Genomic DNA, 60,948 nt, shown 5'->3' with positions numbered 1-60,948 from the left:
AATGCATGTTGTGTTCTCAAGCCTCTCCAAATCTGAAAACCTATACTTCCCTCTAACTTTCTAAAACGATTGAATGCCAACATGAAAGGGGCCATAGTAAGAATAAACTATCAATAAATAACTGTTTATAATAATAAGGTTATTAGCAGAAGACCAGGTTGCTGCTGTAAGTGGTGTTGGTGGACCAGTAGGTGGCGCTCTTTCCTGTGGACCTGAATTGCCATAAAACCATTGTCCCAGTATGGAGCCTGGTGCCTCTGTGCTGTAGGAGATGCAGTTGTTTAACTCCATTCTAGTCCTGTACAATCTGTCCTCCCTAAAGACTCCCTTAATTCAGCTGATGAAGCAGCTTCTCTCTCCTCCCCTGATCTGTGTGCTGTGGAGCTGCAGAAGGACTGAACCCCACTCTGGTCTTGTACAGTTTCTCTCTCCTCCCCTGATCTGTGTGTCGTGGGGCTGCAGGAGGCTTGAACCCCACTCTGGTCTTGTACAGTTTCTCTCTCCTCCCCTGATCTGTGTGTCGTGGGGCTGCAGGAGGACTGAACCCCACTCTGGTCTCGTCCAGTTTCTCTCTCCTCCCCTGATCTGTGTGTCGTGGGGCTGCAGGAGGACTGAACCCCACTCTGGTCTTGTACAGTTTCTCTCTCCTCCCCTGATCTGTGTGTCGTGGGGCTGCAGGAGGACTGAACCCCACTCTGGTCTCGTCCAGTTTCTCTCTCCTCCCCTGATCTGTGTGCTGTGGAGCTGCAGGAGGACTGAACCCCCAGTTTATTATTATATATAAAAGAAAACAGCAAGATCCCTGTGCTGAAATGGACTCCATATCGCAATGGGGATGCCCGGGGTACAGGAGCAAGCCCTTGCTTTCACAGGGAGCAGCGCCCTGCGGAACAATGAGCCGGGAGAGCGCGACAATGCGGGGATGTGGGCAACAATGGGCTCTGCGCGCGGCTCTGCCGTCTACCGCTCCAGTCTGTCTCGGGCAGCCTCCGCGAGCGCGCTGCAGAATGCGTGTGCGTGCTAATACACTTTCCGTAAGGATTACAATACTGCAATCCAATTCTCGTTTTTTTTTCTGTCGGATTTTCAATATGTTATTAAAGTAGTGGAAGAATACTGCAAAAAAGTAAAGCTTCAATATTTCCTTATTTACTGTATATGTTGTCTGCGTCTAAATCTAGAACATAACGTTAGATTTTTACTTGCTGATGAGCAAAGGTTACTTACTCTGGCTGCTAATAAACTATAGTCGAATGCAAATGTGTGGTTGATTCTGTCCTACTTCTTTAATAAAGTCAATTGATTGCAGAATTGTTCTTCATTGAACATTATACTACTGATAATAATTGCATTACAAAACTTTATTTAAGGAGCTAGCATAAGCATTTACGGTACTAGCGTGCTTGAAATTGTGTTATATCATGCTGTATAAATAACTGTTATACATTAGTTACTATGGGTGTTCTGCTGGATTTAAAGCTCATATTGGTATGTAATTGTGTCATTTCTGACAGTTGTGTTATGTAGGCACTAATGTACAAAACCACACGTGCTAATGTACAAAAGTCATGTGCTGTTGCCTTCAGTACATTTACCATTAGCTCAGTATCCCACGGGCCTGGGATCGCAGTGGGTGAGGAGAATGGGTGTAGGAGAATACTGTTGTGGACAACGTGCGAACTCCACACAGAAGGTATCCCAGGCATGAAGTGAACCCAGGACCCAAGAGCTGTGGGACAGTGGTGTGGGCCACGACTACACACCTTCCTTGTTAGCAGTTCTTGGCCGAGGAGATATTTGTCTGGTTGTAGCTATGTCAGGCATGCTACACCCCTGTTGGAGGCCCCGGCGTGTGATCACCTACTGTGATACACGGATTTACAGTAAAGGCTGTTACTTCTGCCTTTTATAAATGCCGGTTATGTGTGTTATCTGTTACAGTGGCTTGGAATTGCGCCTTGTTCAGGTTAGCTAATTATTGCAACACAATTAAGAGCTGGGGGGCCATCCAGTACATCTGTATGCAGTGTAAATATTGTAAAGTGCCTAAGCAGGAGTATTCTGTCTGCCATTCTAGCTGCTACATCGAGAAACAACACACAGGGGAAACAATACTGTGAAACAGGTTGTGTAAATGGACTCAGGCTGTCAGAAAACACGACTCTGAATAACAGGAAGACACAGAGACCTCAGGGTTTTCCTCGGAGGGCCCCCAGCTGCTACTCCGGACAGGCTCCCGTCTTTAAAGGTGCAGAGCGTGGTGCTGTGACTCCGACTCTTCTGGATCAATCACAGCTCTGTCCTCTGCTTGTGCCCCCTTGAGTGGTCCGCGGTGACATCACGGAGTTGCTCTGCCCCAGAGGACTGTCTGACTGCTGAGCTGCGGAGACAGAATGGGCCCTCTATGGGCCTCAGGGACCAGCGGCCTGACCCAGCCCAGCCCAGCAAACACCACAGGCACGTGTTTAACTGTGAGCTGCCGGCGCTCACTGCCCAGCGAAAGCACTCTCCTTTGTGAACAGAGAATGCGTTACTGTCCAGCCAGCTTCACGTAAACATCTGTAGAGGCACACAGCACATCATGCTTTATTTTCAGGAACAGCAATAGTGATGATATCAAATGCGACAAAGCTGGAGCGCTTCTTGAAGATGTTTTTGAAAAAGAAGTGTGGTACGGAGGACGACAGCTGCCTCACAGCGCCGGGGCTCTGGGTTCAATTCTGGACCCCGGGTGCTGTCCGTGTGGAGTCTATATGTTCTCCTCATGTTCATGGGTTTCCTCCAGGTGCACCAGTTTCCTCCCACAGTCCAAAGATATTCTGGTAGATTAACTGGCTTCGGTGAAAAATTGGCCCCAGTGTTAGCGTGTGTGTCTGCGTGGCCCTGTGATGGACTGGCGTCCCGTCCAGGGTGTACCCTGCCGTGCACCCGTTGCTTGCTGGGATAGGCTCCAGCTTCCCCTTGATGTCACGATCGCTACTCCTCCTCTTAAGGGTGCTCCAGCCCTTCCTCGTTCTGCCCCATTACCCACACCTGTTCCTTATTCCAGCCCCTCTTCAGTTCCCCCTTAAAAGCCAGACGCAGACGTCACTCGAGGCTCTTCATTGAATTCCGTTTCGTGAGAGCCCAGGTCCTGCTGCGTCTGGCTCCGTTATGGTTTTAACTTTCTGTTCCTGATCCCCCCCTCCGGTCCGGACCCGGTTCCTGGTTTTTAATCCCCTGGATGGATCGCCTGGCCATGGACTTATGCTTCTGTTTTGGTTTCCTGTTTGGACTTCGTCTTGGATCGTTCGCCCCGGACTCACTCCCCCTGGACACCTGCACACCTAGGACACGCCCCCTGTCTCCATACCCGTCTCCTGCATGACTCTTTGCTAGTGTTTCCTCACTATTCCGGATTGTGTCGTCTGCATAGGCCCCGGAAGAAAGAACTGCTGGTGACACTCGACCCTGAACTGGATGAAGCAGTTAGAAATGATGGATGGATGGATGCAAGGGGAAGTTCTGTAAAGTTGAGACAGATCATCAGACCATCGATGTTAGATTTGAGAAACGCATTGCACACTTTCCCAGACACACGCAAGAATGTCGACATTAAATTAGCAGTATTCCATATATGTACGATATAGCACTATACTGATGTCCTTTTCTGGGCATCGGTTTCAACAGCTGACTATAAGACAATGCAACTGCTAAGTCTTTCATACAACAAACTGCTCTGTTTGTCTGCCGAAGCCATAGTCTGCACTGTTTCTCAGCCTCAGGCTCCAGCCCTCTGCAAAGGAGGGATTGTGCTCTAGACTGCTGGGAAAACGTTTAACACGGGATCTGCCACAGAGCTGATTTTAGCCCGCAGGACATACACCAGAAAAACTCAACAAAACAAATCGGGAGACAAGGATTGCTCATGCTGTTTATAGCGAAGGTAGAAGTCCTGAACGATTAAGGACTGAAATACTTTTCCATTTTTGAAAAAAAAAACATGCCTTGATCTCACATTTCATTTTAGGTCCTTTGTATTTTCCAAGCAGAAACAACCTACGGTACCAGGGTGACTTCTATCTAGACAATATGAGGAAGCAATAGAAAGGGCAAACAGGATGTTAGGATACATAATTAAATGTGAAATCTTGTAGCTGTCAGAAGAACAACAGTAAGGAATTATGGCATCCTCTGAATGCACCCTGCTTTCAGACTGTTACATTGGCACAGGCTGTTTCCCCTGCTACTTCCCTCCTACTATTCTCCAACAGTGGAGTGCAGCACAGCACTGTGCAATTGTGGTATAAAAGCACAATCAGTACATGGTTAAACAGGGAGAGATTCAGTATAGCAAAGTTAAGCATGCAAACCTTGGAAAAAACAATGCCAATGCATGACAGAAGTGTAGAGTGTAGAGCTAGACCATTACAGGGATGTCGTAGGGATGTCACTGCAAGAAGGCAGTGGTGCGACAGGTTGGACGCTCTTGTGCAGATGGGATGGTGAGGGTCAGATATCCAGTCAGATATCTGGTCACTTATGCTGTGTAACTATGGCTGAACCCTGCAAACCTCCCCTAGCAACGTTTCACAAGGGAAACCTCTGCTCACGCCTTTGAGCCCAGCCAGGCTAGACCGTTCCCATAATAAGTGCCCTCTCGCAGACGCAGCCTGCCCACAACTAATCGCTAGCAGGTTTCTTGAAAGCATGGCTGTATTTATAGACTCGGAGTAGACTATATTAAAGAGTGGTGGGGTCTGGGATGAAACATCTGTGCCTTGGATCATGCCAGAGAACCTGCAGACTGAGAGTCTGTCTCCCTCCCCAGACTCCCCAGAGGGTCAGAGAGGGGGCGTCTGGGTTGCCACTGAAACGGACTTGTTTCGCCATTTCCAGCACAATAGAGTGCACAATCTGGAGATTGGTTTAATTAGGCGCAGGCCCACGTGCGGGCTAATGACTTGTGCAGTGGACATGAGGAGAGAGACACTTTAAGCGCGGAAGGGGAAATGGATTTTTCAGGTTGGGTCTATTTTTAGGCTTGCACAATGGAGGTGTCACAGGGGATGCTAAGCTACGAGCACGTCCCAGCCTTGCCTTGCTGGGATCACCAGCCTCAGTGGCCGTGGAGAAAGGAGGCAATCTGAGCCAGGGGTACCCAGGCGTTTTCAGCTTGCGTCACACAACATGGTTATCGCCAGCAGCTCTATCACCCTGCAGCTCACAGCTGGCAGACCCACTGAAGCTCAGCAGGTGTGAGCCTGGTCAGTACCTGGATGGGAGACCTTCTGAGAAAGCTGAGGCTGCTACTGGAAGAGGTGTCAGTGGGACCGGTAGGGGATGCTCACCCTGTGGTCTGTGTGGATCCTAATGCCCCAGTATAGTGACAGGGCACTGTACTGTAAAAATAGGCACCGTCCTTCAGATAAAACCTAAAGCCAAGGTCCGGACTCTCTGTGGTCATTAAAAATCCCAGGGAATTTCTCAAAGAGAGTAGGGGTGTAACCCCGGCGTCCTGGCCAACTTTTCCATTGGCCTTTACCAATCATGGCCTCCTAATAATCCCCATCTATGAACTGGCATCATTAGATTCTCCTCCCCACTGAGAGCTGGTGTGTGGTGAGCGTACTGGTGCACTATGGCTGCCATCGCATCATCCAGGTGGGGCTGCACACTGCTGGTGGTGGAGGGGAGACCCCATTACCTGTAAAGCGCTTTGAGTGGAGTGTCCAGAAAAGTGCTATATAAGTGTAAGCAATTATTATTATTATAATTATTATTAGTTCACAGTCAAAAGTAAGTTAAAGTGTCCTGGCCAAATTTCTCTATGGCCCTTACCATTCATGGCCTCCTAATAATCCCCATCTCTGAACTGGCTTCATCACTCTGCTCTCCTCCCCACTGAGAGCTGGTGTGTGGTGAGTGTACTGGTGCACTCTGGCTGCCGTCACACCATCCAGGTGGGGTGACACATTGGTGGTGGAGGGGAGCAGTTTGAGTGGGGTGTGCAGAAATGCACAGTATAAGTATAAGGATTATTAATAGCATTAAATTAAAACTGAAAAACGAGCAGCAGTTTAAAAGAGAAAGATGTGAGTTCACTTGTGGAGGACTAGAACTTCAACTAGAAATAGAACAGTTAAATATTTGGTTTCTTTTCAGTGCTGGAAAGAGCTGCTCTCTTTCAGATCCGGACCCGTGCTGATTAAACACAATCTCTCCCGATTCCACTTCACACCTGTGGACGTTCCACAGCCCACCTCTGGTCTGTGGTCCACAGTGGGGAAGCACTGCCTTAAACCCACTGCCACTTAGTGACTAAGTCAGAAAAAAAAAAATCGAATACTCCATTAAAACGGCTTTATATTTCATTTTTTAAAGATTTCTCCTAATCATCGCAGGACTTCATGTGAGTGTACCTTAATGAGAGTTCTGGTCCAGTATGTTTTTTAGCTGGACAAATTCTCCTTGCTTAATGTAGAGAATGCAGTCCTCACATGTGTACTGCTAATGCATGCCTAAGGGGTGGATGGACACAACACATCTAACTTTGTCTGGTCGTGTCCTCCATTCCTCCTAAAGAGTGAAAAGTAGTTATTTTAAGGGTCTTTCAGTTTCTGATCGCTCATCCCAAAATGGGGAAAACATTGCTAACATTGTTTAGAAGGCAAGCTCGTCTTGGACGTCAGTCCCTAAACATGCTAGGTCACCTTCCCCATTTAATTTTGCCTCAAAGGAAAGGGAAATTGCTTGACACACTTTCTCCGAAAAGCCTTCTGGTTCCCCCATTTGTGTTTTCTACTTCTTTTTTAAAAAGCTCATGTTCCAGGCCCAGGGCCTTTTGGGAACAGTCCTACTTCCTAGTAGTAAATCACTGTCCCCTTGAAACTGGTAAACTTGCTGGTGGTCGAAGCATGAAAATGTCATATACGGTATTGTATTTTTTAAATTTCCTGTGAGCTCCTGAACGCTGCCCTGAGGACCGGTGTCTCGGGATCACTCTTGAAGATCTGAGTGTCAGTGTCTAGTATGTTTCATATGTATCCTTCAGGATTCCAATCCCCCGCTTCAAACCATAGTTAAATACCTCCTTCTTAGTTTCTTACCCTTGGTGGAGAAAACAGAAGAATATTTCACAGATTTGGCAGGGTTCACAGCTCACATGTGAAGTCAGGCCACGGGAGGGTTTAGGACATAGACATAATTGTCCTAAATTGTCCTGACTTGTGATTTGAGGTGACTGTGATGGGCCGTGATGAGTTTTCACCCAGCTTAATCACATACAGTACAGTACTTGATCAATTGAACTTGTTCAGCCCTTGCTATCTATGTGGAGTTTGCATGTTCTCCTTGTGTTCCGGAGAGTTTCCTCCAGGGGCTTCAGTTTCCTCCCACAGTTCAAAGAGTTCTGGGAAAACCGGCTCTGGTGTGAGTACCGTATGTGCGTGTCTGTGTCTATTTGCGCCCTGCAATGGACTGGTGTCCCATCCTGCCTTGTGCCCGGTGCTTGCTGGGACAGACTCCAGCTCCGCTGTGTGAATTGGATAAAGCAGTTAGGAAATAAATGGATTTGAGAGCCTTACATTGTAGATCAATCGAACAAGAGACATTCCCTCTTGGTTCAATTTGGACATAAATTGTGCCTTCGGAGTTTGGGTCGGGAACAAGTTTTCATCCCCGCTCATTGTAAAGCAGGGGTGTCTAATCCCGGCACCCTGAAGGCCAGCACATCTCCAGGTTTTCATTCCAGCTCAGCTCGTAATGACCCCAGTTAGTTCTATTTACTGTACATAACCAGTTTAGCAGCCTCTCCCAGCTGGTCTGGAGCTGCTGCTTTAAAAAGACCAGAAGAACCTGCAGACACCCTGACCCTCCAGGACTGGGGACCCCTGCTGCAGACACCCTGACTCTCCAGGACTGGGGACCCCTGCTGCAGACACCCTGACCCTCCAGGACCAGGACTGGGGACCTCTGCTGCAGACACCCTGACTCTCCAGGACTGGGGACCCCTGCTGCAGACACCCTGACCCTCCAGGACCAGGACTGGGGACCTCTGCTGCAGACACCCTGACCCTCCAGGACTGGGGACCCCTGCTGCAGACACCCTGACTCTCCAGGACTGGGGACCCCTGCTGCAGACACCCTGACCCTCCAGGACCAGGACTGGGGACCTCTGCTGCAGACACCCTGACTCTCCAGGACTGGGGACCCCTGCTGCAGACACACTGACCCTCCAGGACCAGGACTGGGGACCCCTGCTGCAGACACCCTGACCCTCCAGGACTGGGGACTCCTGCTGCAGACACCCTGACTCTCCAGGACTGGGGACCCCTGCTGCAGACACCCTGATCCTCCAGGACTGGGGACCCCTGCTGCAGACACACTAACCCTCCAGGACTGGGGACCCCTGCCGCAGACACCCTGACCCTCCAGGACTGAGGACCCCTGCCGCAGACACCCTGACCCTCCAGGACTGGGGACCCCTGCCGCAGACACCCTGACCCTCCAGGACTGGGGACCTCTGCCGCAGACACCCTGACCCTCCAGGACTGGGGACCCTTGCTGCAGACACCCTGACCCTCCAGGACTGGGGACCCCTGCTGCAGACACCCTGACCCTCCAGGACTGGGGACCCCTGCTGCAGACACACTGACCCTCCAGGACTGGGGACCCCTGCTGCAGACACACTGATCCTCTGGAACTGGGGACCCCTGCTGCAGACACCCTGACCCTCCAGGACTGGGGACCCCTGTTGCAGACACACTGACCCTCCAGGACTGGGGACCCCTGCTGCAGACACCCTGACCCTCCAGGACTGGGGACCCCTGCTGCACACACCCTGCCCCTCCAGGACTGGGGACCCCTGCTGCAGACACACTGACCTTCCAGGACTGGGGACCCCTGCTGCAGACACCCTGACCCTCCAGGACCAGGACTGGGGACCCCTGCTGCAGACACACTGACCCTCCAGGACTGGAACTGGGGACCCCTGTTGCAGACACCCTGACCCTCCAGGACTGGGGACCCCTGTTGCAGACACACTGACCCTCCAGGACTGGGGACCCCTGCTGCAGACACCCTGACCCTCCAGGACTGGGGACCCCTGCTGCAGACACCCTGACTCTCCAGGACTGGGGACCCCTGCTGCAGACACCCTGACCCTCCAGGACCAGGACTGGGGACCTCTGCTGCAGACACCCTGACCCTCCAGGACTGGGGACCCCTGCTGCAGACACACTGACCTTCCAGGACTGGGGACCCCTGCTGCAGACACCCTGACCCTCCAGGACCAGGACTGGGGACCCCTGCTGCAGACACACTGACCCTCCAGGACTGGAACTGGGGACCCCTGCTGCAGACACCCTGACCCTCCAGGACTAGGGACCCCTGTTGCAGACACACTGACCCTCCAGGACTGGGGACCCCTGCTGCAGACACCCTGACCCTCCAGGACTGGGGACCCCTGCTGCAGACACCCTGACCCTCCAGGACTGGGGTCCCCTGCTGCAGACACCCTGACCCTCCAGGACTGGGGACCCCTGCTGCAGACACCCTGACCCTCCAGGACCAGGACTGGGGACCCCTGCTGCAGACACCCTGACCCTCCAGGACTGGGGACCCCTGCTGCAGACACACTGACCCTCCAGGACTGGGGACCCCTGCTGCAGACACACTAACCCTCCAGGACTGGGGACCCCTGAACTAGGTTTGTACTGTAGTGCTTCAGGAAATATGGGCAAAACTGCACAGGTTTGTGCCCGAACATTTTTTACCTTTTATGTCATAAGAAAAATATTATATATAAATATAATATAATAATAACAACAACATTATGTATGTGCACTGCATACATAATGATGATTGGGATGTTTTAATAAGGGTGCAGACTTTATTACGAATGCAGGACTCGTAATAATAAAAATAATAAGAATAAAACTATTATTACTACTATTATTATTATAGTCGTTCGAAGTAGTAATTATTAATTATAAGCAGTTCTGTAACATCTTGTGTTCCTTCAAATGTTCAAGCTACGCTGGCGGCTTCCGGGTTCAAAGTTTTTTGGGGGCACCCAGGAAAGTGAGACAGTTTAATTTCCTCCTTAAATGGCAAACAGTTTCAGTTCGGAAATCACATCCTTGTGCGGCGCTTGCTTTCCGTTTCAAACCTGAGCTCTCACCTGGAGAGCGGCGAGTGTCGCCGAGCGCCTTTGTCACTGGCCTCACACGGCTCTCCGAGAGGCCAGGAGGGAAGCCCTCCCTCCTTCCCTTTAAGATAACGCTTTTTTTTTTTTAGGGTTTCGACTTTCCTCCCGAGGACGGGGGAGGGGTTTAGCTGTGCCGGTGCGACGGGTTCCAGTTCTTGTCAGCAGCTCCCGGGTCCGCTGACACCGCCGGGCTGTCCGGCTCACACACACCGGACAAGAATGACACGGCCGCGTCTCCGCGGAACTGCCCGCCTGGCCGCGGCGACGCGCTGACAGAGAACTGGACGAGGAATCGGCTGTCATCTGGGAGCAAAGAAGCCCGAGGTTGGTCGATCCTGTAGTTTTTTTTTTCTTTCGTGCCTTCTGGAGTTATGAAACTGTTGAGCATAACTCTGAGAGAGATGGGAGGGAGTGAGGAGTGCGATTTCACTTTCTCTTTTCCGCGCACGAAGGAATGCAGGGCGCACAGCGTATCGCTTTGTAGCGCAGGAAACGAAGCAGCTCTCAGAGTCATGAAACTGTCGTCTGTCAGAAGGTAAAAGTTAGGCGTTGTTTACAGGGTCATCAGATTTGTCTATGAATCTGTTCACTGTTTTTTTAAGACGCACCCAGTACGAAATCTGGCTTTGGAAGGTAATTCTAAACATAGTGCACAGACCGCAACTCAGATTACAACCCCCTTTGCCTTGATAGCCACGCGTTTTTTAGATTGCTGTCAACCTGTTGTTAACTAAAAAACACAGTAGAGAGTCACTGTGAGAAACTGTGTTTTCTGTGTCTATGACTGGTTGATGCGGGAATCCACGAGTAGCGGTGGCACCAGTTTAAGAGGGGCTCACGCAGGAATGACCTACTGTACAGTATGAAGGTTACCTCGATTTCAAGAGCCTGGAATTTGTCATTGGACCGTCAGTGCCGTTCAAATGTTTTCCCTCCTGTCTGCACTGCCTGTTTAGATATAAATACAAGTGCTGTAGAGTGTTTTCAACAAAACAAACTACAGCAGCAGGCAGTAAAGCTGCTCTATGGGGGGGCTGAGGAGATAACCAGTAATCTGCGCTGAGGACGATATTACAGTGGGCACCAGTGACACAGTCCAGCCTGCTATCTTGATCAGATTGTGGACGGGCTCGTTCTCTGCAGCTGTAATCAAGTTAAAGAAGGAAAGGCTTGTTTGGGGGGGGTAGATTTTTGTGTTTTTTTCTCTCGGCGCTTCCTGTTAGACCTGCTGCGGAAAAGACGAAAGAATGCAAAGAGAGGCCACGTCCAGGCTGTGCAGGCAATCTTGAGCAAGAGGAAGGGCAGAGAGCGTCTCAGCTGCTCGGCGCGCCGCTATTGTTCGGCTTCTCAGTGACTGGGGGCAGGTTCTGTCTGCAGGACGGCTCCATTTTTGCCTTCGACACAGATTTCCGAGCAGGACGAAGGCAGAGGTGCTGGCATCCAATCCTTTCCTTGGGAGAATGCAGGGTATCGGCTTCAACCAAGCGGGTGGGAAACTTGCTCCACACCCCCGCATCTCTTTGTGTACGTAACTGTCTCCTGCCCTGACTGGAGGAACCCATCCAGACGTTTCTTGAAAAAACGAAACAAAACACCGTTGGCTTCAACATCGTAGCTGCGCAGTGGATCACAAACTCCCAAAAAGTAGTGAAATTACAGAATGATGCTTACAGATTTTTGAAAACTGTATATTTTACTCAAAACGTGAATTAGGAAACTTCTAAGGGTATGATCAAATACAGCTGAATAAATAAGGTTAGACTAATCAGCACAAAATAAAGAGAAAAAAACTGAATTATGTTGATTGTGGAAGTATTCAGACTCATACTTATGGTGGAAGCACCTCTGACAGTATAACAACCAAAAGCTTTTTGTTTCAGTCTTTGCACACAAGCTTGGAGCGGTTTTTCTGCTCACGTACAGACAGCAGGTTCTTTCCCCAGATTCTCAAGAGGGTTTCAGTCAGGGCAGTGACTGGACCGCTCGGGGACAAACGCCTTCTCATCCTTAAGCCGCTCCAGTGTCGCTTTGGATCAGTGTCCTCCTGAAAGGACACGTCCAGTTTGACGTCTGAAATAGGTTTCACCCAAAAGACTTTCCAGTACTTTGCTCCATGTATGTTCCCAATAGCCTTGACAAGCTTCTCCTTCCCTGCCAATGAGGTAGAACTACAAGATGATGCCCAACAGTAAGCATGATGTTGACTTGGTGTTTGATTTGCGTCAGATGTGACGCTTTGCTTTTAAAAGTTCCATTTTGTCTTGTCTTTCCACACAAACGTTCGCCACATGTTTGCAGTATCACTGAGGTCCTTGGTTGCAAATCCCATGCTGGGTGTGAGACGATTTTTTCTTTCAGTTCCTTACAAGCCTGCTTTCTGGAGTGACCAAGACATCGTTGATGGATGGACTCTTTCTCCCATCTCAGCTGCTGGACTCTGGACCTCTTTCATAGTCGCTGATGGCCGCGCGGTGGCATCGCTAGCCACTCTCCTCTTTGCCCAAGTGTTTCAGATTGGAGGTACAGCCTGATCCAAGCAGTGTCTTAATGACTGACTTCATCACGCCCGAAGAGATATTAGCGATACTTTGAAATGTTCTTTGAAATCCTTCTGCCGATCTGTGTCTTTAAACAACCTTTGCCGTGAGCTGTTTTGAAACTCCCCGCGGTCTTCAAATCCTTGAAATTCACTACCTGACCGTGGGAGTTTGCAGAGACAGGTGCATTTAATCTGTAAAATCATGAGCCACTATTATCACAGAGGCCACTCAACTAATGGAGTGGCCCGTTAGGGCAATTTTGTGCACCTAATTTAATACAGGTTTGCGCAGCAAAGGATTTCAATTTTTTTGCAATTATGACTTTTCCATTTTCATTTATATCCTTTTTTTTTGTTTGTTTCGAATGTGGAGTAGGTTGTGTTTATACAGTGGCAGGTATTAACTGCTTCTTCCAAGTGTCATGACTGCAAAGCTTTAAGGCAACAGTAATGTGAAAACCGTGCCAGGGTCTGAATCCGTTTAGAAAGCACTGCATCCAACATCAGATCCTACTTGTGTTAAAAGGATTCAACACAGAAGTATGTTATCTTTCATTCCACTGGGGCTGCTGGTTTTTCCCAGTTGGGCTACAGCTAACGTGCTCTCCATTCAACAGCTCGCGTCAGCAAAACCCTGCTATTGAGAAGCAGAGGTAGTAGACCTGGCCTTCAACATTCATATTCTCCTGACTTTCACAGGGCAAACGTTTCTAATGAATTATTCAGCTTGATTGTCATGGCAGTGTAGCACATCCTGTACTTTAATATACATTACTGTACTTTGCTGTATTGATGTTTGAGCTTGAAGGGCTTTACCAGCTTTGATGAAGAGCCCTGGCAGAAGAGTTCTGTAGTTCTCAGGGGTGGAGATGAGTATACAATCTGCCAGAGCTTCAGCAAGCCTGCTTCTGCTTTCCATCAGCAGAACAGCTGGAGTGCACAGCTGTATGGGGAGATAGGTCAAACTGCCATTGCACCATAGTTTGATCCCTTTTATGATTTATGAGCTGTGAGCATCTGAAGACACAAGCACCTTGTGCTGGTATTTCAGCGTCGTTTCCCTCTTTTTCATAAACCGGCACAGGCTGACACGCGAAGCATGAATCATTTTTATATAGCGCCTTTCATGCCAAGACAGTGCACGTGGAGAATGAGCATCCATCCACGCTGTAATCACTTCATCCGATTTGGGGTCCTGGGGGAGCTGGAGCCTATCCCAACAAGCAACAGGCACAAGGCAGGGTACACCCTGGATGGGACACCAGTCCATCGCAGGAGACTCACACACAACTGAAGACACACTCACACCAGGACCAATTTTCCCAGAAGCCACTTAACTAACCAGCATGTTATATCACCCGCGATGATTCAGAAAAACATAGAAAAGAGAAAAAAAAAACAGTGAATTTACTTCAAAAATCAGGAAATGCAAAAATGCTTTCACCTGATCTGTCAGAACCAAGGGGGGAGTTTTGCTCAGCCTCAGACAGAGTTCTCTGCGGTTTAGGTGCTTAACCGTAGACAGCCCGCTCACCCAAGGTGTGATGTCTTGTCTAGGGGACACAGTGCCAACCAGAATCCAGTGAGCGGAGCGATTGGGGTGGGGTGTCATAACTCAGTCTTTGGGATAACAAGGAGCTGGGATATTTAGGGTTGTATCAATTAAGGCGAGAATTTAAAACAAAACAAAACGATGTGCTTAGAAACAATCTAGAAGCTGAATTTTTAACATTCTTGTTAAAAGAATAGCTGGACCATAGCTGGACCCTATGCGGCACATGTTAGAACCCGGGAAAGCAAAGCAAAGTCCAGGAAGCCTCACCCAAAAGGGCAGAATCCAAAGGTCGGAGGGAGAGGTCTAAATCCGGGACAATCGTTCAAGGTAAAGTGCGCGGTGAGAGTTTGCCCAAGCAAGCAGCGAACTGACAAGCCAGCGACTCAAATACCAAGCGAGGAAGTGTGGGAACCAGGAGTTTGGGAAGGGACGTGATTGGAAAATGAGGTAATGAGTGCAATTAATGTGGACAGGTGCGGTGCGTGGTCGTAACAGAGCCTGCGACTTGCAATATCTGGAATGGATCGAGCTGCTAAGGAATGGGAGTTTGACTTCTCTGCCTTGCTGGTGAATGAAATGCTTGGCATCATTGTTCTTCAGACCCCCCTGTGAGGGATCCGTTGAAAACCCAGAAACAAACACGGCTAACAAGTGTCTTCTGTGGAGAAGTCAACAGGGACCAGACATGAGTGTGGGTACACAGAGTGATCACAGTTATGGATGGTATGTCTCTCTCCACCCACAGTACAAAAGAAAAAGCCTGCATTTTCTGGGATTTTGACAGCGCTAACATTCCAGTGTCTGGTAGACCCAGGAAACTTAGCAGAAAATGATGTGACGCGTTGGCTCGCACTGTGCTGCCAGGAGTTTTTTCAAAATAACGTCTCTGAAAATATTTAGGGTTTACGAGCAGCTTGCCGAGCCACTGATCAAAGCTCGTGGAGCGAGTTTAAATTTCAGGACTGAAAGTCACTGCTTTCCAGTTTCGTGAAGGCCTCAGAAATGGGTTTAAGGGCAGTCGAAATTCAAAAACGGCACAGCAGTCCCTTGAAACCGAACTCAAAACAACAAGACATGACCAAAACAGGCATGGTAAAGGGCTTCAATGAATCCGTACTCAGCCAATTCTTTTACAAATTAAAATTGGCAGATTTTCTTCTGGTTTAGCTGCCACCTCATTCATTGACAGTACAGATGCAGCCATTCAAAGTGCGCGGTACAAACACGTACTGCAGGCATTTCCCTACGTCACAACGCATCCTAACGTGTCATACAGCGCTACGTGATTGGCTGGCCAAAATGACCGACAGGGGCACTCGTGGTGCGTTGGTCGGTCGTGGAAAGATTTAATCATTTAATCTCTTTACTGTGCATTTTTTAGTATTGAATATTTATATGGAGTTTTACCACTGAAGGGAAATTTTAGTAGCTGAGCATAAAAAGTATTACAGTATGTATGTGTGGGCTAATTTCCAGTGAGGCTGCACGGCTCTCCTCTGAAGGAAAGCGATGGATCTGGAAGAGGTCTGGGCTGTGCTCTGGACCAGACGATAGCCATGCACAGAGTGAACAAAGTGTGATTTGCTGTTTGATCAAAAAACGACAAGCCGCACAACAAAGCACGTGAAACATGATGCTCACGGAGACACTGGCACGCTGAGGTCCCGCACAACCTACACAGCCATACTACCAGCAAAGCGTGCATTGTGCAGCAAGAGCCGGGGCTCTGGGAAAATAGCTCCAGTGTGAGCGAGTGAGAGAGAGAGAGAGAGAGAGAGAGACAGGGAGGGAGAGAGTCCCTCTGTGCGCCAGTATTTGTGAAACCAAAGGCAAGTCAGCCTTTACTCCAGCCATCGGGATCAGGCTGATTCGCTGAAACACGGCTGCCTGACACTCATGGCCCTGTGCTGCACTGGTGCCTGTGTGGGACACTGCCTCTGGTTTTCAGGTTGGTCCCAGTCTGGCTTTTGTTGACGTTCTTGTGACGGGCCGGTGGGGTGGTGGGGAGATGTTTTTTTAATGTGTGATATGGAAATCGTAGAAACAGATTAGTGCTTGGACAGAATGTGGCATATGCCCTACACATGGAAGAGTTCGCTTAGTCTATGATCTGATTGAAAATATTCATAATGTCCTCTGTAAATGGGAGCAGCAATGATAAGAAATATCACTGGAAAGCAGATTGGAAACAGGTTAGTCATCACTGTTGTGACTAGACTATGAGATCCTGGAAGAGCCAAGGAACACGGTCTAGAGGTCTGTGCTATTAACAATGTAGATTGTGATTATCCTCTTCAGCCTGGAAAAAGAGTTACATTTTCAAGTCAAGGCCTTTAGAGTTTGGCTAGCATTCGCAGACTGCGCTCTGACTCCTGACCGTCTTGTCCGCTCAGCTCCAGGGATGCCTCTTGGTTGGGGAGACATGCTGCATTCCTGAACCCTTCTGTATTCCCCAGGCAAAGAATCCACTGAGCTGGATGCCTTGTGGATAGATCCGCCCTACACGCTGGCCACAGTCAATGAAGACACGCAAGGAAATGGCATCATGACTACAGGTGCTGTAGCCCACCACTGTGCTTTGACTTCCTTTGTTTCCCCCGTTTTGTAACGTTTTGCCCATCTTCTAACCTCTTTGTCCAGTACAGGGTCGCGGGGGGAGCCCAGAGTGTTAGCCGGCACGCAATGGGCACAAGACAGGATACACCCAGTGTGTCGCAGGGCACACACAGACACACTCACACACTCACACCAGGGCCAGTTTTCCCAAAAGCCCAATTACCCTACTGGTATGTCTTTGGACACAACAAGAATTGAGCCCAGAGCCCCAACACTCTGAGGCAGTAATGCAAACCACAGCTCCAGCTGTTCAGGGACTGTTTAACCTCTGGAAGGATTGAGTTCAATCAGCTTTGTTCAACAAATATTAGGCCAACAGTGCGTAATTGGAGCTCTGCCGCTGGTGACATGAAGCCCATGCAGTAAGTGTTGAGGGTTAGTGTTAGGGACAGTAGCTGAAATGGAAAAGGACTTCTGCATCTTCCCTTATCCTGTGGATTCTCAGGTACGCTCTTGTACAAATACAGAGAATAGTGACACTCCAAACATCTGGGGGCTATTTATAGACTGGTCTCTGCTTCAAGATCCTGTTTACAAGCCAGCCCTGGGAAATGACCACTAATGCACAGTTCCTGTGTTACATTACTGAAATTAAAACCTAAACAAACGTGCTAAAGATGACGAGCACATTTCCCCGAACCCTGTTCTGCGTAATTGCACTGATTAAGAAAGTGACAAGCGTGGAAAGATCTTTTCCATTTGAAAAAGACTGGCTGTAAAAGCTGATGAAGCGTCACACTCCTACGTTTGACCACCATGGGACAATTGTCTTTGTGCAACTCATTAATGACTGCAATGTTCACAGTCTCTGAAGGAGAAAAGTGGCAGAAATCTTTTGCTCAATTCTTCCAGGGCATTACACCCAAAACATGAGCAGGGTATGTCAAGGCATTAGCGACTGATAAGGGAGACAAAATGCGCCAAAAGTGAAAATGTAGATGACTTACCGTAACTTCCATTTCTCCATGCTGTTTTATAGAACAAATACCTATCTTACAACTCCACAAACCAGAGGCAAATCAGATTTGAAACAGTAATTCACTGATGCTAGGTGAATCCCTTCGTGATTATTCAGTGAAATGAATTCCCTACAGGCAACCACGTAGAAAATACGATGTGATAAACGTGTTTTGAGTTTGCATACAATAATTTATTCTGTAGAGGGCCTGCTCACAATTCATTGTACAGAGGGTCTGAAGACAGTTACAGAATGTGCGCTCTGCACTGCTGTTGTGTTTGAAATGAAATCAGCGAGCCGGGACAGTTCATGAGGATGGAACCCGATGTGTGCAGCTGTGAAATCTATAGCATTAGAAGACTCAGTGCTTCAGTGGGGTGGGAACCCAGCTGCTTGAAATGTTTGGCTTCCATTTAGGGCTCTGCTAGAGATGATCAGGAAGGTAGGGTTACAGTTCAGGATACAGCTAGGGGGCAGGAGGGTTTGTTTGGATCAGTTTGGCTTCTTCAGGAGTGGGAGAGACTCCCGGAGGGTTTTAAGGCAGATAAAGTGAGGCTGTGCTCCATGAAGCTGATGATTACTGCAAGCCTGGCCGAGTGGATTTGACAACCAGTGTCCTGTGTTTGTACTCCAGGCGATGAGGAGGAGGTGCCGGACGCTGAGGACCCCTGGAAACAGAAGGAATCGTTTCTGGGGGGCAGCACTATTTCTCTGGCTGTGGGGGAGAGATTCTCCTCAGGTACTGTTCCACGTCTCCTTCAGCCAAGTAGCTCTTGCCCAGCCAGACCAGTTCTGCCTTGATTATTACACTGCATCGATTATAACCTGCTGATTATTCGTGCATTTATATCTTCATTGCTTAAAACACTCTTGGGTGCATCAGGGGCCTGGAAAACAAGTTAATGACCCTTGCTGCACACTACTGCACATTCCACAGTAATCCACATGCTTTTGTTATTACCATCTCCTTCTCCAGTGCTTTAATTACAAATCTGTGTCATGAATGCGGTAAAAGCCCAGTGTGCCGTCAGACCCTGCTGTCCATCTGCCTTGTGCGGTAAGGTCAGTGCCTGCGTGTCCCGTGTCTCCCCTGCGCAGAGGTGCTGCTGGTCTTCAGCGTGCGACGGCGATCCAGCGCGCTGCCCGACGACGCCCTGCAGGAGGCAGTGCGCACGCGGCTCAGGGTGGTGGAGAGCAACAGCCAGGATGTCACCCAGCTCTTCAAGGTCGGTACCGCGGAGCAGGGAACCAGCAGCTGGGGCCGAGGGGAGTGGGGCCCGAGTCCAGTGGGGGGCTTATTACAGGCTTGTAGATGACTTACTGTACTGCCATTTCCATTTTCACTGATGCTAAAGTGCCTGAACGAGCCAGAAATATGCAGCGTGGCTGAAGCGAGCACACTATACGATACGCAACAAGGCCACCATTCATACAAAAAAGCAGAAGAACTAACTGAACTTCATCGTGCGTGTGATTTTCCTCCTCACGTTTCATAGTGAAAGGAATTCCACTGAAAAAAAACAGGAATGCATTTGGTAATATCAGGAATGCATCTTTATATGTAACCACGCAGATGTACAGTATGCTTACGGATGTTCGGTGTAGGCAAGAGCTCGGAAAATACAGTGCACTGGAATCTTACACTTGATCATTTATGCACTTACATCTTGGTGCACCATGGGCTTTGAAAACAAGTGAATGACCCTTGAACCTTAAAGCATTGCTAACCCTGATCTCTGTGCAGGACCTGTCTGCCCGGCTCGTGTCTGTGCACGCGGAGACGGATAGCTTTGTCATCACCTTTAAGACAGTGGAAGAAATCTGGAAGTTCTCCACCTACCTGTCGCTAGGTACGAAGGGGCGGGAGCTGTGGGAGATCGTGAGTGAGGGTTTGCAACTGCATGGAAGTGGGTGGAGGGTGGACTGTGTGAAGGCGGATGCATTCTGCGCTGTAAGGCTGGCTATCACTCAGGGGCAGCTTGTGGATGTTTCACAGTAAAAGGTATTAGAGCTGCACTCTGCAGAAATGAATAATGTGTTCCAACGAGGGCACCTTAGCATAAGTTAATCTTGAGAGAATGGGATCTGTTGTTCTTCCTGGGGTCTGCCAAATGCTATAGGTAAAATTCTTGATTTAGCATTTATGTTCGGTTTAGGATTTAGATCTGAAAAAGAAACCAAATCCTTTTTTTTTAATTATATAATGTTAGCATGCCCAAAGGGGTTGGGCAGCCAGTTGATCTTGGACCCCTAGAGGGTTTTTTTTCTCCTTACTAGGGAGTTTTTGGTTTCTCTCCTCCCTTGTCTTCTGGTCTTCTGTTCTGTATTCACAACATGTATGGTCACTTGCATTGTAAAGCGCCTTGGGGCTAACTAGTTGTGATGGGGGCGATATAAAAATGAATTGAATTGAATTGAAACCCAATATACAGCATATTAGGCCCAGTGTTGACAGAATGGTGGCCTCTGTAGTGCCTCCTGTTGCGTCGCTTTTAAGGAGACCTCAGGTTCGATGTTCTCAGGCTATGTGGCGCGGTGCTTGGAGAACTTCCTCTGTGACCAGACCTTCTGGCTGGACTCGGCGCTGCTCCGCGAGGTCGAAATGTGCCTGAGCGTGGACGAAGACCACCTGGCCACCATGTACCTGGGGCTGCTCCTGGAGGAAGGCAAGACCCTCGTTCACGCTGTCCTGCCTGTTCACCGAAGCCCTGATCCCTGGGCGGGACCAGACATTAGCTTGTACTGAATACATTTACGCTGAGCCCTGACCCTAACACTGGCTAACATTCTCTCAGTCCCAGCGCACTGACCTTCACCACACTGACAGCGTGGGCTGTTTACAGTATGTAGATCTCGGGAGCAATGCGGTACTGATGGTAATTTCCTAATAATGATTCTAATTTATGAGCACATTATGTCTGTGGCAGCAAGAAACTCAGGGCCTAAACTGAATGATTTAATATGAATTTATTTGCAGAGATAGTGTAATTCAATAAAAGCGGTTACTGACACGGTCCTGATTCTGAAGGACAAGGAAAAGAATAAGGGCAGGATGGATCCCGACTGAATTTTTTAACCCCTGCATGGACAAGGCATATTTCACAGCCTCACAGCCTAGAGGCGTTCCTTGTCATGAGACTTGTGGGAAGCCCTTTTGCGATAAATCCGGTGTGTTCTAGATTGAAGGGCAGCAGCCCTGCCCTCCTCTTGATGAGACAGACATGGTGTTTGCTCGCAGGCTCTCAAGGAGCTGCATTGTACTGCCGTGACCTCTTCCTTCCACGAAGCAACACTTGGCAGATCAGCAGGAATTCTGGAATCCTGTGATCCTGCATTTTCCACATATTTATTCAGAAGCGTCTCTAGCCTTTGGATCCTTGCAAGTATCCTCAATGTCTTGATGCCGTTTGAGGTCTGATAAAGTCGGCGAGCTGTTTGTTTTTGCAGGAAGCCTGCCAGCCTCTGTATTAAAGAGGAAGCAGCATTCTGGCTCAGGATCGCTAACAGCATACCCGTTTTAAAGGAGGAGGCGTTCTGGTGTACTGTCTTGGCAGAGCTGGGAGAAAGCGCTGGGAGAGCTTGACCTCACTCAGAGGACAGGGTCCAGGAAACCAAGAGGCCCTGTTTCAGCCGAGCTCCCTCTCTGTTTTGTGCGCGCGCAGGGTCGTTCTTTGCCAAGGCTCTGTTCAACAGCAAACACAGCGAGGAGGAGGAGCACCTGCCCTACAGGAGGAACGACTTGGTGATGGTGAGGGACGTGGGGCAGGACTCGGAGTGGGAGGGCACCCTGCTGTCCACAGGCCAGCACGGCTTGGTGCCTGTCCACGCCATGCAGCCTCTTCCTTATCCTTTCTACCAGTGAGTGCAATTCCTCATTCCCATACCTCCGTCCATCCTCCTTCTCGCCGGTTTAACCAGTACGGGGTCACGGGGGAGCCAGAGCCAATCCCAGCAAGCAAAGGGCACAAGGCAGGATATACAGTACCCTGGACAGGATGTCAGACCATCACATGACACACACACACACACACACACACACACACACCAGGGCCAGTGTTTCCCAGAAGCCGATCAACCTACCAGCAAGTCTTAGGACTGTAGGAGGAAATGCGCACAAACAGGAGGATAACATGCAAACTCCACACAGATAGCGCCTCAGGTCTGGAATTGACCCCAGAGCTGGGACATCAGAGAGGTGCACGCCACTCCTCCAATCGGTCCAAACGCTCGTGTACTCCTCTGAAGAGCTCCCAGTGGGAAAGTTCAAGGGGAGAGTCGGAGGATGTTCCGGTCTGTAACTCCTCTCTCCCCCAGTGTGGTACAGGCCTCACTGATGTGAGCCACAGGGTGACGAAACAATTGACAATTGATTCCATGTTGGGTGGGTACATAATGATAATAGAAAACATTGAGATTCTAAATTGTTTTTAAAAACTCCACCTTCTGAATATTCTGCACTTCCTTGACATCAGTATTGCGTTCCTCATGTTTAATTAATGTTACTGCATTATGGAATAAACTTAAATACATAAGAACAGTTACAAATGAGAGGAGGCCTTTCAGCCTATTGAGCCCGTTTGGTAATTAGTAGCTAATTGATCCCAGGATCTCATTCAGCTGTTTGTTGACATAAACCAGGGTGTCAGTTTCAACAACAGAGCTGGGCAGCTTGTTCCACACCCCTACCACTCTTTGTGTAAAGACGTGCCTCCTGTTCTGACTGGAGGATCTTATCCATGCGTTTCCTGAAGGAATCCAGGCTATTGACTTCAACAACATGGCTGAGCTTGTTCCAAACTCCCACTACCCTCAACACTACACCCCCTCTACCCTGACTGGGAATGAAACTAGGACCATGTCATGAGAGTGTTGAATCCTAACCTCTAGATCACCAGCTAATCCCCCAGTACCCACTGGGACCTTTTTGTAATGTGACAATGAACTTAATTGAAGCATTAATTTACATATTTCTTGCTCACAGGTGGTTCCTCCGGAAGCACCCAGGAAGTGCTGGAGGCCCTCCAGCCACTAAACACGTGTTTGACCTTCCTTTAGGTAAGAGCATAAGACAGGTCACAGGCAGGAGGAGCCCTTATTGAGAGCATAAGACTGACAAGAGGAGGCCATGCAGCAAGTTGGGTAGTTAGTATTTAATTGAGCTGAAGATCTCATCCAGCTGTTTCTTAAATGAAACCACAGGATCAGTTTCAGCAACATGGCCGGGAAGTTCGTTCCACACTCCCACCACCTGTTGTGTAAAGAAGCTGTTTCATCCCCAGAACAACCTCACCGTTGGTGTGCATCAAAATGAGTCTGAGTATACTGTACTGTATGGAGCGACAGGGGTCAGGATTAAAATTGTGATTAGGGTTAGGGTTATGGCTGGGCAGAGTATCTTTAAACATACCTGAGTGCACGGTAGTGGCATCAGTACTAATAACAGTTCCTTTTTTTAATAAGAGTTTTATGTGAAATATTGCAACACATAAAAGCTACATACAATTTTTCCCACTTGCAGGAAGTGGGAAATACTGTACATGGTTAAAATCACATAAACAAATACACAAAATGTGCAGTTCCTACTGTACTGAAGGATGATTGTGTCTTATAAAGGTTTACTGTGCTGTACCTTTTGCAAAAGCAGAGTAAAGCTCAGTATATCACAGTTAACTTATGGAAGAAGCTGACAGTAGGAAACCGAGAAGAAGCCGCATGAATGAACAAGGTGTAACTGGAGCAAGTAAACTTCCTAAAGGTGCAGTGAAGGTCTTAATTTCTGCCCCTCTTTTTTCCTGTGCTGCACTCTTGGCAGGAACAGGCACGTGTGTCGCTGTGGTGGACCACAGCCCCTCCTGTATGGACGAGCTGGCCTTCGGCAAGGGAGACCTGATCGAGGTCGTGGGATTCCTGCTGTCCAGCCTGGAGTGGTTTATAGGCTGTCACTTCGCCAGCGGCTACTCTGGGCTCGTCCGGAAGTCCCACGTGGAGCCAGAGGGCCTCAGGCCGCTGTAAGAGCTCACGGACGAGCAGCACGGTTCCCGTGTGGGCGCTGTGCGTGCTCCTCCAAACTGAAACAGAGTCGCCAGCTAACCAGTTCTAATCTGCTATGTGTTGTTTCTCTTTTCAACGATATCACGCTGTGATAGTGATGAAAGTCAGGCAACAGCTTTTAGGAGCTGCACTTACTGTAAGCAAATCCAGCAGCCCTAAACCATGTGTTCTCCATATAGCATCTATTAAGAGATGGTGTGGCTTGTCAGCTGAATACTGTTGTAGCTGCCTGTGTACAGTACTGTATATGCACATCTTTTACAGTGACCTTCATTTACAGAGTTGCTATCGTTAAAGGAAGCAACAACATCCAGTTACCTGTTTTCCAGATATTCTTTTGCTTTTGTTATTTGTCCCCCAGGGGGCTGAGGGGATTTTTCATGCTGAAAACGTTGAAATGAAACTCACTGTGGCGACAATGTGGGCTTTGTTCTCGTTTTAGGGACAGACAATTGGTCTTTCTGAGTGAAGAGGAGAGAGCCTGGCTTTGTCAGTTTAACCCCTGCAGCGAGCAGTGCTACGCTCCTCTCCTGAGCACGTTCTTCCCCAGCGACATCAGCACGATTTACAGGCTAGGTAAGGCCTGCACACCGCGGATTTAACATCACCCTTCCTTCCCCTTCATGATAAGGCATGACTTCATAGTTCTCTGCCTAACGCGACGTGTGTTGATGTACAACATTGCAACATGGTAATTGTTCTGTGCAATCATTTCACAAGCCGAGTCTGGCTGCATAATAGTGGCATAAAATATTTTAAAGTTGATTAACTCATTGTTCCTTTCAGTCTCAATGGTTATATTTACAATCTGTGCATTTTAATTCTTTGTTTTTAATTCCGCAGATAGACTGGACAATTCAGACATTCCGTATATTATAAACCAGCCCAAACAAGGTAATTAAAAACAAATGTAAACATCTGTCTTATTTTATAGGTTCTGAACATTTGGTGGAATATGTTGGAGTGTTTAACAGGGTAGTCATTGCATCACAATTCCTTAGGAAGAAATTTCAGACTTTTTTGAAAATGAGAAATTCTGAAGTGTGCCAGCCGTCAGGATGATAAAGCAGGATGCAGTAGAATATAATGGATGGAAGAGGCTCAGGTGCTGTTAATCTGTTTGACCTTGATTCAGAACAGACTGCGAATGACCTTTTCATGACATGTCCCGTTTCAGAGAACAGAGGGGCGAACAGTATCCGGACGAGCTCTGTTTCAGAGAAGAGTGAATCTCCCCTTTGTCATTCTTCACCCAGACAGTCCTTCTGCACTGTGAGAAGCAGCCCGGAAAAGGAGGACGAACCGCTGTCCTTCGGCCTCGACGACACCTTCAAGGAGATGGCCGAGCCGGAGGACGACCCCAGGTTTTTCGGCGACGAAAACAGCTGGGACGAGGAAGAGGAGGAGGCCGTGGACCCCATCACCGTCCTGCTGAACGAGGACCGCTTTGAAGAGCGCTTCCGCCCGCTGTACGACCTCTCCTTGGCCCCCCTGAGCACCATGTTCGGGGCCGGCTCGGAGGACGAGCTCCTGCAGCACCTGGAGGCCATGCGGGATGAAGCCAAGAGGCATAGGATGCCCTGGGCACACAGGAGAGTGTGCTTCCTCCTGGGCAGGATGTGTGCCAAAAAGCAGAAGTACTCCCAAGCGAGGGTTTACTTTGAGGAGTCTCTGGGGGTCCCCGTCTGTGGGTTTGCCGACCCCCTGCTGCTAATAGCCCTGTACACGAACCTCACGGCCATCTACCTGAAGCAGAGGCTGTCGGCCAAGCTGCGCCTCACCCTGGAGAAGGCCGCCGCCCTGCTCCTCTGCCTGCCCCAGCACGCCTTCTGCTCCGCGGATGAGTTCGAAGTCCTCAAGCTCGTCTTTCGCAAGGCCATCATGGCCAACGACAAGCACCTGGAGGCCCGGACCTGCTACCTCATTGTCAGCCTCTTCCTGAGGCTCGGGAAGACCGAGGAGGCCCTGCCCTTCGTCGAGCGGCTGCAGTTCCTCACCATCGCCCTCTCAGCCGAGGCTGCCGATCCGGGGCCTGGGTCGGGCCCGGCTCCGGGTCCCATAGCGCCCGTGGATCTCAACTGGATGCTGAGCCGACTCTACCACAAGAAGTACCTACCCTATCTGTCCCTGGCGGCCCTGAGCCTGGATTCGGATCAAGGCCGGTCGCTGCAGGACGCGTTCCACAAGATCGATCTCTTCATCAGGAGCTCGGCGAGGCTGGGCGGCCAGGTCCTTCCCGCGCAGATCGTCATTTACCTCCGGCAGGCCCTGGCCATCGCCAGCCGGGGGCAGGACGTGAGGACTCAGAGGGACCTGTGCCTGAGCCTGGCGCGCGTGTATCAGCAGCACGGGGCCCTGGCCGGGGCGGCGGACTGCGCCAGGCGGGCTGTGGAGGCCGGCCGGCAGATGAACGAGGAGGAGGCCTTTGAGGCCACCGTGCTGCTGGGCTGGCTGCTGGCTCTCACCGAGGAGCCGGGGCGCGCCACGGGCACGCTGCAGCCTCTCCTGCGGTCGCTGCACGAGACCGACAGCCCCACCCAGCGGGGGGTGGTGCACACCCTCCTGGCCCTGTGCTGCAGGAAGCAGCGGCGGGTCCGGGACGCCGGCCGGCACTTCCACTCCGCTCTGAGGATCTCGCGGGAGAGCGGCAGCAGGCGCAACGAGGCGCTGGCGCTGGCCAACCTCGGGTGCCTGGCTCTGTCGGTGGGGGCCCCCCTGCTGGCCGAACGGTTCCTCTGCGGGGCCCTGCGGCTCTTCTCCCAGCTCCTGGAGAGCCCGGCGGACGCCGAGCACGTGCAGGCCTACCTCTGGCTGGGCCGAAGCTACGCCGACCGGCAGCGGACTCAGGACGTCAGGCTGTGCTACGAGACCGCGCTGCTCGTCGCCATCAGGGCCAAGAACCTGCACAGTGAGTACACCGCCTGCAGCGATAACAGTGGGGCAGCGCCGAAGGTGCAGGTAACACTGGGTAGAGTACAGAAGGTCTCATCTGACATTTTGCAGCCCTGAGGCTTTAGCACAGCATTTTCAGGAATGCCTGAAACCTATGAGGAACTTAGTTATGTTAGTGCTGATTCTGGTTATACAGTAGATGCTACAAAATTTCTGTAACAACACGTAAAGACAGTGAAAACAGCCCTGGCATTTGTGCTGTCCAGAAGATTTCTCATTTTTTGTTTGTTTTTTCCCATAGGCCAATTAGTCGTGGCTAAACTACTGTGCCGTTTGTATGCAAAAATGCTGTTCTACGGGCAGTGTATAATCTACTATGAGTACTGTGTGTCTCTGTCCCGGGAGCTGAAGGATAAGAGGCTGGAAGGAGAGTTTCTGGAGACCCTCAGTGAGCTCTACTTGTCCCTCAACACGGAGAAGTAAGTTCAGCTTCTTTTGGACAACTGCTTTATCTGCTTTGGGCTTTCAAAACCAAACAGTCGATGCTGAACAGTAGGCATCTACAAGGAACATGAGCTCACAGGTTAAAGGAAAAGGGGAACATAGAGCCAACTGAATGAGTCTGATGTAAAGAAAAGGCACCCGACTGCAGGTCAGGTTACAGGTTTTGCACTAGAAAACCACACCATGCTTGATTTTCAGAAGCATCATTCTTGCAAATGAGAGCAAACAAGTTCAATCTGAGGGTGTGTTAGTTTCCATCTAACCCTGGAGAACGGTTTGGTATCGTGCTTGTAGGAGAAGAGAGGAAATGGCTGAAACCTAAAGTTCTGTGCTAATATGTGGCCAAGAGGTCCACTGCAGTGGCTGTCATGAGTCCTGCATTGGTGTTTGCAGATGAACCAGCTCCTGCAGACTGGACAGGTGCAAGTAAGATACTTACAGCAATCGGATGTCAGAATGTTTTTCTAATACTGTGTTTCTTCCCCACAATTATATTTTCTACTGCGATGCCATTGCTTTCACTCAGTATATCTCCTCCTTTATGAAGAAGCACAAGCCTGTGATGGTCTTCAACAGACATTTTAGCCATTTAGCTGCAAGGTCACAGTTAGGTCTGTCTGATTCATGTTTTGTGGTACATCAACCCATTTAGCTTGATGAATGATAACAATAAGGAACAATCAGATGCAAATGAAGCAGCTTTATCACTCTGCAACTCGCCCTGGCAGCCCACTGAAACTAACCAGGTGTGAGCCTGGCCGGAACCTGAATGGGAGACCTCCTAGGAAAGCTAAGGTTGCTGCTGGAAGAGGTGTTCGTAGGGCCAGTAGGGGGCGCTCAACATGTGGTCTGTGTGGGTCCTAATGCCCCAGTATAGTGTAAACTGTAAAAAGGCGCTGTCCTCTGGATATGACATAAACCAAGGTCCTGACTCTCTCTCTAATGTGGTCATTAAAAATCCCAGGGTGTTTCTTGAAAAGAGTAGGGGTGTTACCCAGCATCCTGGCCAAATTTTCCCCCTGGCCTTTACCAGTCATGGCCTCCTAATAATCCCCATCTCTGAACTGGCTTAATCACTTTGTTCTCCTCCCCACTGAGAGCTGGTGTGTGGTGAGTGTACTGGTGCACTATGGCTGCCATCACATCATCTAGTTTGGGGCTACACACTGGTGGTGGTGGAGGGGAGTCCCCATTACCTGTAAAGATCTTTGATTGTAGTGTCCAGAAAAGCAGTAATTCTTTATTTAAGTGTAAGGCACTATTATTATTATTATTATTATTATTGAATTAATTAATTAAATAGGTATGGATGAGCCACCTCAACACTTAATATTGGCTGCTTATTGACAATTGGTGAGCTCTGCTTATTGTGTCTCTGACTGCCAGGGCGTTTTGCACAGCCGGGCTATGTTGTTACCAAATACAGAATGACATTTTAGTGTGCCATGCTTGTAGGTCTTCAAGGAAGTCCTTGGACTACACCAAGCAGAGCCTGAGAATATCCATTGACCTGGGGAAGAAGGAGGAGGAGTCAGAGACCTGGCTTCAAGTCGGGAGAATCTACTACCTTATCCAGGAGGACGAGCTGGCAGAGATGTACCTCCAGGTACAAGGCTGTGGCTGTGTGAACAGGCTGCACCGTTTATCCAGAATGATTAATCCGCCATTGATCACCATTAATCTGCGGCACTGCAGTATCAATGTCTGCACTGAAACAGTCCACATTTACATTCTACAGCCATCTGTAGAATAAACCCTGTGTGAAAGATTCAGTCCACAGGTTTCTGATATTTTCTTTCTCTAAATTTGATTTTATATTTTTTGCACTGTGGTATTTATGCATGGCTTAGTAGAAGCTATAAAACCCATAAACATTATTAGCTTTGCACAAACCTTGACAGGTTGATGGGTGTATGGCTATGCATTCTTAAATAGCTTGATTGAAAATTGTATTTCTCGATTTGTAGCTCTCAGCCAGAACCCATCCTGTAAGCTTAAAAAGAATCGGAGTGTAGCAGTGGAAATAAGTAATTCAGTCATCTGAATCAATTCAATGTCTAGCTTTAGGAAAAGGCCAGCACTTGGAAGACAGACAGAAGTCACATGAAATCTGAAGTGCACTTGCATAGATAAGGGAGGAAGCTCTCTGGGTGCCCGCTGGAGTACTGCCTGATTATAGCTCTGACTATTGTCTCTCAGCTTTCACACACTTGGCATTCAGACACACACACACTGCTGCTGTTGCATACGGAATTCCTTTTGTTATCCTGAGACTGTGTCCTTTAAACTTGTGTTCCTCTCCTTATCTCTAATACAGGCTGCCGTAAAAACAGCTCTGAGAGTGAATGATTCCTGTTTCGCAATGAATATATACGAGGAGGCCGGAGACGTGTTTTTCAAAGGCCAAAGAAATCGAAGTGCAGCGCTGGCATTTTACAGGGTAGGCAGTGTGATCTACTGGTAATGCCTGCCTACTCAAAACGAAGGGCAAGAAAAGAAGTACTGAAATCTTTATATGCTTTCATTACTGACACCAGTGGAATGCTTAAAACAGCAATGATGTTTTTTTGTATTTTTCAAAAATTGATTTTCTATCTATCTCCATACCATTGGTGTCTGTGGATTATGAACAGAGAAACTGTCTGGTTTGAGTTGAAGAACATAAACATAAACATAAAACTACTTTCTAGTTTTTTAGTGAAAGTATGTTCATTATTGGATTTCCGTTTGTAGCCGGTGTGCTGTCAATTCCTAATGTGTTCAATTCTGTGCGCAGGATGGGGCTCTTCCTCTTGCAAGAAGTTTTGGAGATATCTCCTCAGAGGCGCGCCTGCTTAATAAACTCACCGAGCTGCTAATGAATTTGAAGCAGTATGAGGAAGCATTGCAGTATGCCACCCTAGCCGTGCAAGTCAGCACAATGACAGGTATGCATGGTCTGAACATTGCATGATAGTGCCGTGCAGCACTTTGTAACATAGAGTGATGCACAAAAGAAATGCAACACTCAGGTCTAATGCATCTCATCAAATCTAGATCTTATACCAAATTATAGAAAATGTCAGAGAATCATGGTGAGTTTTCAGTATTCACGTAGACACACTGTCATATTGAAATCTTTAGTCAGCATTGCTGTAACTTCCTTGAACATTAACACAATCTTGGCAGTGTTGACACACAGATCTAATAAGCCTCTTGACAGATCGCTGTGGGGTGTTCAGTACAAATTTTGCTGTGCAGCTGCAGTCAGCATTGGCAAGCTAGTACCACAGGTGATCTCTTGGACTCCAGTCAGACAGAAAAGCTGGCCACAGCAAGACCTCTTGGGTGTTTTCTTGAAATCATGCCATTGTAATCCCAGCAGTGTGTGGTCTTGCATTGTCCTGCTGGAATATCAATACTTCAGGTCTGTCTTGCAGGAACTGCGAAACTGTTCATTCAAAGACTTTGTCAGTGTATCAGTGAGTCGTTCTTGTGCTAAAGGAAATTCCTCCTGACTTCATCACACATCTGCCTCTCCCCAGCTGGTTAGCATGAACAACAGCACAGGTAGCATAGCACCATTTTTATCTCCACATACATTGTATTCCTTCAGATCTGCAAGGGCACAGCAAATTCCTTGGGGAATAAAATCACTCTCCTAGCCACAATCACAGTTGTTCTCTGGCTGACAGAAGATTTTAATTTCATCCCTAGGCTGCATTATCACCGAACGACCTCCAATTATGTCACTTGCTTGGGAGCTAAGGTTGTTTTGCTGATGTACAGGTTATTTTTCTTTGGAATGTCTAATGCTGTAATCACTGCAGACTGAGAATGATTCTGTAGATAGGCGGATCAGGCGCATGTGATGGTCCCTAGCTGATGTGCTGACAGCTCCCCAGGACATGGCCCTGCCCGCACGGAGCCTTTTTCTTTTTTTCTGAGCTAGTCTGCTGGTGGTCAGTGCAGATCACCTCATTCTTCAGACAACTTCTCTCACCGATGTGTGGCCTGTAAGCACACTGATGGCCACTATAGCATCCTCATCACTCAAGCTGGGCATGGTCCTGTCTTTCTTCATTCTTGCATTAAATAAATGTCTTTTTAGACAGATTCCTAATCAACTCATTTTGACAATTTTCACTCCAAACACTGAGCACTTGACATTTCTTTGAAATTACATGACCTGAGTTCAGTATTTCAATACCCCAAGGAGCAATACTCAATCAGTATTCAATACTCAATCAATCAAATAACTTAGCTACTTACTTACTAATAATGTATGTACACAACGTGTTTTGAAGTAAAACATGGAATGTTACATTTTCATTGTGCACCAGTATGTGAATTCAGTGTTACATATTTGTGTTCAGTATTAATATTTGTCTATAATACATTGTATTGTAATCATAATTCAGTAATGATATCGGTCAGTATTGTGAATATTACAGGTGGGTGCTGTGCTTCAGTGAAGTATGGATGAAGGGGGTGCCCTTCTAGTACAAAGTGCTTTGAGATGAAAAACTGTTTCACTGTTTATTAATTACTATCTAAGGAAATGCAAGTAAAATGCATAAAGCAAGAAACCTGGTGAAAAGTCTCCAAATGTGTTTTGTTTTCCAGGAGACCGCCTGAAAGAGAGAGCAGCCTTCCACCGCCTGGCGACAGTGTACTACTCTCTGCAGCAGTATGAGATGGCCGAGAACTATTACCTAAAGGCTGTGTCTCTGAGCCCTCATGTCTTGCACTCGCCCCTGGAGGCCAGATACTTTGTCAAAGCCTACTGCCGACTGGGAGACCTGACTCTGCACAGGCTAAAAGTAAGAGCCCTGAGATTCCTTTCAGGCCCTTTTGGGTTCATTAGTAGTGGCCAATGTCCCTGTTGGACAATGATTATGTGCTGTTCTCTTTAGGATTTTTTTATTTTATTGATAATGCTTAAAACAACAGAAGGTCAAGAACTGACTCACTGGTGACGCACGCCTTTAGTTAGCTGCCAGCTGAGCAGCTTCACATTAACTTTAGCTCAATGCAGTAGGACAGTACTTTAGTGCTCAATGTGATTCGGCTGCCTAATCCCTCTATTGCTGTGGCTACAGGTAAGAAATTATACTAATGTGCCTGAAAGGGAATGAGCTTTCAGATTTAATATATTGCTGGCGTATCTTTAAGGATGTTCAGGAATGTGTAGAGGCAGCTGCGCTGTACCTATAGCTTAACGTTGCCCATCTTTTTTAACATGAAGAGGCCAGTATCTGAAGCCCAGTTTGGCCACATAGCTTAATTTACCACAGTCCAGCGAAACACAGCAGCTATTTATAAGGCCGGATTAAGTGGTTTGATGCACCAAGGTGTTGGCATTTGTTTTTTTGAGCCCGGGCAGATGAATGATGACGAGAATAGGGACGTGTGGCGAGGCAGAGTTGGCAAAGCTGTTCAGTTTCATGAACTCCCACAGTGCTCTTCTTTGTGGCCTCACTGAGCACACAATCAGGGCAGCACAGAGCAAGCTTTCAGAACCTGCAGCCGAACCTGCTGTGCCCCTGAGTGAGGCACTTTACACCCAGTTGCTCCAGTCCTCCCAGCTGTAGAAATGGAGACCAGAACTGAGGGGTGTAACCCTGTGATGGAAAGTGTCCGATCCAGTGGGGAGCCACATACTCCTAGTTGTCTTAACACTATGAATCCCAGGAAAAGCCTGGGCCCGATGAGCCTTTAAGCTCAAGGTTGGCCTCTTTCTTTGCTTGGCACACCCTTTCTGTTCCTCATGGCAGAGAGGCTGGATCTGCAGGCATACACTGTTAGTAAGGCTGTAACCCTCATAGTGGTGACCAGGTCCCCTGATCCAGGCACAAGCAGTCTCAGACGCACTCGTCTTCAGTAAAGGACGGGAGAGCTCGTGTGCTTTACTGGGGGGAGGCTCTGGTTCTGTCCTTTGTGGCTGATCCGCGTGGTGCTGCTGTCTTCCAGGACGCTTTCGACGCCATGGGCTACTTCCACCTGGCCCTCGCCGCGGCCCTGGAGGACGGCGGGGACCCCGAGGGCCTGTACGTCGTGTACATGAAGCTGGCGGAGATACACTCCAGCCACATGGCTGACGAGGCGCTCTGCCAGCACTACAGGAGCTGTGCGCAGGCCCTCAGGAAGGAACTGGCTGGAGACACAGACGCTGCTCCATAGCCGGAGAGACCAGGAAAAGGAATTCCGGCTGTTTCAAAAGGACACAGACACACGGAGCACAGAACTGCTCCTTCTGCTCTAACACTCGTGAGCTACGCTGTAGGCCTCTCCAGCTTTGACCTGGGGGAAGACAAACAGCGTTTGAAGCCAGGTGCAGTTTTGTGCTGTAAATATGCAATGCTGATTTAGACTTTAATGCGTAAGGCATGAACGGTGTTATGTATTTTCAACAAAACCCTAAATTCTCCCTTGACTCTCTTACCAGACTAGAGCTGTCGAAATGTTCAAGAAAACCCTTCAGTTTCATTCAACCTTTTCATTAGAGTTGCAGCCAAATGTGCTGTAAGTGATGCTTTTACTCTCGTCTGCTTCTTTCACTGTGACAAAGGGCTCTGAAGCAGGAGAAATGACATTAAAGGCAGCAGCTGGCCCAGAGGAATCGTGTTAAAAACTGCTGTACATTTCTAATCTGTTTCTGTGTAAATATGCACATCTTAAGAAACAATATGTACTAAGGCAAATATTTAACTATAGGTAATGAAACGATCTGTACAGAATTTGTAAAATAAGGTTAATATAGAATGGAAAACACTGGAAAACTATTGTTAGTTTTGCACTAAATGTTTTTGCTTGTATAAATACTATTTAATGGGGGTGTCTGAGGATTGCCTTGTAAGAGAAGACCTCTGTTGTTTTCCATTTTGAATGTTACCTTTTACCTGTGAAAAGATTCAAAGTCCAGGAATTTCTTAAATGAGTTTCTGTAATGCATTTTCTATTGACAATAAACTATTCTTGTCTTTTATCCGTGGTTTTGATTCAACAATGGGTTGGCTTGTTGGGTAACACCTGTGTTTCACTGAACATACCAACAGTAGTTGTAAGGCTTAAGAGTTTGAGGACTACCAGGAATAAAAGCACTTTAAAAAACCACCAGGTACACACAACACATAAAAAAGGTCTTATCAGAGAAGCGGAAGGAGATCAAACTCTCAAAGTAGATATGACAGAATAGATTTCTCGATAGCCGATAGCTTACAAAATTTTAGTTTTTGCCCGGACTGTCCTAATATCTTAGCTGGATCAGTCTTGCGGTATTGTGTAAGAGTCATTCACACTCATGTTTGTGTTATATGTGAAGCAGTTTGATTATCCAGGTGGTCAGGTGGCAAAACTTAATCTCCAAAAGGATATATAAATAAAAACTAATATGCATTGTTTTCAATGTTGTACATTTTTAGTTTGACAAAACTTGACTTACATTTATCTAGCTCATTGCAAATTGATTAAAGTTGGTATTTGTTTCCACCTTGTGGATATCGGGTGTAATTGCCTCTGATACTTTAATATTTTGCTTCTAAAACATGGGCTATTGTTAAAGTTATGTCTTAACATAACTACATTACCTAAAGAATACCACAAGGATAACACAACTACAACAATAGTGGATACAATTAACTTGCTTTTTCACATAATAGGATCATTTACAAAACCTACTATCTGTTTGTATTACAGTGATAGTCTGTTAGCCTTATGTCTTCTTAGAGGTACTGTAGTTAGATTATTGTAATGGAAGTTATGACTTTCTTTTTCCTTGGCTTGCAAGCACTGAAAATGACCCATGAAAACACATTTACTGTACTTGCTTTGAAAATACCTGAGACTCAGTTTCTAGGGGGGAAGAGGGTAGTCTTGTCAATGGGAAAAGTTTAATTTTGTTTTAGTCCATTTCATACAGTTGCCAGGATCACACAATATTTTGTTAATGTTACTTATGAGGTTGGCTTGGTGGCATAGCGTTTAGCATGGCTGCTTTGCAGCTTGGGGCCCTGGGTTCAATTCTGGCGCTGGAGTGCTGTCTGTGTGGAGTTTGTATGTTTTCCCTGTGTTCATGTGGGTTTCCTCCTGCAGTCCAAAGACATACTGGTGGGTTAATTGGCTTCTGGGTAAGCTGGGCCTGGTGTGAGTGTGTTTGTGACTGCGCGGTCCTGTAATGGACTGGTATCCTGTCCAAGGTGTATCTGACTTTGTGCCATTTCTTGCCAGGACTTACCCTGGACTGGATGAAGCAGGTAGAAAATTGATGGGAGGTAATTACATACAGTAGCTACAGTATATGTTTTTGAGTCAGCAAAGTATTGAGGAGAAATCTGGGAGAAAGGTTCATTTGTCATGGTAATGTTGGGAGAAACCTACTTCACCGAGGTAGGTTCTTCTGTTGGCAGAAAGGTGAATGTCTTTTGACTTTGATTTTGCTGGTCTACATCAACAAACTATGAAATGACTATTTCTCTATTTCTGATCGATTCATGATGCAAGACAAAAGGATTCAGCTCAGAGGACTACACAAATTTGTAGTCTTTGTCAAGAGCTGGACAGAGACACAAAGAGCAAAGCCTGGTGGAATTGTGCAGTTCCTGTGCCTGTGAAATGGCCCAGTCTTTCCTTGATTCTGCACAGTTACATCAAAGTGTGGGATGACATGGTGGGATCAATAAGCCACTGTTTCTATACAGTATGATTTTGTATTTTTTAATTGCTTTCAGCTATAATGTTTCATATAATAATATGAACTGAGACATTAAACAGAGGTCCTGTTCACTACTGATCCTACATCGCCGTTCTTAAGATTAAGTGTGTTAACCCTGGTAACACCTGAGTAAACTCCACTCTGGTCTTGTACAGTGTCTCTCCTCCCCTGATCTGTGTGCTGTGGGGCTGCAGGAGGACTGAACCCCACTCTGGTCTTGTACAGTTTCTCTCCTCCCCTGATCTGTGTGTCGTGGGGCTGCAGGAGGACTGAACCCCACTCTGGTCTTTTACAGTTTCCCTCTCCTCCCCTGATCTGTGTGTCGTGGGGCTGCAGGAGGACTGAACCCCACTCTGGTCTTGTACAGTTTCTCTCTCCTCCCCTGATCTGTGTACCATGGGGCTGCAGGAGGACTGAACCCCACTCTGGTCTCCTGATTGTCTCTGATTTGTATGTAGTTTGGCAGTAGGAATACTCTAATTTCAATGAGAAAAACTGATTTGAGAATAAGAAGCCCGATTTGCTTCTGCTTTTGTTAATGAAGCTCAGAAGTGAGTTTTAATCTCTTCTCTGTGCTATGCTGAAAAAATTACTCAGAATTCCAGTAGGAGATAAATTTTGAATATAACACTGCAGCATTACAACGCCTACAGAATAGTTGTTTCTATTACATAAGTCATACAGCAGAGGGCGTTATTGTTCTGAATATTACTCAACAAGATTGTATTAACCCTTCCCCCGGCCGGAACTCAAGGTCAATGTTCTTCTGGAATGGAGGTACCCATCAACAATCAACTTAAATTATCTTGGCAAGTGTACACAGTACAGACCTGGTTAGAGTATTTAATTATAGGGCATCCTTTCGACATCCAGTCTAAACCTGCAGATGTTTTTCTCAGTATACACGTTAGAAAGTAGGAACTAAAAAAAAAACAGAAAAAAATAAACAAATTTTATTCTCTTACTTCATCACGTCAATTTCTCAAGTTATGGCATGCCTAGGACGTAGATTTCCAATTCCAGGTCTTGTCTTATATTTCTACTACCTTGGATAAAAATGTGAGAGTTGAGATTTTGTATGAGGACAGGATTTGAAATGATTTTCTCTGCTTTTCAAAAAAGTGAAATAAATAAATAAACTAAATAATAAATCGTTCACTGTTTTTTTTTCTATTGTGTCGACTTCTGGCAGTGCCAGAGAACCTATTTATAGTGTACAGTATATGGAGAAAAAGGTGTGTTTGTGCACTATTTTGCACACTTCTGGTATGTACTTATGACAGATTGACAAGTGACTGTGATCTTTTTTCACGTCATTGACAGAAACAAACTGCAGTTAAAGGACGGCTAAGAACCTTCCTAAAACTCTGAATGGCCAGAATCTGCTTGAATGACAGCTAATTCTACCTATTAGATCAACTTTTTTCTTAGGCGGTCGAATTGAAAAGATAAGGGGGCTTTGGCAGCCATTTTTAACAGAGCGTATTTGGCTTGCACGTGATTTTGTTTTAATTGATAAATCAAGGTAGGAGACAACGGTTTTTATCTTGGCGTATTTTTGCTTCTGAGATCGTATTTTCCAGGAGAATTTATAAATTATTGAAGGACTTTGTTGCGTCTCTAAACTGAAATGCTGCTGTAGATACAGTATATAATTCTATGAAAAAAGATTCATTTTATTTATGCTGTTGAGTCTGTTGTAACCTTGAAAAGCTTAGGTTGGGCTGTCTTGTAATATACTGTATAGTCTGCTTGACTTTGCTGGTAAAAAATATTTATAATGCACCTGTTTCTTTTGAACTGCTGTTTTTAACATTATGCTGTTCATTTGTTTTTGTTTGTTTCCAGTCCGGGGTCTTTGTTTGTTAAACAATAGTTTCACTGCTGTGAAAACAAACATAATGGTTGTATTTAGCATTTGCGATACTGTGAGAAACATTTCAAAGTATCTTGTTAATGGTAACATAAAGTACACCGTTAACTGCAGATTCTGTGTCGGTCCGGATGGGGACAAGATGGTGGAGTGTTAAAGCTGAACATTCCATTTAACTCTGACAATTCCAGCAGTGCTTACTGTACATTACTGCATTCCTGGTTCAGCAGTTACTCACAAAATGTCATCAGAGCGAAAAACACAAAGTTTTTAATAAACACTAATTAATGCACAAACCTCAATGTACTGAAATTAGACTGTAAATTGGGTGGCATGGTAGCACAGTGGTTAGCATTGCTGCCTCTCAGCACTGGGGCTGTGTGTTCAATTTTGGACCTGGGTTGCTACATGTATGGAGTTTGTATGTTCCATTGCTTGCTACCTCCCAACCCTGTACTGGATAAAGCCTGTATACAGTAGGTGGATAGATGGATAGCGTGTAAATTTGCCATTAATTGCATTAATGACTGTTGCAGGATGTCCAGTCAGGGGTATTTTGATAAAAAAAATAAGTGGATCAATTATTGTAGAGCAGACAAATACAAATGATTTAGAATATTAATTGACTTGTCAAGTAATTCGTTTTGGAAAGTGCCGAATCAGCTTGCTCGACTGTGCGTCAGGCAGAACTATCCTACTAATGCTGTTGAGCTGAAGGGGGTCCTGGACCCTTTTCAAATGGAAACAGGTGATCCATCTTGTGCGGGAGCTGAACATGTCTGTGATCTGAGACAACGTCTGCTTGCTTGGTGACTCTGGCAGTGCTGTGCTTAGATGGGCTGCCTGCACTCTCAGTCCAGGGACAGGGAGATCACTCATCTTGTTATTACCTCCTCGGCTCTGGTTTTCCTCTTTGTAACAGCTGACTGTGGTAAATTCATTCAGTATTTTCTTGCCCATATCCTTCCAGCTCTCCACCTTTGCGACTCAGCCTCGGCTGGGTTGTGTTTAATGTAGTCACGTCAGTTGAGCCTCGCAATACTTTTAGCACGATGTGCAATTTCTGCGGCGATGCCGTGACGCCCCATAGAAAGCTCTTACTGAACTGGACTGCGATAAAGCTTCCAGCCGGTTCGAAGACGACGCCTTGTCTTTTTTCTGTCTCTTGACTTGCTTAACGAGTGCCAGAATTGTGTCTGCAGTATTTCTCTGGCACCTGCTTTTTGCCTCAGAAATTTTATTTGCATTCCTCATTTTGATCTCATTACGAGAGCAAATCAAAACCACCTTTATTACGCCTCGGTCCGCAGACAGCCTGTTAATTAAAAGAACATTGTCAGAAGAACACCTCGTTCCCTCCGGCGGTGTTACTTCTGAGATTTTAATACTTAACCAACACAAACAGACACAATCTCTAATACAAAATGCAAATTGCCACTCAAAATAATGACTCATAATCGCAAAGGATGTCTTGGACGGAACACAAAGCAACATGCCGAAAAAAAAGATAATTTTCTGTTGTGTTTTTCTTTCTGGAACAATCTCGACATGCTCTGGGAGACGTGGCTGGAGGAGTGCAGTAAATCTGTTCAACATCAGGCAGAGTTGGACAGTCTTTGAGAGGTGTGTCAGCAGAATGATTTAAGGTCGAGCTTCTCCATTTAATCATATTGTAACGCTTACGGCCGACAGGTACTGTGTAAGAGCCGGCGTACCAGAGCAGGTGACGTCACCGCCCTTCCCTGTGATAGCAGGACTACAGCTACTGGGCTGCGTAGAGATCTCTCTTTAGCTCACGGTGCTGGGTCGCTGCAGAGAGACGCGGAAGTCCCGGGTTCGAGCCACCTATACTTTGGGCCGACCAGATGCGGCAAGGGCGCCCGCCTGAGCCCCCGTTGCGTTACATTGGTGTCAGAAGCGGGGTGGGATAGCCCTTCGCCGGGGACGGCGATTTAAGCGGGGGAGAGTGTAACGCTTACGGCCGACAGGTACTGTGTAAGAGCCGGCGTACCAGAGCAGGTGACGTCACCGCCCTTCCCTGTGATAGCAGGACTACAGCTACTGGGCTGCGTAGAGATCTCTCTTTAGCTCACGGTGCTGGGTCGCTGCAGAGAGACGCGGAAGTCCCGGGTTCGAGCCACCTATACTTTGGGCCGACCAGATGCGGCAAGGGCGCCCGCCTGAGCCCCCGTTGCGTTACAATATGCAGCTTCATTTATGGTCTTGTGCATCCAAAATCGTTTCAAAGATCATTTACACAATAGCTGAACATGTAACACTGAGGGGCTAAAAAGGAGGCACACACACTGGTAGGTTAATTGGCTACTGGGAAAATTGGCCGTGGTGTGAGTGTGTGCCCCCCCTCTGATGGACTGGTGTCCTGTCCCGAATGTATCCCACCACCCGGTACTTCCTGGGATAGGCTCCGGCTCCCCCACAACCCTGAACTGGATACAGCTGTGAGAAAATGGATGGATAGATTAATTATTATTTATGGAACCACAATAATGATGTTCTCAAGAGCTGTGCACAGAAACATTACGAAGCAAAACAAAAAATGAGCCGCGGTCTTGACTGTCCTCAGAAGCCGGTGTTCACACTCTACAACAAGCGTTCTCAAACTTTTCCTGCTGGAACATGGAAATGAAAATTCTGTATTATATCGAGGAGAGAGTCTACTCCGAAGACCTGAGAGGGAATCGGTTTTCGTGTCGGGTGGTGGGGGGCGGTCTGGACTGTTGCCAATGACAACGTGGTAACCCCTGGTTGAGAACTACAGCTCTAGAACAGCTGTAGAGCACAGGGGCACTGGAGCACTTCGGAAGACCGCGTCAGGACTGATCCCGAGAGCCTGAGAGTGCAGGACAGGCTCCGTGACAAAGGAACAAAAGCGTGAATTTTCACCCGCGGACTTCATGGCGCAGTGGGCCCCCTCCGCCTGTACAAACGTCTTGTGTCCGTTTATTTCTGGAAGTGATTTGCAGCCTGTTGATTTTGTTATTCCCACCAATTTTAAACGGAGGCAGTAAGAGCCGTCAGGCACTGAGTACAGGACGCTGCAGCGAAAGGTCTCTGTAAATTAAGTCAATCAATTCAGAGTGCTGGTCAGAACGCCGTATTCTAACAACCTTTCAGAATGAAATGGGTTTTTTTTTTTTACCACGTCTAGAAATTCAATTTACATGTTGGAGGAAAAGGTGACAAGCTATTAAAAAAAGATGCGCGATTCTCGGTCTCATCTGTTGGCTTGCTTGTAACAGAAATGAGAGACTATAATACGCAAAGGCTTGTTTTGTCGTTCAACAGCAACAGCAGCTGTGGAAAACCAAATTAGGGCAAGCAAATTAAAATGGAAAGCGTTCCCCTTCTGCCAAAATTTACTTTGAAATGAGCCATTTTTTATTTGCAGATTGGCCTGTTTTTGTTCTTAAGAATTCTCTTCCTCGGAGGCAATTTTGCTTGGTGTTTCAAACATAAAGAAATGGGTCTATAAAAATGCAGCCTTTAGAGAACCGGTAAATGTGTTTCTAGTTTATGACCATATTGTAGCGAGACCCGAGCTCGCCTTGTGTGAATTCCTTTGAGAAAGAGCACAAAAACGCCACGACGGGCATTTGATAAATATGTCTGAGACTACGTGAGCCAGTACATTTGTGAATTATCTGCCCAAATTCCGCTTCAAGTAGGTAGCTGCATCAGCACAACCCGGCAAGTTGTGTTTCTTTTCTTCTCTTTTCAGCATGGAATAAACCTTTACTTGTTCCTTTGCAAATTACACTTCACGGCACAGGCGAAACGCAGACCTCGTGAGATCCGAGCCGTGGGGCAGCCGCTCAACTCCGCGCCGTAGTCAGTGGGGAGATGGGGTGGGCTTCACAGTTCTGTTAAACAAAATACGATTCTGTATTTCCAAATGCAGTTCACAGCCTATTCTCACCTTTATTTATATGACGTAGGTTGTTCTTACTATTCCGTCTATCTGTACTGTATATTTTCTACTTGCTTCTTCCAATTCAGGGTCACAGTAGCTTGGAGCCTGTCCATACGAGCAAGGAGCGCAAGGCAGGATACATTCTGGATGGGATACCACTCTATTGCAGGACAGACAGACACGCACACACCAGGGCCGGTTTATCCAGAAGGCAATGGACCCACCAGCATGTCTTTGCACTGTGGGAGGAAACCCACGTGAACATGGGGAGAACATACAAACTCCACACAGACAGCACCCCAGGTCCAGAATTGAACCCAGGGCTGTAGCGCTGTGAGGCAGCAGTGATACCCACCGTGCTACCTTGCTGTCCTAAGTTATCATTACAAACGTTTTATCAGTTTTATTCCTGCAGCAGAAAAGTGTTGCACAACATGGGAATCGGAGCCAGGAATTGAACCTGGAGCAGTGGAAAGGGCACCATGCTTCCTGTAGCCGATGCAAACCACACCGCTCTTGGGGAATCATTCAGGCCTGTGTCCTCATTGCAGCAGCAAAAAACTCGAATCCCCCATGTAGTGAAGCCCAAAAAGGTAGTTACTGTAGCTCAGCTTTTGTCTCTCCACACAACCCCTGCGATTCACGTGATTTCTCCTGAAACGATGCTTGAAGTGCTTAAAAACAAAAACGGGAATAGAGATCGGTTGGTGCCCCTTGGCACAGAGGCTCTGCAACTTGGAAGGCGATGCAGTCAGAACAGCAATAAAGATCTCCTGCTGAGGTGCAAACTCTGGCAGGAACGGGCAGGGCAGTTCAGAAACGGCAGATTAACATTCACAGCCAACGCCGGAGGAGGAAGATGTGTCCTCAGATGCCAGAGGCCAGCTGGGCAGGGAGGGTACTATGTCGGTCCCTGGGGGTAATGAAAAACGGGGGGTGCGTGAGATCTGCTGTACCACAATAGGCGTCTTTGTGCTTTGTTTGCAAGATTCCGTTTTCAGTTCCGTGTAAGTTTTGTGTTCTTGCATCCTGTCCTCAATCAGTCTGCCGAGTTTTTGGTTTTTTTTATTCCGTTGAGGGTTACTCAGTTTCACTGAGGACCTGGAGGCCCCTTTACAGGCCAGGGGATTTAGTGGAGCAATGTGAGTGAAGTGCATTCCCACCCTGGACTTGAACCTGCAACCTCCCCAGTTAGAGCCCACAGCCCAGACCCCTTCCCACCCCTTCACCAGCACAGCTCCCCTCCCCTGCTGCACCCGCCCCCGTCACTTCAGCCAGATCCCTCGTGGAGCCAAGAACCCGCCTGCTCCCTTTCCAGGAAGCTCAGGTGTTGTTTGCAAAATGTATTGGTTGACACGGCGGGAAGCTCTTTCCTGAGAGAGGAGAGGAGCTGCACAGATCGGATCAGCCGTGTTGTTCCAGGGCAGGTAAGGGCTGAGGCAGGCACCAGTGAGCTCAGCTGGGCGGCAGCCCAGCAGGTGTGAGCGTCACGAGGACTCAGACTGGAAGCCTGTGTAAGAGCCTGCCAGGATAAGTGCCTTAATACTGCAGACTTGTAATTATGCTGCGTTTTATTTAGGAAGCGAATGGAAGGTGCTCTCCCATTGGTCTGTGGACTCCACATCTTGAGCCCTGTGTCACAGAGCTTCCGGTGAGAACTGAGCCTGGCAACAGTCTGTGCTCCCTCCTCCGCACGCGGTCTTTGCTACAGGCTGCCTGTGAAGGATGCAGGAGGCAGTGTGGCCCTCTCTGAGCTTTAGGGCTCTGTCTCCTGCCTCCAGGTCCCTCTGCTAGCTCAGCGTCCTGCTCAGGGCTGGGAGGCAGAGCAGGGAACACGATGTCCTCTTCAGATTTGTTGAAGGTCATTATCCTCAACATCAAAGGATCGTCAATGCTAACAATAGTGCTATACACACACACTTCTTTAACCGCCTCTGTCAAACTAGCTGAATTAACTCAGCAGTGACTATAAGATCACAATTTATTTTGGGAATGAGCTCATGAAGTTTCAAAGCGGACAACCCAATCAAGTTTATGGCCACAGTTACTTTTCCAACATTTAACTTACTGGACAAGGCAAAAATTCTCCAGAATAGCCAACAGATTATATATAGAAAAATGTATAATATAATCTTATATACTTATATTATATATATATGTCTGCTAGGACAGCAGCAGAGCAGTAGTCAACACTGTGGCTATCTTCTAAAACTCAGGCTGTTGGACAAGGAGTAGCATGATGGCTCAGTGGTGTGCATTGCTGCCATGCAGAGCTGGTGCCCTGGGTTTAATTCCTGCGGTGCTCTTCTGTGTGGAGTTTGTATGTTATCTTCATGTTCACAGTGGTTTCCTCTCGGTGCTCCGGTTTCTACCCACAGTCCAAGTGGGAGGAAACTGAGCACAGTCCATACTGGCAGGTTAACTGGCTTCTGGGAAATCTGCCCCTTGTGTGGGTGTGTGTGTCTGTGCCCTGCTATGGACTGGTGTCCCGTCCAGGGTGTGTCCTGTCTTGTGCCCATTGCTTGTCGGGATAGTCTCTGGCTCCCAGTGGCCCAGTATTGCATGAGCAGTTAAAAAAATGGATGGATATATTTGGAATATATGGGGCATTACAGGAATTTCAGATTTTGTTTGTGAAGTATCATTTGGCAAGAGCTTAACAATGAGTAGGAGACAGTAATGAAGAAAGGCATTATCCCAGAGAGAGAGAGAGAGAGATACAGGGAAATTCTCTTCTTGTCCATCTGGGAATAACATTTTCACAGCAAGAGGTTTTACATTAACAGTTAACACAGCCAACACTGCTGCCCTCGTTCAGGGGAACAGCATGTTCATCTCGTGTCACTAACTGCCATTAATGCAAACAATACACAAAAGTACAGATGGGTCCCCTGTGGCCTTTGTTCCAGAATAACTCACAGCAATTATTGGTGCAGAGACAATGTGTCACTTTTCTGTCTTTCACAAATAAGACAAATATCAATCCCCAAACTGCAGCTCTGTCAACAGATGTGTGACATGGGAGAGAATGACTTCATCTTTAACCTTCATTCATCTGCAATCTCATCTGTTTTATGGTGGAGGGCGGGTTTCATGGAAAAGGCACTGTAACACCTGCAGAAAGGCATTTTTGGAAGTCTGCCGCCATGCTGACTTTGGTGGGCTGTAACCCATCAGTTTTCTGGTGATTACACCATTGATTTTCAAAAAAGACACTGGACTGACCTCTTTGTCCCCATCTTTGTTATTGCAGGAGCTCATTTGAACATGCTGATGACAGTGTTTGTAGTGGCTGACTGACCACAACAATCAGACCAGCTCTTGGCGGGAATACTAATTTCAGTGTGGAACGCTTACAGTACCTGTCAGGTCGGGAGAGCAGCGATCACAATTTGGATGGGACTCCAGTCCGCCATAATTCCATAGGGTGCACGAGCACCCAAGGGGGAGTCAGTATCCTTGGAAGGTGGGAGGTAACTGGAGCACCCAAAGACACTCATCTGAGCACAAGAACATGCCAACTCCACACAGAAGGTGCCTCAGTCTAGAGTCGAACCTAGCAAACAAAAGGCAGAAGGCAGCAACACTAATCGTGCCACTCCTGTTCATATTTCTCTTGGGGAAAAAACACCACCACAACTCAATGGATGACCGACAGTTGTCAAGCTTTATGAGGGAGAATCCAAAAGACCTCTGGCCCTGACACTGTCCATCAGTCAAACAGTTAAGCCCTCACTCTGCTGACAGCTAAAAGGTGAATACGTGTGAGGGGTCAGAAGGCTGGGGCTTTGGAGAAAGAGGAGGATGTCATGAGAGAAGTCCTGTGCAGCGCAAAACAAAATCTTTACCTGATTTCATACCCCTCCTCCTACTGTACCTCTTTCAAGAGGAGCTGATGAGTTTCCCCGGGTTTTCTGGGGAATTAGTTATTGCAGTGTTCTGGGTTTTCAGGTGTGTACCCGAAGAAGGCTCTACAGCTGACATGTTGTTGTGTTTCTCCTTACTATTCTTCAGCATGAAATTAAACCTTACTTCTTCCTTTGCAGCCAGTGCACCCTATGCAGCTCCCCACTTGAACATCTGTGACCTACCTACAGTCAAGCAGGTAGCAGGTCTCAGGAGAGGAGGGGCAGCCGTGGAAATGCGATGCGGGTGAGCCAATCAACTTCTCTCAAGAGGTGGCCAGAGCCATCATTGGCTGTGTTTAAGCGCCAGTCACGTTCAAGTTTGATCGAGCAAAATCCCTTGACAGTGCATCTTACTGAGCCCAGTGCATTGGGGCTTGATTGGTCTTTCTTCAGAATGTGTGAGAATTTTAATTTTAATTTGACTTTGGGAATGCTGTGTCCTCTCATATTTTGGGGAGGACAGTTTCTTGCTCCTGTCCATCCCTTCCCACCCTGTCCTTCGCTGTGGGCAATATTGACTATTCGAACTGTGCTTATCTGGCAAGCACCTGTGGAGACACTCTGACTGGTGTCTTTTTCTGTCCTATTGAGTGAGTGTGCCTGGGTGTGAACGACTCTAGTCAGAAATTGTAGCAATGGGACTTGCCTGTTGGTCTCTTCATGACCAGTTAAACATCTTCACACATAGCATAATAATGCCCATCAGTGATTCCTATTACACATATCCAGTGTGCCACCTTTAAGTCTGGCTTAGGGAAAGACACAGGGTGTGTTTTAAAGGCTTTCCAAAGGTCTTGTCTCGTTGTTTTGGACCAGACCTGGGTGTGTTAACGTATCCAGTGTCTTACGCTTCAGTTATGCGCAGTGGCGAATCCTTCTTCAGAATATGGAATGTTATTTCTATTGCTCTTGCCTTATTAGGCTACTGTTTTTATTAATGTGACAATGTTTCTGGGCCCTTTTATTTATTGTATTTACATATGAATGTCAGAAACAACCACAAGGAATTCAGAGCTTGAGAATAACCATGGGGAGATCTGCACACAGCTAGATTAACTCAGAGAGCTGAGCTCAGCAGCTCAGAGAGAGGGGCTTCTGTGCGCTGAGCTAGTTGGCTTTCGGCTCCACTGGGTGACTGGGTTAGCTTGGCATTGCTTGGCAAGTGGCAGAGAACCTAAGCAAACAACCAGGGGTCATTTGAGCCAAATAAGTTCTACTTCTTTATTGTTTTTGGAAAAGCTATGTCCCGACTAATGCAAACTTGTGTTGGAAAAGAACTCCTTATTCTCGTTCATATACATTGTTAAAAAATCTTTATCTGTAAATAAGATAAAAAAAAACACCTTCATCTGAAATACATAGCTTTACGTGAAATAAAGATTGATATACAGTACATGCACACAGCAGGGGTCTCTAGTCCTGGTCCTGGTGAGCTCCAATCCAATTAATCTTAAAGTTCACCCTAAATCATCTGTTAGTTCAAGGCCTGGAAGACTTTTTTAAACAATCATTTAAGCATGTAAAGTTAAATTTTCCAGAAAAGTATGATTTAAAACCTACTGGACTGGGGCTCTTCACGATACTGTATATAGACCTACAGACCAAAAATAGATACATTGTATATATACTACCCAGTCCAAATAAGAGATCCATCCTGTACAAAGAGATGGCAGTGTCATGAGATATTTCCCATAAGTCATGAGGACTAGAAGGCAGAGATCTGGCCTTTTCCTTAGTGCATTGTGCCGAGAGAAAAGAAGGTGACACAAGTGACCTCACAAGAGGCATGGTTCTTGGTGCACATGGCTTTGGTGCATCTCCGCAGGCAGCAGCAGACCTGGCTCATGTGTCAATTCAGACAGCCTTAGGGATGTGCAATTGGTGGCTGGTGTATATAAAAGGAGGTGCAGTTCAGGCTGCAGTAAGCCATGGTGACAAAGTGAACACATTAACACATTTTAATTTGTGTAAGAAGACCTCTGAGTGATCCCATAATGAGTAGGTAATCGAATCAGTGTCCTGTGATTGAGGTCTACTGTAATTGTGACAAGTGGGCTCAGAGCAGACACAGTGATCTGGTCTGAGTCTGCTCGTGACGAGGTCAGGAGGACTTCTGCACGGCCAAGGTTTCTGCGGGTGGCTGCTTCCCTTCTGTAACATGTAACAGACTCAGGGGCACGGAACATAGTCAACACTGTAGGTGAATGGACTCTGGATTAGGAGCATTCTCTGATATGTTGATAGGGCTATATACACACATGCATAATAGAAACATTTTTGTTTAATTTGATCATTTGATCATTGTTTTTGAGGTTCTTAATTTCCTATGAAATAGTCAGCATTTTATTGCTTCCAGAGGATACTGAAATTATAAAAGGGCCCACAGCTCAAAGTCTTGCCCATCAAATATGATGTTGGGGAGCTTTCAATGTAGTAATATCATTGTAATTCTCTTCATTTGTTTTACCTCATTCCCAGAGTTTTTCTCTCATCAATGGAAATAGTCATATATATACTGATCTCTGTGTGGTTCAAAAACATTGAGATCACTCAGCCAACTCTATTATAACTCCCCCTAAAACACAACAGCAAAACAAGTCAGTGAAGAATGTTAATATTAGATCTGAATGACGCACATTGCACAGTATTTATTTAACAGTGCTCCTGGAGAATAGTCATTTCGTTTGTGCAATTTGATTTTAATGTTCTCCATCATGCTGTAATGGAACTGTGACATTTAAAAGGCCGTCCTGACGACTAATAGTTGTCACTTTCTCCTCGGGGGCACGTTATTACTTTTATAATGTGTAATGTTATAAAATGTAAAAGATAATTTGAGATTTCTAGCTTTGTTGTAATGGTGTGTTTTAAAAAGATGGGCGCACACAGACATGTGTCAACATACTGTGAGAACCATCAGATACTATACAGTATGTCTATGCTATATGTCACTATATGAGACCAGACCAGACCACTATATGACAATGATATCATCAACCTATGACCATGCCAATGCACAAGAATCGAACCCCAGACCATGGTGTTGTCAGCAGCATATTCAAAATCAAATGCCCTGCAATACAGCTACTGTATAGGCAGGCAGCCAGACAAATCTGCATATTATTGTTTAAAACCATTTTGGGGTTTAGCATCAGCCTTACAGAGACTAAACGTCTTCCAGTAAACTCTAACTCCTCTTACAACTTTGAAACGATTGTTCTGCGTTTTCTGAAAATGTTGTTTTGCCGTGTGTAAAACATCTTGCCCTGTTATCTTACACGATGAAATGCTTCACGTACTGTACAGCCTGCTGTGGAGTTGTCATTAGGTTATTCTGGGTTGTTTTTATTTTTGATTTTCGTGTTTTGCGCGCCGATGTTAAGAGTGGTGCCACAGAGCCGCACCGTGATTGGCAGTCCACTACTCGGCAGTTTTCTGAGCGTGGGACAATGCCTTGGGCAGCCGTGGCACCACGGTGGCACATTGGCCAGAGTGGTGAAAAGCTCAGGGATAGTCAGAGGGACACCACACAGGAGCCCAGCGAGAGGCTGAAAAACAAATGGGTTGTGCTGTTTCTGCTAAACAGTAAATTTGGAAATGCCTTACCTAAGGACTGTCACACAGGCCATCTTTGAAACTGAATCCTTATGGCTGCAGCCCACAGCTGATTAATAAAATACAAATAAAATAAAAATAGATTAGCACAAGAGAAACCACAGTTTCAGACATTGGGTTGAAACAGTGGCATGCAAACACCCGAGTCTGAAGGCGTCCGAGCCAGAATTCCTCCTAAAAGAGATACAGGTCATCAAGTTGCTCAACTTGTAAAACCTGCACGGTGCTGCTGTCCCATCCAGACTGTAGTCCTGCCCTGTTCCTGTGTCCTGCCAGGAAACATTCCCGAATGCCTTGATCCTGACCAGGAATTAGCAAGCGGCTTAATGCAAATACTGTAGATGGATGGGACCTGGATAACGTAACAGTTGGTCTGTGCAAGAACTAGTCAGCCCTGAAAAAACATGGAATACAGCAGGCATCATTCACTGTCACTGGGAAATACCAAGGAGAAACATGTTTGTGAAATACAAATGCTGGGAACTTATCCACATGGTTTTCACTGCAGTAGTAAGACCTCACTTGGAATTCTGTGTTCAGGTTTGGTTGTCAGACCCCAGAAAAATATATTACTGCTTGAGAAAGAGGAGGTGTAACAAGAATGATTCTTGGTCTCGGAAGACTGGCCTACAGGGATGGATTGAGGTCGCTCAATCTCTTCAGTCTGGGTCAGAAGAGATTGAGAGGAGACTTGATCCAGGAATAGAAAATCCCAAGAGGTCTAGACAGGTTCAACCCCGGGGACTGCCTCACACTCATATGAAATAAGAACACAGCATTACAATTGGAAACAGGAGGGGAATTAATTTAAGACAGAGAAAAGGGAAGCACTTCTTTACTCTAGGAGTGGTGGGTGTCTGGAGCAGTGTCCCAGCCAGGGCACCTACAGTATAAGACATGGCTGGATAAAATGTTAGATTCACTTGGGTCCTAAACTACCAGATGAGCAGGATGGCCTGAAAACATATCTGAACTGAAAATCAGTTCTACCAGCGCTGGCAGTGTTGAGGTTCATTATAAAGATTCTTGCTTGGAACATCTTCATAAAAATGGGTTGAATTCCTCATGGGCTAAAGAGAAATTCTTTAGGTCTAAATTCAAAATACTCCATTTTTAATTAAACAGAATAAAGCTGGACATAGAAGAACATATACTGTTAATAGCTCAGGAGCAAGGAGCTGATACTTTCAGTACAAAAGTTATAGTTAAATTCTAAAGGTGTTACCTCGCAACATAAGAGGTTTAATACAACAGTTTCATTGAAATGACGTTCACATGTGGCATTTTTCATTTTGCTGTGTGTCTCTTTGCGTTCTCCACTAAAGTTTACATGTGAGGTTTGTGTTAAAAATACCTGCAGTCACCTCAGGGTTATATCACCAGCAGAGCTGGTAAAGAGGGAAACTGAGGCTTCTAAGCAAGTAAAATAGCTTAGGAACAGTGAGCAGTGCTGTTGAACCCACAAGGCAGAAGTAATGAAGCTCACAGTCTCTGTGGGAGTGGTCAAAAAAAACTTCCTCTTTTCTGTTTGCAAATAGATACAAACGAATACTAAAAAAAGTGTTGAGTAACCATACCAACCAAAAAACATTGAGAGTGAAATCGGTAGCTGTCTCTTTCTTTCCCTCTCTCATGTACAATTAAATGCATTCCTATACAGTGCATTACAATGTAATTGCATGGTCTTGACAACTTCTTATCAAACTATATTAGCTTGTAGCATACTTTAAATGTCTCTAACCTTTCACAGTTCCCCAAATGATTGTAAAATAAGCAGCTATAGTGTTGCACGAATTGCCGTTTATTTTTAACCAAAGCTAAAATTTTAGAGAAACATTTGACTTCTCCTTCTGCATTAGAATTTCAGTGTGAAATGAAATGTAAACTGTCTGCAAGGAACAGAACTGTTCACCTGTGACTGGGATATCAGCGGGTCACAGGGCACTCATGAACACACACGGCCAGTTAAGAGGCGTCAGTTTACCCAAGTGGCTTGTGTTTGGAATGTGGGAGGGGAACCCTGAGCCCTCCAGGAAGGCCCACACAAACCCAGTGACAACATGCAGGCTCCACACAGACTACACACTGGACATGCATTCTCCACACATTGCACACACAACATTCAGGAACACGCAGAATCCACCCGGAACACGCAGACTCCAAATGAACTCCACCCAGAACATACAGACTCCAAAAAGAAGGTCCCCCAGCCCGAAATTGTACTCGGAACGAAAGCACGGCTTTAAGCGTCAAAGTAAACAGAATAGTCAGGTGGGGACCTGCGTACACACCGAAATGGGTACAAGCAGAATGTATGTAAACATCAAAATGTCATGTATTCAGGCCTTCAAACTACAGACTCATCTGATGGTTGTCAATCAGTCGGACAAGAGGTCATTTTGCTTTTGTTTAGAAGTATACTGTAAATTACTGGCTACAACAGCTGCTATCGGACAAACAAATTCTGACTTCAGGAAGATTCACCTGGCTTGGTTCTTCCTGTGAGTTCTCCCTCTAAATCCACGTCTCTCAGCCTTTTCCATCCCTCTGCCCTCTTACATACTGTACACATCACTGACCCGAGCGTATTAATATTATAAAGAGTGTTTCATCTGCATTTGCTTTGCACAGTGGCCTCAGCCAATTGATGACGCTGAAGTAGAAGCCAGTCGTGTTGTCAAACATGTCCATTAAACTGGAAGAGTTTAACTCCCACGTCACGTAATTCCGGAGTGAACAGACTTCTTACGTTTGTGTATATAGATTGAACAGGCAGCATGACCCTTTGCTTGCTTCACACCGCTAATATGCATTTAATATTCATTGTTTTACTTTTCATATGTGACTTTTCCAAAATTCTGCAGTGCCCCCACGACTGTCACAGCAGTTGAAAATCACAGTATTCTCAGCCTCTAAGTCATACAAACCATCCATCTTTTTTTTTTTTTAACTGCTATTCAGTACAGAGTTGCTGGGTGGTAGCCGGAGCCTATTCTAGCGAGCACAAAGTAGGGTACACCCTGGACATGTTGCCAGTCCATCACAGGGCCACACACGGACACACACAAGCACTCACTTACACCAGGGCCAATTTTCCCAGAAACCAGTTAACCTACCAGTATGTCTCTGGACTGTGGGAAGAAACCGGAGCACTTGGAGGAACACAGGGGGAACATACAAACCCCATATAGATAGCAGCTTAGGAATTGAGCTCAGGGCTCCAGCTCTGTGAGGTACCAGTGCTAAAGTAATGAGGAATTTAACATTCAAATTAAAATCCATTCATTTTAATAGATTAATTTTAGTTGTCCAGCATTTGATTGCTTTTGACAATATAACTGAGCTTTTGGATGAAGGCATTCCTCCAGTCCACATTTGAGAACTGAGAACAGGGGATGTGCCCTTACACAAAGGGTGGTGGGGGTCTGAAACAATCTTACCCAGCAACCAGACCCCCAAGGTCCTTCCAGAAGTGAGTGGATGAGATGCTCAGATCATTGCCAATGAAAAGAGCTTCCATGGGCCAGATGGTCTCCTCTCCTTTGCTCCTTTTCTGTCTTCAACTGAACAAATGACTGGCTAAAGTGATCTGCAATCCCATCTGAGTTGCAGCAGCGAGTCTCACTATGTGATTGCAGTGAAGCCAATAACAGCATAGAAAGGTGAATGGGATTGCCATCAGTTACAGCTAATAAATCCTGGCCTGGCATGGCATTTCACTGCTCTAATTTCCTCCTGTATTCCAAAGACATGCTGGCTAGGATCATTTTGATACACAGCAAATGAAAAAAAAACCCAGTCAGACTAATGACAAACAAATTAGCTTGCAGAGGGAAAGAATGCAGCCTCGCAATTTAAAATCTTGGATTGTCTCCAGGTAATTCAGAGAGCGGCCAATACTGTCGGGCATTAGCAACGTCTGCTGCCGGTCGGGGTGAATCAGATTAGCTCACTTGTCAGGGGAAAAACACAAACGGGTTAAACTCTACACTGGAGATGAGCCGTGCTGATCCGGTTTGGATGCCACTATGGCAAATGGAGAATATGGCAGAAAACACTTTCCTGGTTGGTTTCTGGAAACCCATGGAGAGAATCTGACGGCTTCAGAGTGACAAAACTAGAGACTGTTCCTACAAAAATGTGCATACTTTATTTGCAAACTGAAACAGTGTAGGGCTAAAGTTTCTGGATGTTCACCCTTGACTTTGTAGTCTCTGTGCATCCTGTTATAATGTGCTGGATTGTCCCAGCGGGATTTCATTGCAGATCTGCAAATTTATCTTGACAAATTTGCAGATAACCGTCAAGCATCTTTGAAGTATGTTTTGGTCGATAATCACCTTGTAGACTGACTCCATGTTACGTCCGTTTGCTGTTAATGAAAACGGCTGTGTGTTTGAATGTTTGGTCAGCGTAGCCTTAAGAACACGATCTTATAAAAAATGTTCTGGAAGATGGGAGGCCACTTGGACCATATGTTTTGGTTTATTATTGCTACAGTAGTTGATCAGCTGGTGTCCCATCCGGGGGTATAATCCTGTCTTGAGCCCTGTACTTCCAGAACAGGCTCTGGGGTGCGGTGTTGCTCCGCAGGGATCAGCAACTTTCTGATAATGGATCGGATGTGCAAATCTGTTCTCAATGCTGCGTTTCCCTGGGATTTGCAAAAAAAATCATACTCGGCTCTTGGGTTTGTTGTTCTGATCTTTGTCCTGTGATAGCAATTCATCATGCAATTACGGCCTGCCCTTACTTAATAAAAATATGATCTTGCTTCAGCAGAATATATACAGTATTTCAGAAACTGGAGCCAAATGTTGAATGTCTTCCTGTAGCCTCTGGGGGAGTGACCTAGACTACCAAGACTGACCCTGATGTTTTTCATTCTGAATTGCTGTTCCTCTTTTGTACGGTACAAGAAACAAGAACTATAGAGGACCTACCCACTTCTTGGAGGAACTATTTGTAGAACATATTATTCAAGTACAGCAGAGGTTACACAGTATCGATTTCTCATCACTGTGTGCAAAAAGCTACTTTTCCTTAAGCAATACAATGTCAATGGAACTAACTTGTTTCCCACCACAGTATGTGGCCAGATGCAGAGGCCTGATCTAGATGGATCAATGATAGCTCCACACAACCACCTTTACTGGTTAAGCCACTTGGTTGCCTCCTGGAATATAACAAAGTATTTTTTTTACTTTCCTTCCAAACTATTTGAGAATACTTCTAATAGCAGGTAAGTCCATCTCAGTGGCAATTTCAGATGCTGTAATGGTGACAGTTCCATGTGATGTTCACAGATGTCTGAGATCATGCTGTGGTCTTTTGTTAAATGATGTTGAATCCATCTTCTGTGACTCCATTTCAGTCCACTTCATACTGTATGTACTGGATTGGGCACTGTTTGTGCTTTGGCTTAGCCTCTAATCACTACCGGGAAACCCTTCAAGCTGTCTGAACTGACACATTAGCCAGGTCTGCTGTTTCCTTCAGTGGTAAGGTCAGCCTTCTTTCACGTGACACAGCACACTGAAGAAAAGGGCTGGGCTGCTACTGCTTTACAGTACCCAGGGATCATGGGACATACCATGCCATGGAGTTTTGCCGTTAGTTTGGATAAAATGGGACACTCTTACAGGGTGCGCAATTTCTTGATATTTCAGTAAGTCACAATATAAAACATGATATCACAAGCCAGAAACGTTTACAACGTGTAGCACTTAATTGATGATTAACCATGTGATCTCATCTCAAACCTTTAAAAGACTGCAGCTTGCAGCCCACTTAACAGTTTGAGAGAGAGAAAAAGGGAAAAGGCCAAGATAAATACACCCACCCGAAATAAAACAGGGCCGTCATTTTAAAAAGAAGCATTAATAATTAATTAATGGGATCTACGGCAGTACTGAAGGAGAGGCAAGCTGAAGGGGATAATTCCTTACTGGAGGCAGTTGTGCAGAAAATTACTCAATTTGAAGAGAACGTTATGCTAGGCAGATCTTATAAGGAATAAAGCAGTGCAACGTGTCCCTTTAAGGAGAAAATGTAGATTAGAAACAGCCTCTCTTGAAGGCAGTAAGTCACCGTTAGACTTTTTAACTAAAACTCTTTGCTGCACTGTAATGTTGGGACATGTAGTTAGAGGTATAGAATCTTAATCAAAGGAAGTTGTATTAAACGCGTGCGATGTATTCTTAAAACCTCATTCAGACTAATGTGTATAGTTTTGTTAACCACAGTACAAAAGAAGATATTGCTGCTCTGGAATCAGTCCAGACAAGAGCACCCAGGTACATTCCTGAGCTGAAAGGAATGTCTTTCACTGACAGGTTGAAGGAACTGAACCTTTTTATGTCTTGAACAGAGAAGATTCCTTGGGGTTTTGACACAAGTGTCCACAATCCTCAGAGACACTGACACACGCAACCCAGAGGACTTTTTTCGGGGCCAACAGTGAAACTCAAAACAGGGGAAGCCAGTGGAAAATACAAGGAGAAATTTTACAGAGCTGTGGGAGTGGGGAACAAGTGCCTCAGCCATGTCGTGGAAGCTGAGATCTTAACCTCTTTCAGCAAATGGCAGGATGGTGCCCTTGGACTCATTATCTACTACCTACTGTATTACATGAACTAGTTGGGCCTCCTTTCATTTTTAATCTTTCATCTGTTCTCATGTTGTTATTTGATGACAAATGAAAGACTGTGATCAATCACTTTAAATTCTGTACGGTGTAAACAGTTGGTTAAAGAGTACAAAAGAATCTCCATCTTGTCTAGGTAGACTGTATTCTAGTACAGTATCAGCCCACACGGTTGTTGTGTACACTATCAACCCACACTGTTGTGTACAGTATCCGCCCATATGGTTGTCTAGGTACAGTATCCGCCCATATGGTTGTCTAGGTACAGTAATGGCCCATACTCAAGATCTCATGTGCCAGCAAACTCTTTCATTTTACAACATGTAGCACTTCATTGATGATTTATCAATGTGTTCTCAAACCTTGAAAAGACTGCTTTAAGCGAGACTTGCAGCTCACTTAACAGTGAGGTTGAGTGAGAAAGAGAAAAGAAGGCCAAGAGGTAGTGGTCATGTATTCATGTACAGTATCGACCCGCAGTGTTGTCTCTAGAAGAACATAGCAGGCCTACAGTATATTAAGAACATAACTGTAGGCCTTCTGTATCCACTTGGGTTGGAGCAATGTGTTTTCAGCAGAAATGGGCCTTGGGTAGCAATGGAACAATTTTCCTGGATTCAGTAGTTGCATGCTGCTGCATCAGCCTGATTTGACTATTTAAATAAATCTTCATGCTCCCCTCTCTTACAATGTCAAGTCCGAGCCAGTACCAGGTGCATGCAAATCTTGCATTTTATGTTAGAAAGAACACTGGTGAGTGTGGTTTAGACAGACAACCACACCTGAGACTGATTTGCACATGAGGTACTGTTTGTGAGAAGGCTCTTTGCCACAGCACAGAAATTTCTGTTCTGGAAAACAGTTCAGCGAAGATCAACCGGATACACTCTGGGGCTTAAGGGAATGTCCCACACTGACAGGCTGAAGGAACCGAATCTCTTTACTCCTGAATAGAGAATATTACGAGAGGACCTCAGTTCAGAATCCTCAAGGGCGCTGACAAAGTAAACCCCACAGATTTCTTCGGAATGAACAGTGGAGCAGAAACCAGAGGACACAGGTGGAAACTACTGTATGTGTAAGTGAATTATAAAACCAAGAACAGTAGATGCTTCTCTACACCAAGGGTTGTGGAAGAGTGGAACAGGTTGCCCAGCCAAGATGTTAAAGCCAATACCCAGGCTTCTTTCAAGACAGCTGGATGAAATCTTCAAATCATTTATCTATTAATTTTTCTAAAGGGCCTCCTCTCATTTTGATCCCTTGTTGTGCTCTTAGTCAGAAACACAGTGAGGCTCAGAGATGCCAGAAGTATTAAAAACCAAGCTGAAGACGCCTGCTATCTCTTGCACCACATAGGGCTAGTCCTCATGAGCAGCACGATATGCTTTCCGTTTCTGGGGGGAGGGGTCACCCAGTCTGTTTGCAGAAAAAAAATAGGCTGGCACAAACATCACCTGTTCAAAAACATACGTTAAATACACTCTTTATTTTTTAAACACAAATGTCCGAATCCATTTGCATTTAATAAATATAACATACAATGGAACGTTTAAATTGTCTTATCGTTGAACGTCTGACTTCAAACAAAAGTACAGCAACAAACAGACGACTATTTTGTGCGAAACATAGCGTAGTAATTACAGTAAACATTCAACGTGCGCGCCAGTCACTGGAGCCTTGTACTGTTGGAGCCTTTACAGACGGTCAGTGTGCCGATGAGCGAGCCCAGCCAAGCCGGTGTCCCAGGACAGTGACCTTTGTCTCTTTCCTTTCCCTTTGCCCACAAGCCCCCAGGGAGGGTCTGCGGGGGGGTCCGGAGCGGTACTGTAGCAAGAGCTGCGAGTTAACATGAGCAGTAACATGCAGCCCGGCTGAAAAACATTGGGACTATTTGTAGGCATATCATGAATCCCCTATGTTCCATCACTGAGTCATGATGCTGATTCAATACAGGGGAATGGGAACTTATCCCATTATGAGTTATTATGTTTTAGTACTGACTTCTCATGAAGATTGTGATGATAATGAGAGTCTCACTGCCACTTTTCCTGAACAATAATGCATTCTTGACTTGACATTCTTGTCTCCTGCGGTCCCTGGAAAAAGACCCACAACCCAAACTTGCAGATGCTCTTCTGCCTGCGCTGACTTTTTAGTGTCACTTGATGCGTTTTAGGTTTCGAAGGAACACGGGGCTCAGCTGGCTCGTTGCAAGGCTATTGCACATATTAAAAACTGATTCCTGAACAGTGCAGGGATAAGGCTGAGTTTTGGAGGGATGAGCCCCCAACACACACAGAAAGAGAGAGTTAAGTTCCCATAACAAGCACTGCTGATGAGGGTTTCCGTACTTATACTGTGCTGACAGGACATAAAGTGTGCAGATGCGTAAATCGCCAGAAGAGGGCGGTGTATACAAATTCTTCCACACGGTTGGTTTCACGTTACAAAAGTGCATCTAAAGCGGTTCTATGTAGAATCATTTGTTTTACACAAATTTTTAAAATATATCTCACGTGTTCTAACTGGTATGCACCATTAAAAATGAGAAGGCTGCGGAAAAACCGTTCTAGTTTGGATTTCATTTGATATCCACATACAGACGTTGATACAAATATTTTTTTTTTTACATTAAAATGATCTCGCAAAGAAAAAATGTTTCCGTGCACATACTGTACACTGTACAGGTCTACATATACACAAAATATACATACAGATTGTATGTCTTTTATTCCGTATATGTCGATTATTTTTTGTTTTAGTACCAGTGAACGATGGAACTATCTCAGTATTAGAAAGTGCCCCTTCTTAATATCTGAACGATATTTATAAATGATCAAACTCAACAAATGAAAAGGGGATGAAAGGCGAACAACAATGCTTTGATTTCTAAAGAGAACGCTTTAGAGCCTGAAAACACGGTAATTAAGTGAATAGGAGGAATACCAGTTATATTGCTGCTTGTGATTAAGATAAGTTCACAGTTTTGATACCCGCCTATATTTCAATAAGCCACTTTCACGAATTTACCGATTGCTAACGCTGGTGATAGGAGGCACACTGAGAATAGAGACAGCTATTCCGATTTTCTTTCAGTGTACGCAATGGGCGCATATGATCACAAAATGCATTTTCTGTTGCATGAAGTTTGCTTCGAGAAGGCTGAAATCATTTAATTTTATTTTCGTACTGCCACGCGTTATAACCGCCCCCGGTCTGATTTCCTGCCCGGATGCTTTCATCTCTGTATTTCAGAAAACACCTCCAGACCGGAGCAGAGACAGGTGTGTAGACGCAGTGGTGCGTCTCCGAGAGGCGAGAATGGACTGGAGCCGTTGCGGTTAATACTCGACTCGGGTGCTTTGCGAGTCGGATATACTGTATACGCAGGAGCTCATCTTCCCTTTTTCGTTCGCAGTATGAAAAATGTCGTGACAGAACCTTTTCAGCCTCCAGTAAAGATTTCTCTTCCTACGAAAAGCCACGACAGTAAAAACGTCTCAAAAGCTTAAGATCGATACATTTGAGTGTGCTTTTTAATAGTAGCAGTCTAAACAATCGGTAGTGCTGTCTGTCTGGTGATGGCTGTACTGTACTGTAGTTACAGAATGGTCAGAGTGACTTTCATCTGCTTTAATTAACTTAATTGGCTAACGATTGTATCGGCAAAGACCAACTTCTGTTTACACACCCGAGCATTTCACTGCTGCGATCTGGGTGAAGTACTTCGCGTGTTTTTCCTTGCGATTCGATCGCACAACTTTCTAGATAGGAATCCGAAACCCCACCACTACACCCCGCTACCGCCTCTGGTATCTACACTTTACACCAGCGGCTACAGCTGGAATTCAGCCTGGATTCGCCTTGGGTTGGTTTGTTTTTTTTCTTAGCTGACTTCCAGACTTGACTGCCTTCCCCTCTGGACTGGGTTCGATTCAGCTTTGAACCCCATAACGGGAGTCTCGGCAAACTCAACACACCGCAGCCTCAAGACAAAACGGGGTTAACCTTCAAGAGTATTACCAATCAGAAAAGCTGTCGGGGGCTGTAACTGTCGAAGAGCATTGCTCAACTGTTTTGCAGCCCGTTCCTTCTAAACGGAAAGAGCGGCGCTTTGCACCTGTTATTTTCCCTCTGAGTGTTGGGTTACTGTTGGGTAGCAGAGTCGACAGCGCCGCGCTTTATTAAGCCCTCGCTTTAGATTTTGCACAAAAAGAAACTGGAATGTATTGAAGATGCGGACGAGATGAATGCTGTGCAAGCTAATAATTTGAGTATACGTCGTATAGTTCTTTTTTTCTTCCTGTTTTTGTTTTCTCTTCAGTTTTGTCAAAGGCGGGTTTAAACTCGATCGCGAGTGCACTGTCCTAGACGTCCTGTTTAGTGACTGATTAAAAGTTAAGACTGCACTTCCACATTGTGCAAATCCTGAGACTAGACAGCCCGAGACGCCACTCTGAGTCCTTTACCCTCGACTCCCCCCCCCCCCCAAGATAATTCATTGTTGGAGCAAAACATATTGAACTCTACAAAACCGCTTGCTAGCATGGTCGGCAGACGTCGATTAAATACTGTTACGGTACCATTTTCACGTGTGTCCTTCATTAAAAAAGAGGACTTCCTTTTTTTTTTCTCTCTTTAAAGGATCCGGAGTTTTCTTTCGTTGTAAGAACGTAAGCCTGGGTGCATTGCTCTCTTGCATTTCGTTAAAAAAAAAAGAAGTCATGTCCCTAGTTTGTTAAAAATAAAAAAATAAAAACAATGAGGTAGGTGAAATGAAATTTAAAGTTGCAGAGACCCACTCTCCCGTGAGAGCGAATGTGATCAAGTGGGCTCCTTTCGTTTTACCAGAACCCACTCACTGGCGCCCACCACCCCCGCCCACAGTCTCACCCCCTGGATTCCCCACTTGTACATTCAAACACACTCAAAAAATGTGTTTCCCCCCCCCCCCCCAAAAAAAACTCCCCCTTTTC

The 60,948-nt window shown here is 46.3% G+C and overlaps 2 protein-coding genes across 2 annotated transcripts in view; one reads left to right on the top strand and one right to left on the bottom strand.

Moving 5' to 3' along the window:
- The first annotated feature begins 829 nt into the window (after window positions 1-829).
- sh3tc2 (SH3 domain and tetratricopeptide repeats 2) lies at window positions 830-34,271 on the top strand. Its single transcript, XM_088933423.1, has 23 exons — window positions 830-1,013; window positions 2,078-2,248; window positions 2,361-2,457; window positions 3,416-3,467; window positions 10,318-10,513; window positions 12,548-12,709; window positions 16,740-16,838; window positions 18,492-18,596; window positions 18,956-19,083; window positions 19,602-19,707; window positions 20,380-20,523; window positions 21,520-21,715; window positions 22,839-22,912; window positions 23,670-23,865; window positions 24,351-24,484; window positions 24,752-24,802; window positions 25,086-26,816; window positions 27,102-27,279; window positions 28,760-28,910; window positions 29,622-29,744; window positions 30,081-30,231; window positions 31,910-32,106; window positions 33,257-34,271. The coding sequence occupies exons 1-23, from the start codon at window positions 830-832 to the stop codon at window positions 33,464-33,466; spliced, it is 4,836 nt and encodes a 1,611-aa protein (XP_088789549.1). The 3' UTR covers window positions 33,467-34,271.
- Window positions 34,272-58,589: 24,318 nt separating this feature from the next.
- adrb2a (adrenoceptor beta 2, surface a) overlaps window positions 58,590-60,948 on the bottom strand; it is a 3,951-nt gene continuing 1,592 nt past the window's right edge. The window contains exon 2 of the mRNA XM_088933124.1: window positions 58,590-60,948. This exon is cut by the window's right edge and continues 1,231 nt beyond it. The gene's annotated coding sequence lies outside the window, so the exon portion shown is untranslated.

This window comes from Atractosteus spatula, chromosome 14, assembly GCF_055471065.1.
Source record: "Atractosteus spatula isolate fAtrSpa1 chromosome 14, fAtrSpa1.hap1, whole genome shotgun sequence".
NCBI classification, from domain to species: domain Eukaryota; kingdom Metazoa; phylum Chordata; class Actinopteri; order Semionotiformes; family Lepisosteidae; genus Atractosteus; species Atractosteus spatula.
This window is presented reverse-complemented; position numbering and strand designations above follow the sequence as displayed.

What these genes read in the sequence shown, in the direction of transcription:
- sh3tc2 (XM_088933423.1), top strand. Translation starts at nt 830, where the DNA reads ATGGGGATGCCCGGGGTACAGGAGCAAGCCCTTGCTTTCACAGGGAGC. An exon ending in TGGGAGCAAAGAAGCCCGAG is followed by an intron (nt 10,514 to 12,547) that starts GTTGGTCGATCC and finishes TTTTTCTTTCAG; the next exon opens with TTCCTTACAAGCCTGCTTTC. An exon ending in CTTCCTTATCCTTTCTACCA is followed by an intron (nt 21,716 to 22,838) that starts GTGAGTGCAATT and finishes TCTTGCTCACAG; the next exon opens with GTGGTTCCTCCGGAAGCACC.